We start from the raw sequence: 72089 nt of genomic DNA, 5'->3' as shown, positions 1-72089 counted from the left end.
ACTGGACAATTCAACATGCTGTAGGGAGTAGAACAAGAACGCAGTAGTAAAACTGAACAAAAATATTGCCAAAATTATTAAAGTTAATACAGCTACTGCCTACGGGTAGTGTCACTATCAGATACTACCATGCTACTGCAGTGTCACTGCCACTGCATACCTGAACAGTGACAGAGACAGCTCTGACTCTGATGTACATGGTATTTGAAGAAGAGTTTTGGTCAAATGACACTCATGACAGTGAAACTCACTTGTACACAAGATCAGGCCAGAGTGCAACACATGGAAGAAAACATAGAAATGTTTGAATTCTGGCATATGAGAACAATCAAATATTAAAGAAAAAAGATGGGGTCACCATGCTTGATTTTCTAAATTTTCACACTCTTATCATAAAATGATACAGAAGTAAAACTGTGAATAGTAAAGACTAAAAGAAAAAATATGTGACCAAATGGAATTATTTATTTTTTAACCAAATTTGCAATTATCACACCCAAAATTTCAGAGATTAAAGCATTTATTTGATGGAATATTTTAATCTTCCGGTATTGTCAATTTTGAGTAGCATCTAATTCATATAGGTCTTTTAGTTTTGAAACAATTTTTTGGTAGGTAACTGTGCAATACGGCAATTAGCCAGAATTCACAATTTTCGTACTCTCTCATGATTGCATTTTGTGTGCTCTTCAACAGGAGCAATTGACCTGGCCAGAGTTGGATTAACTCAAGTTGGCTTTTAGACCAATAAATCTAAAAAATTCACTGATGCATTTAAAGAACTTGCCTTTGGAATATGACTATACAAAGTGCTAATACAGGTAGTGTTGAACACCTGTGAGCAGAACGGCGCAATACATGTTTATTTTTTCTGCGCTCACATCCTTTACAAATATGCGGGCCTGTGGTAGTTGGGGGGGACTTCAAAAATTTTGACCATATAGAGGGGGGGCATTTGAAAATTTTTTAGGGTACTTAGGGGGGATCTGAAAAAAAATAAGATTTCAATCGAAATTCCTCCAGCCCCCCCCCCCCTAATCGTTATTTGTGAACGCAGCCTAAATAGCCAAAACACCGAGATATACAGTGCATTTCATTCAATATTCACAACTGTTCGATGATAACGACCGACGATGTGAATTTTTTTAACACTCGATTGCACCGTCAACTGCTGTAAAAATATACATGATTAGTTTGCACATGTCGCTAAAGACTGCTGAAGTATTACTTATAAATGTTATATAATGGTTTCTGAATGCATTGTCATGCTATTATATGTTTGCCTGCCCATCTCTATTCTCTGCGCAGAGACTAGACTAGACCCTGCTAGTCAAACGTCAGCGGCGCCCACTTGCATAATGCTAAATTGCTAAGTATGATAGCAGATTCATCTCCCATGATACATATGGCCATTTCAAATGCACCCGGCCTCACTTTTTCCCTCTTTGGGTTTGGATTTTATTCGGGCATGGCAATTTTATTGATTTATACTGTGGACTATTTGCCGTTGAGACGTTGAGGAGATTTAGCTGGGGATTTCACAGAGAAAGTAGCACGCCTGATCGATTGCTCTGCTAAATTGGTCATTCATTTCTCGCGCAAGGAATAAGTGATGATGTATTAAAATTTAGCAGTAAGAAGAGCTTTATCTCTGCATTGTCGGCTGCCAACTGGATCCCTTTTCCTCTACGTCATTCTCAGGTGATGTACAAAAATCGGTTTGCGCTTGCGCACTGTGAATTGTCTCGCGTTAATGGTGAAACCACAGTCCCTCTATCCTCTGAGGTGCAACACATTGAATTTATGTGTCAGAAAAGTCTGAAAAGTTTTGGAATCGATCTCGGAGCGCTTCGGAAAATTTTACCTTTCAAATTGACTCGTGGCCCAGTAAACAGGAAAGCATCTTTTGATGCAGAATATATGATAACCCTTGGGACCACAGAACATTCTAAAACGCTTTTTGTCTCCGAAAGAGAAAAAATGATATGCAGTCAGGTGTTAAATTTTTACAAAGTAATAGCCCCGTACGGTATCTATTATTAAACATTCCGTCAATATCAAATTTTAAAGGCAGTGCTTGGAGCGTGAATATTGATAGACATGTATCTCTTTTCCCAAAGCATAAATTTTATGGATTGGTTCTGACACACAGTTCTGAGTGTTTAGATACATAGCGGCCGCCGCGTAATATGCTAAGAATATTCTACGCGACGGCCGCTATGTATCACTACACTCGTAACTGTGCTGTGACATACATCGCCATGTGTGGAGAGTGCGTTTGTGCAGTTTCTTTCACACCTTTTGTTCATGTGTGTATGTCAGTATGACCAAAACATGAAGCTTAAGACACATTGATATGATCTGTTCGATGCAGGCACCGAGATGTTCTCTGCTGAAGATGATTTCGACTACATGTTTTGTATTGTGGTCGAGTTGTTACAGAAATAACAGGAATACGTAAGTCATCTTTCCCATGGGACATTGCATACAGATATGACGATTACTTCTGTTTTTTAAATGAGGACACACATGACCTGTCAGTAACCTCTGGCGGTATCTTTTCAAAAAAGGCAATTCTGTCAGTCTTATATCCTTTCTCATATTTCATTTCGAGTTCCCATATCCAACACCCGAAAATGCATACGAACGCAGCCTTGGGTCTGATTAACAGCTTTCACTGTCGGGGTGTTTCCCAGGGGTATTCACGTGACTTCTGACGTTAGGAGACAGGACGCAGAGATCACATCCCGGCATACCTTATAATGGTGACCGCTGAGGTAAGTGGTTCTTCTCCTTAAGCCGATGGAGATATGCAGCGGAGGATAGGGTATACAATTGGCCCCGGCCGTGGTTGGAACGCGTCACTCCCTGGTTGTTATACACGGAAGTCATGTGAGAGTTATGGATATACGGGAGGTATTCGGTATTCACACATTGCATATGTAACACATCTTAGTATCTCAACAGAGTTGTTTGACCTTAGATTTCTGTTGTCTGTTACTATTTCAGTTGAAAACAAACCTGATCTTTGACCCCCTTGTACGTAATTTACCCAAAGATTAACGCCCAGCTCTTTAATTTTGCATGAAATGATGCGTCATGGGAACACAGATCGTAACTGAGGTATAACATTTACAAGAATATCATACACAGACGACGTTAGCTGCATTCAAATGTGAATAGTGTTATCACTTCGTGCTATTAGCTGAAAATAGATTTCTGTGACGTCAGGAGAGGTTACACAAGAACTGATCGCCCGCTGACGAATAATGCTATATTCCTAATGTTTGTCGATGTTATATTCAAGTCATTTAACTCATAGCTACACGGTCAAATCCACTTATTTGCTATATCAGCACAGCTAGATGGGCGATTCACTACAAGATATCCTTAAGAAAGTAACTTTTTGTATTTAACAGTTTATTGGGTTACTTGAGGTTTACAGAAATGTTGTTTACCAATTTGTTACAAGAGTGTATTTTACATGTCACATGGTTATCTTGTAGTAATAAAGGTTGTAATATATGTAGAAAGTAACTTTCACCGTCAAACTTACGCAAAAACGACGTCATATGTAGGTCAAACTCTCCTTTTCAAATCCGTCGACCTTTGCTTTCTGCCCTTTAACTGCAAAAGCCAGCTCTGAGATGTATTACCTTATCGCAGCGTATACGATGTTTCAAAACTAAACCACGAGAAATCAACATTATGAGTTTGTATTGGAAACGCTTAACCATTTTAACCGATCGATTGTCCCTTTATACGAGGACGTAAAATATGTCGTTAAGAGAACTAGCGATATCATGACCATCGCACCAGTGCCGCGGGGCATGATCATAAGCAGCGGCAATTATTTCTGAACTCATGAAATAAACATTGCTATTTCCGTCGATTTTAGTACCTGTGAGTCCCTTGTTATTTTCTAAAATTAAGTTTTCACTCCAATGACTCGCCTGGATCTCGAGATAAACGTCTGTCGGGGATACAGTACAAATGACAGTTGATCATATCTTGGACAGCTACAACGCTCTGGTACACCAATTGCAGATCATTAAAGAGTTCGCCTGAAATATCCCCAGATATCACAAACAGCTATGCCGTGATTATAACCATTCTTAAATACATTGAATTGTTACTTTGTGATTTCAATCCGTAGGCTTTGCAATGTGGCTGTCAGAGCACAGAGCTTATGTGACAAGACTAACAAAACCATACCTACAAAAGAAGGCGCTTATTATACAATTTTATTTCTATGATGTACACCTCAGTTATATAGTGAGCCAGGGATCTTAAATCAGGCGTACAGGCCCAAGCTTTACCTGTACATATCGCAAACATCGCTACCTAACCTTCGAGACCTGATTCTTGTTACCTTCAAGCTCTAGAATGCTTGTGAAATATTGTTAGATGACAGACGGACGTACAAATTTATGTGAATTGTGCCTGATCAAAGATTGAATGGCAAAATATATAAGGCAAGACAGTATCTTTCACAAAAGTATACATGGATTATTATTAAAGCATTACTAATACATATGTTTGTACAGCGAACAAGATTATTTCATAGGGATTATTACTGTAATGAATAACAGTATTCATTTAATCACGGACATACCTCAGACTGACAGATAAAGCGAGTTACTAAATCTCTTTTGAAGAAGATTTGGGTACACTACCCTTCGTCAAAAATGCTTGTGGAAAATCACAAAATTAAGTTTTCTTCTTAAAAAGACGGATGAGAAAATCTTCAGAGCTAAATAGGTGTGTGCGATCATAGAATCAATTTCAGCTAGAAAGTAGAGTAAGAGCTTTTTTCGAGCAAATAGCAAATCCTTGGGCCCCTGATGGTTTACAACACTGTGTAACATGACACAGTCGTTTGTATTCCTTGTCTGAAAAGTGACATGCACGTGAACAGCATACATTGCCAACTGTGAATACGTCCGTGAGAGAACCTATCGTTTTGCATCCGATATGGTCGCGATTATTCTCAGCATTTCACTTACTTAGCCAGTCTGAACCGGACGCCGAGTCGAGCTGATTGAGTTTGAATCACACGAATCTTGCAAGCACTGCCAGTTGTGACACTAACAAATAACCATCGTCTCACCAGTGTAGCTGAGACTGAATACATTTCATCGTATCTAAATATACAAACATTCATTTCGTGCAGCTCTCTCTTTATCCTGATATATCGGCTTTTTCGACTGTCAATCAGTCGATTTATCTGTCAACATCCATCTACGTATCGATGTTACCTATTACAGACCGTGCTGTTGGCTGTACGCATTCACCTTGTCCACGATCTGGTCTCGGCAGTAGAGATAATGAGAAGAGATTTCGTCCGTGGATGGAAATATTTACGCCCAAAATGGGACCTAATCACACATGTCATGTAAACTGTCTCTTACTCTCCCAGTTACATTCAAAATTGATGATGCTCACGCACACTTTAAGAGGTGTACTTTGTTATCTATCATGTGTTAATTATAAATCATAGTCCCTCTACCGACTCTGTATAAATCAAGTGAAAAACAATAATCTTGCGAGCATCATATCTTAAAGGATCCGTCGATTTAAAATTATCATTGTGCCAATTCCGGCACTGTTAACGATAACTTCTACGGAAGTCTTATGTATAATGTTTGTGGCCAGTGTGGTATGTATGTTGACTCACATAGGCATTTTCAAAGGCAAGGACCAATTATCCAAGCATTTCTGTAAATATTCTCCTTGGGTATTGCTCAACTCCGTTACTGGTAATATCGAATGTTCTGTAAAATTAAATCTCAACACATAGTTCTCACATAGCTTGTGCTGCTACACGTCTTAGTCCTTATTGAAATCCAGAAAGTATTATCTTTCTAGCTCTTGTCGAACAAACTATCTTCAACACCTACCTGAATCCTTTGCAATTTACCATTTGTGAAGTCATTCACATTTTTCCTCAGAGTAAGCACTCTATCCAGGATTATTTCTGTCTTTAGATGAAAATACTCGGAAGAAAAATTGTAAATAAAACTAATATAACAGCAAGCTGGCTGTATAGTTTGCATTAGAGACTTGCATAATAACTAACAGCAACAACATTTGTGTCCATGGCGCCTTTCATGCCGCAAACAATAATTAGTTTTGATTGATCATTGGAGCAAAGTTTTTGTAAAGATGCGTGCGTATGGGGGAAGCAGAAGACAGAGAGAAGTCAGCCGTATAATAACCTAATGGATACATTTCTCTGAAGGTATGAGTGAGTCGTCCAGCTGAGTTGTTAATTACGCAGCCATGCTTAGTAATGTGTCCAGGCTTTCTGTCATGAAAGTGTTCTGCTCTGCGCATATGCATCACACATGACTCACAGCATGACTTGGAAAAAACCGTCAGCATAGTGTGATGTATCGAATCAAAAATCACGATATTGAAGTAATCTTTGATTTCCAGCCCAATGGCTGTTACTCATCTATCATGCAAATAACTCATTGTTAAGATGTTCCACTTCGTAAATGACTTGAGGATCTTAGGTGACAGTGTCCCCGTGACCCAAGTAAGTCATATTGCCTATGTTACCAGAAATATCCATTGAAAACCAAGTTCCTTTGTTCTTTACTAGGAAGATTTTATGTAAGGGTTTGTAAAAGTTCTAAATGTGGCTAAAACACAATTTTCGTTGTTACTGAAAATGACTAAGTTAGCAGAAACATGTCTGTATTAAAGCAGTCCACTTCTAACTTATCGGTAATTGTTATTAGTATTTTCATGAATTTACAAAAATATGTCTCAAGTTTACTTCTCTTTAGCAATTTTATATTCGAGGTAGTTGTACTTGACCTGCGGTAGATAGATAGCAAATGATGGTTTTTCTATTTACATTTTATGAATAGAAAGATGAAGACGTCATTATATGCGCACGCAGATCTAACACAAATTATTTCAACAGTTTTGGGAAATATCATTGTGATCGCTCATATGGACAAATGCAATGATAATCTTGTTGTCGAACGGTAAAACCTGGACTCTAGTCAATCACAAGAGGGACAGCGCGTTCGAAGTTGTGGTGTCTACAGTAATTTCGCAAAAACCACCGGGAAGAGTTTTGACGTGTAAAGGTAGCGCGAAAAAAACTACATCAATTAAGTCAATGTAGTCGTAATCCATCACCTAGTTTTCTTGTTAGCAGTGTTAAGTCTTTTAGCCTTTCTATGTTAGAATATTCGGCCGACTAAATATTCCAAACACCGACAAAACCCAAATTTATGGACTTCAGGATTATGTATTCAACAAAATCCTCGTTCAAATGTTGAAATTCTATCTTCAAAAATGATTTATGATTAGAAATATTCTGCAGACGAATGTCCGATCTCCATCACACAACTTACTCAGGAATGGGCAAAGTGTCCCTCTATCAAACTATAGTAACATTCCAATAAACATCACTCCTAAAAGTGCCAAATGCTTTGAACCTACAATCACGTGACTCATAGCAATATCGCCATTGCTTTCTGGTAACGGTTTTCTTAATGCATGATTCTCCTTGACGCGCTTGCCTCTGTTTTGTTATTAATGAGAGTTCCCAGTTGACCCCACCGCCATATACTTCAAAGAACACCTACCTGGGCAAGCTAATTTACAGAGTCGATGAATATTTAACACGGTCAGTACATACATGATACAAGCTACGGAGATTATCGCCGGTTATTTGTTATAACGGGGTTAACAGGGCTTGGTTTGGGTTTTTTTCTGATTGCATTGCGTCAGAGGCAGTTGAATTCCATCGCAGATCCTTTCATAATGCTTACTCATTCATCACGACCATATTGCCATCAAAATTTTGTGTGATTAGTCCTGTGTTCCATGCATCTAGACACCATATATCTTACTTGGCAGATTTACTTGGCCTCATTTAACTGTGAATTTTCAAACACCTCTGTATAGTCGTGCTCCAGACATCTTGGATTATATAAAGCTTCTGTATGTAACATGCAATATTTATAAGAACATAACAAAATACTACTTTATAGACCTTTGCGTTTCATTGCTTTCGAAGAAGTCTCATTCAAGGTAAAGAAGGTAAAAAAGTATGTATTTCCGTAGTGTATTCATTTTATCGCTCAGTTGATTAAATGCTATAAAGGAGCAAACATATCATTTACCGAGTTTACTTTTGATACAAATATAGTAAATATAATATTGGGGGCGCTTGTTTCGAGAAGGTCACCACAAATTATGTTGAGATCTGTTTGCTTCTCGACGAGAGATATTTCTTCTTGAGTAAGTAGGCCTACAATTTTTGGTGGTTATCAGTTTGAAAAAAGACTGTCTTGCAACGCATGGCTACATTCGCTCTTTCATTTTTTATGAAACTTGTCGCCCCTCTGGGACTTTAAATAATTACTGTGATAAACTGTCTGTTGTAGAGTTAAATGACATTTATCATGCGAGACAATCTTTCCGACGGTCTTGAAGACATCTTTTTGATCGATCGTACGGGATCAGGCGTTGGAATTATTAAACGACATTTGCCTTTCAACATCAAACATGTATGTGTGTGTGCATGTGCTGAGAGACGTCAATAAACCTGTCAGTTTAACTGGAGTTCTTCTTTCATTTATTCTAGATTAGAATTTATCATCAATATGTAAAGAGCATGTTAAATTGGGTAGAGTGTCACATTTTGATTGTGAGATCATTAGTTACTGTCAACTATGTATAACGATGTGTGTATGCACAGACATCACTCAGATTCATATTAATCTCAGCGCATTCGTCTAGGCATAATAGTTCGGGTAAGTAAAGAATGCACGGGGTCGTATACGGGTAAATATTGGTAATTTGTTATATTAGGAAGGCGTATATCTTGCATTTCATCAACCACAGATGATGCTTCCTATGAGCTCACGGTAATAAATTCTAGACCCTCGCAAATAAGGTTTTGCCCGAATTCGGAGGACGGCTTCGAGGGAAAATGTATGCATGTTTCCTGTCCGCCAGAACCAGGCTTTTAACAAACAGTGTTTCGGAGAAAAGATCTCACTGACGTATTCATTTTAAATGCCAATTTCAATTATTCATTTTTGTACATAGGTTCACTTCTAATGACCTGCTGTGCAATGCTCCATGCAGATAATGTTTTCTACTGTATGATTGAAACTCATTGGTGATTATACAGTGAGAAAGGTTTTGGATAAGGTAGGAAGTCAAGTCATGGAGATCACATAGAGTAGGGACAATTAACTGTCAGCAACCACACAGTCACCTTGGCAAAAATGTTTAATATCATGTGAATATGAAGAACATAATGTACAGCGATAACGAAACCATTACTTTTCAGTGACGGGCATAGGCGAAGCCATCGTTGAAGGTATAAATTAAAGTTTAATGAAGACACACATCTACGGGTCACCTCAGATCTGCAGTAATTGTTGACCTGCTACAGAAAAAAATCAGGTTTTCTGCCTGTGCGTTGTGCTAGGTTTCATCTGTGATCTAGCTAGGCTATCTGCAGAGAGCTGTAATGAACTTTCGTACCCGCGAGGCAAACAGTGATTACACCATTGTGTACAACAAATTGCCCGGTGAAAAATAGGCTGCAATGACGTGTCCGTACTGAATTCACTGCCTCTCGAGTTATTTCACCATGGTTAGAACTTCTGTCAAATGTTTGATATTAGCGTAAATTAGGCTCAAAATTAGCGTTGAGTCATCAAAATCGCATTGGCTATCAGTACAGCGTTTTGGGTCTCAGTTGGACACACATCGTTATCTGGTATCATTAGATCTAGCAGAGCGCGCCAAACACCCACTGCAATTGTTGTAACTGTGCCGACAAAATAAAACAGCACATTTTATGGAAGGATTTCTTGTACAAATGTTCGTCCTTTTCATTTGAATCATAGCAGTATCTGAAGTCTGCGATGAACTTTTTGAATAGAACTAAAAAGTCGCATCACTTGAGATATATAGAAAAAACGCGGGAACTGTGTATTTGTAGTGTTCGTGAAACGCAAGCAAATGAAATACTTCTGTCTGTTTTTCTGTCTGTTTTTCTGTGTGTTTGTCTGTGACTCAGAGTTAGTTGTTATTGAGATTACATCTGAAAAAAAAATACTCGGTCGTTTAGGATCCGTACATCGGCAACTCCACAAAGATACTGATATCTCCAAGACGTGTTCGTTAGTGTGCCATTTTCGATTTTCAAGACATTCCTCTCGAACACAGTTTTTGAGAAAAGGAGTCAATTCTCTTGAAGGCATACTCTGAACAATCTCACAGTCACATTTATACCTCACGCACGTCTTCTTTTGCGTCAGGGTTTAGTATCTTAGATGTACTGGCAAACAGCATACCTATTTATGAGCTAATAAAACGTCTAGGTGAGGTGATGACTCTTCTCCAACGTGGAAGCGAGGAATAAACTTTGATTAGGTAACAGAATCGAATCAGTGAAACCAGTTATGTCTAATGTACATCAGGACAATCGTCTCGACTAGGTCCTCGAAGGGTGAAATTTCAAGGGTTCCTTTTTTCAGCTTCGGACGATTCACGACTGTTCATTTTCTACCTCCATTATTTTTCTGAATGTCTCCGAACCGGGCGACTTAACGAACTAATCTTCCGAGATATTTCCCTGGCTTATAAAAGAGATAGTTAACCTTTGAGTCTTAGAGAAACCGAATCTCACATGACTGTTTCCAGAGGAGTACAATCACTGATTCGTCCGGATTTGCGTACATCGTTGGAGATAGTCAAATCTGAAATACCTAGTGGATCTAACCTTTCAGCTCATAAATAAATTGAACTGTTCGACTCAATTCCCTAATAATTTCCTGCTACATTCATTTGGTGATAAAATCTGATGCTGTGGCTTCACCTCGGTTAAGTCCGAGGGAATATACTTGAAGAGATATAAGGCGTACAATGCTTGATGAGTCACATCCGCTTTGCTAGGTTGCTCTTCTCAGTCGCTCGGGTTTGTGGAAACCTCATTGTTATCACAAAGTAAGCTAATAATTAGGCCTGTAAAATTTTTGTTGGGTTGCATCAAGCATTGAGCTGGTAAGTGAAACAATATTCTAAGCTACGTGTAATAGGGTCGCAATAGCGAATGAATAGCGACGTGTCATAAATTGCAACCATTTTTGACAAATTAGCTTCGATTTGGGCCATGTGGTTTTTAACTCAACTTGACGACACTTTCACTTGGAATTTTAAGTTTGAAATGCGCTATAAGAGTTTATCGCTTCCAAAATGCCCATTTTCCAATCAGTTTTAATTAAAGGCGATGTGCTATAGTGAAAATTCATGTTAACCATTTTGCATTTTTCCTTTTTCAGAATCGTCCAATTCGCCAAAGCTTTTGTGGATCGTTACGGCGCGATACGCACTGGAAATGTTTGATTTTGACCTTACTGATTTACGCCAGTCTGGGCATCATTGCCTGGTGTAGACTAACAACGGTGACACTCTTGGCCTACAACTACCGCGGTACGCCCGTGCCGATGGTAGGAAGCCCTTGCGACGACGGGTACATTTACATCCCGATCGCTTTTCTGATTCTGATCTACATGGTCTATTTGATAGAATGCTGGCACTGCCATACCAGAGTCGAACTCCAGTATAAGGAAGACGTTAGTGTGGTTTACGACATGCTGCAAAGGATGAAAGAAGCCTACCCCGTTGTCTGGTGGAGGGTCATATGTTACCATTATGTTCGACGGACTAGACAAGTAACGCGATACAGGAACGGCGACGCCTACACGTCAACGCAGGAGTATTATGAACGTGTGAATTCTCACTCGGCTCTGGGAGCGTTCGATTTCTCGGATTGCGGCGTCAAAGACATCTCCAAGGACCTAGTCGGGCTTGAAGATTACCCAGCGACAAAGATTAAATTTACCAAAAGTTTCATATTTGCAAACGAGGAAGCAGAAAACGACTACCTAGCTCAGCGTTCGAGATTCTTCGGCGAAAACGAGGGCCGGGATGATTACATGGAGACCCGAGAAGGAATGAATCTAAGTGATTTGGATTTCAAAGAGCATATGATTGCCTTTGCTGAATCGAACTCGCTTCCATGGTATGTGTCGTTAATTCTCTTTTGGAGTCTTTCCATCTGTCTATTATCATGGCCACTTCGTGTCTTAATTGAGTACAAAACGGCTTACGTTCACTATCAACTTGAAAAGCTCTTCGGTACAAATTACTCAACTTACTCTTCCATGGAAAATTGGAATGGCAGCATCCAACTGCCGCGGGATGCCACAGTGACAAGCAGCCGCAGCTTGGAGATGAGGATCAGGAATAACCATCACATAGTGCCTAGCTATTCCGAGGCGCTGTTGATGGATGCGGCTAATGGAAACATTGTGCGTCACAGCTCTTCCTCGCGAGGGAACATCGCCAACGGCCATGCCGTCACAATTGCCCCTCCGGATGACGACAACGACGTGGATGACGACGATTTTGACGAGACCTCTCCAATAATCGAGGGCCAGCGGGACGGGACAAGGTTGCAAGAACGCGGGGTTGAACTGAACATCCCCGATGATTCACCACCGGGGTACGATGTTGCCCTGAACATGATGATGCCCGCAAGACAGACCACGGGCGAAGTATACTGCACAGTACCGATCGAGACATCGCTCTAACCCAGGGCTTTGATTTAAAATTTCACTTTCAGACACGATGGCTCAAAACGGGCTTGCAAATATTTGCCACAACATATTGTCAAAAGATCCTCGTGCTATTGTGACTTTTGCGTAAATGAACAAAATATTCTGTTGGGAAGAAACGACAGATACTATCGTTGTGATTTATCAGTATTAAATTGTCGATGAATGGCGTACTTGCTATCCAGAATCGAACTAATATAATTTGCATATCTCTTGACTTGAAATTCTCTTACTTGCATCACAGTCTGTAATATATTGTTCAGCTGTGCTGTTTAGTATGCACTTGAGCAGTTTTTCGTAATAAATGTGTTTTCATAGAATAGTTGTCCATTAACCTGTCCTTGAAAGAATGTCATCCTGTGGCCCGCATTGATTTTAACCCCGAGCGTTTCCGTGGAGTGTCTGTAAAACGTCTCTAAGACTCTGTCAAATCACCTTGTCACTGCTAGGTCGTCCAATTAATCCTCACGAAAGAAACCGTCAGAATTACTAAAGACGCGGGCTAATGGTATTTCTGTGTGTTTTGATTGAAGGGTGGGAGTTGAGGCCGAAGCGCAGACCGTATTGAAGGATTTCACATTTGAGTAATCTCTGTAGCAGTGATACGCCAGTACCTGTCATTTAACAAGAGATTGGTGTTCCTGCCTCGTATCAGCGAGTATGGAAACAAATTTCACGATTGAAACTCCTGAAAGCACGACTTAAGATACCTCAATAGACACATCATTATCCAGCGCTGTATTGCCATTTCTTCTTATACGCTCTAGTGTTGGCAGGACGACTCGATGGCATTGACGAAGTACGTGGATTACCATAATCTCCTAGATGCTGTTGAGCAAATATTGTATTATACCAGTACAAAGAGCTTGAATTAACAGTAAAGGTTATTGTATTAGCGCGTCTCACATTCTAAAGAAGTTCTCAAATTTATCTTATTCGAAAAAGTAAATGAACCGACGAAATTTGATATTGGTGAAATACGTATCTCTTCTGAGATATTTTAGAATTACCATGTATGCAAATTCAACTAAATCTTCAACCCTAAGGTTAGCTTGTTGTCTTGCACAAATAAAACACTAACACACGCTGTGTTTTGAAGAGAAAACCTTAGAGAGTCGTCCTCGATTTCTAAAGTGCAAATCAACTGCTTTGACGCTGAAATCAGTTGCTGTGAGTCAAGCCTCACCGGGAGTAGAATACGGACGACTGAATCAAGTTTTTACAGGCATTCCCGGACAAGTCCATGATCAATGACTGACAGGAAATTGATAAGTGGCACCAGATAGCACAACGCGCTGTAATTGCATATCTTCTGCATAATAAATAAGACCAAATGGAATCTAAGCCTTATATAAGACGTCAAAAACAAAACACTTCAAATGATCTTTTGGCCAGATGAACAATGAATTCCGCCCCCTACCTATCTGCTTGAACTTAAAGCTTGATTTGGTCGACAAAATTAAGACCTCGCATTTACCTTGCCTCATCTGTTCCCCTGTACAGTCTTCTTATTTCAAGCCACGGCGCCAGTACAATAAAGAATTCGTCAGTTCCTATGGAAACCGATCAATTTCAGTTGCCTTGGGTGCCCGGAGGTGAGAAAAGAAAATCGTAGAATATGTATCTCACGTAATTTGAAAACCCTTGACGCCAGTAAACAATCCTCCTTCGGTTCTTGTGATGCTTATCCTCCAAAATGTCTTGCATAGTCTTGCAAATTAGTCATTATGCGTTCTTCAAAAGGACAGTTAACGGAATTTATTGTTGAAAGCTACTGATGTCTGTCTTTTGTGATTTTATGCTTGCTACTGTAAGCGTTTCAGCAGAAATCCGAAGATCGCAAAGCACGTTCACGAAGGCTGGGCGGAAGCAGCGACTCCTTGTGATCGAGGGTAAAAGACTCTACTCTCTGCGTAATTCAGCGTAATTATACGACCCGATGAACTCTTAAGCTTGCATTTAAGAAGAATGGTTGTTAACAGTGAGGTAAATTAGACTTGTAAGTTGATTTAATAAGATAATGGATCGACTTCAATCGTTTATATTGGACCTATCATTAAAATGCTACCATCCGCCATTCAGTTATTCGATCGACTTCCGGCATTGTGACTGTTGCGTAGGATTTAAGCATACACCAGTGATTCCGCTATTCTTACAATTCTTTTGCTTCGGTAGTTCACAAAGAACAAATTTCATTGAAAATAAACCAAAAACTACACGCAGTAATTGATGGGATAGATTTACGAAAACCCAAATTTATTAAGCAATTTTCTGAACGACTTCTGAAAGGCCTAGATTTGATACGGCCATAGCAAGTGACTGGCGTCGTTCTCAGACGTTAATACATTGACCTTTTGAGAAACCGCGTTTAATTGGAAGGAACCGTGAAAAAAGCTGTTTACATTTATACGCGGGGTTTCTTCTGAACACATTTTTTTATTTCACGCTAATAAACACTGACACCAACTGTTTATATTCCTCAATTCGAATTCAGTTCAATACGATGTCTATTACTTGTACGGTTCGTTCGAGCCAGTTTTCTGTTTGTCTCATCTTTTGCTTTTACAGTCTAAAAATATAGTACATTTTCTTTTAATATCTCCGGGAGTTCTGATGTATAGAGTTAGCTTTTAGCGTTTACTGCCCCCTTTCATCACATTTGTTTTCCGTAAAATTACATCGCTTTGTCGACGTCACATAGTCTGTACCCCGCCAGCGTCGTCCACGCTCACCTTTACTCAGTGTTATGCTGAAAGCAGTAATGCCATGAATGCGCCGAACACGGCTTGATCAGAGGGACTTAGGTGTCACTTCAGTGGGCATAGGTCACCCAGCCGAGCATGTGCACAATGACGTGATGGCAAGGATTCCAGTGGCACTGATATTTTAAGGTTTCAGAGTAAATATGAGCGAAGAAGGGTAATAAAAAGAACAAACCCAAATATAGTAAGTCTATAGGTGTACTGACTTAGCTATACTGTTTTCTGTAGTGATGCATATCTATTCCCAGCGAAAGACGACACAGTCAATTATAATTCAGCGTTCCTAATCGATGCAAAGTACTCCAAGGAAAGCCGAGATCCTGCAATACGATAGCAATACACGATGCATGACGGACAGATTGTAAATAGATACTGCATTTGTCTGTCCGTATGTCTTTTTAATGGCAAATCGTATTTCAAAGAAAAGGGGTATAATCAATCGTGTCTCGTTGTCTTGTACGAGTGGACTTGAAAAGTCATTATCTGTACTTATCAATCCCTTTCCAGCTGACAGCTCCCCAATTGTGAAAGGGTAGTTTTGTTTAATTTTCGACGAAATGCTTCCGCAGTGGGAACTTAGGCACATCGCTCTAAGTCTTGAAGAACACTACACACAGCGGTGCCGTTATGAGCAGTAACTCTCCCACAGTGCGGCAAATGAATGGTTGTCTCGTATATAAATGGTATAATCATAAAATTCAATAGAGCCGTGAGGATAGACAAGCTCAGTAAGGCCACTGTTCAATTTTACAATAATGATAAGAACATGGAATTGTACTTTTTTATTCACTTTGAACTTGCGACACAGTTTTGCCAACGGTAATGACACCTGCGTCACACAACGATGGCAGAGATGATGTCCGAATCGTCCAATTCGATGGTTAGGCTATGTTGTGAAAAGAGCGCAGTCGGAGTTCTATGAAAACATTAACCTCCCAATCAAGTTAGACAAAACAACTGTCTCGTCCCTAGCCGTCAAAAATTACCCCCATACACAAATACAAACACCCAACTTGAGACAGTGACGTCGCTCCCTCGCTATGAAGCAGTCGCTGAAAGATTTGATGAATTGAATAGCTGTCATTTTGAAACAAGACATCGATTTACGCGTTTGATTATTCTACATTTGTTTGCTCCAGGCAAGAAGACGCACGTATTAATGTACTAAACTTGCGGGAATGGAAGTTTAATATAAATCATCGGTTTTCCACTTTACTATCACTACGGGGATGATGAAGACACGGGACTGATTTTTATTATTGAATGTAGGCCTCAATCGAATAACCTTAGCACTTTGGAATTTACAGTTTTAGAAATCAGTGGGCAGGAATAACCTATGTCCTTTTAGAGTATAATGAACGTGCAAATGTGGATCCCTCCATAAGAAAATCTTTCTTTTGTTTGAAATAGGCTGAAGTAGCTTTTGGAAATAGTATTTTCAATGTGAGCTAGTTTACCCCTTTTGCGAATTATGCAACGGAAAAGACAAAGAGTTCCGTGAAAATCTACTGCTGCCCATAGGGGAACGACATAGGTATCCGCATTGGCAACATCATGCGATATATCGGTATACAATTGCTCGTATCGCAAACTTTTGTGACTTTAGTGACTGAATATGGCCAGGACACATGTTAATGTTTGATTTCTGAATTGCTTCTTTTAGTATTCACATATTAACGAATTTACTCATGAATTATAATAAGAAACGTGGAAACTGAAAGTTTTCCACTCTAAGGTCAGCCCATACGATATCATTTCATATCCTTCAACAAAACATCCCTACATCTCTGTAAGAGCAAACACCGGGGTCATCTAAAGCGTGTTAACAAAAAGAAAAATCTTAAAGTATGATTAGAAATTCACAATAGAAACAGCCATCAAATCTTCGCGTGTTCGACATTCGTCTACCATTCCAAAAAAATGGTGTTATATTGTAACAGCTGTGGAAACTAACAAGTGTACCAAACTTTTTTGAAAAATGTGTTAGAAGTATGTTATTAGTAACAGCCCATGAGCTACACTACATCGTAATTTGTTGAATATCTTCTAATTTCATCAAAAACTCTTTGAATTCTGCCTATTAAACGAACTAGCCATTTTACTGCATTACAACAACATGAACAACTTACAACAACAACAACATTCATGTGGTACTGATGGATGTGTAAATTTGATAGGTGCAGTAAATTCTATGCTGTTTTCGATAACTGTTCATCATACAGAGAAAACAGAGAAGACGTAATCCGGGTGAAGATTATTCGGTGCCGTATATCCAATGAATAATAACTTTTTTCTGAGAGGATTCCAATGCGTGTACGCATGTGCACCATTTTCTACCATTTATATTGAATGAGGAACCCGTTCATCGTTTATCACGGTAAAACTTCGCATGCGGTTTCAGTCTTCGCTCAATAATACCTATACAAGCATTCTGCAGTAAGAACAATTTGCAAAAAATGCAGTTATTTGCCTTTAATGATACTTGCATGCGAAAATAATTGTGAAGTTAGCGGTTGTCAAAATGCACTCATGGGACTAACGAAGAAATATTCCATAATAAGACGAAATGTCCCTACTTGAGTTCTGCGAAAAAGGCAGCCGTGATCAGCAATTCCTTCATGTACTCCCTTTCCATTGTCAGTGAATGAAAGAGAGATCCAATCTATCAATATATGGATGAAATAGGGGGGGATTGAATTTGATTTATTTCCTTTGAAAAATACATTTTATCGTCACAGTGTCAGACGACAAATCTGTTGACTGAAAAACGTTGGCCGACTCCCCTAAATTCTGACCTTTCTTGTATTTAGGACGAAAAGGTAGACGATATTTCAATGGGAGCCGACATGAGCCTATGGGTGCCGCTGTCTACTGATTTCTACTAATTTAGCAAGCATACTTACCAACTTACTGAGCCCGAAGTTAATACAGCTGTGCTGGCAGATAACACTTTCTTGGCAATATAATGTAAGGACACAGTAGACACAAAATAATATACATACATACATACATATATATATATATATATATATATATATATATATATATATATATATATATATATATATATATATATATATATATATATATATATATATATATATATATATATATATATATATATATATATATATGTACAGTTCATGCCCGAAGAATAGTGTTTCATTCTGTGCGGACAAGTACAACTTTTGAAGCGTCTTCGAGTCGTCACACACTTGAAGTAATAACTATGTATTTCCATCTCGTAATATCACGGCACTGAATTTAAAAATAAGATGAAGCTTTAATACATTTTAAAGGGACCATAGCTGTAACGGTTGATAACATGTGAGTTTTTTTCATTCCGTAAAACAAACTTTATGTTTAAATTAACTCCCTAAAGTATCCATGCCAACACAAAACTTTGTGTTCAATATAGAATGTTATCGTTGACAAATGAACTCTATTCCAGACTAAAATTCAGATGTCAATGTCACGGGACATTACATACATTCAGGCTACCTTGCCAAGTAGAACATTAGGCATTTCGACGATATTTTATGATAATGACGAGAAAAAAAAGGAAAAAAAACTTCGAAAGGCCGCAGAAAAGTGTAATATACAACTGATGGAGTTAGAAGTCACCAGGAATGCATTATATCCATGCCAGAGTGGGTAGTTGAACTAGCCACACTTGAAAGTTTTAAAGGTAAATTGTTTCATTCTGTGCGGACAAGTACACCAATCGATAACAAAATGAGCTATGAAGTGAATTATCAGAAACATATTTTTGCTTAGGTGAATAATAATTCCATTTATTGACTGAGCCTTAATTTTCGGCTGCCTCAATCGTGCACAGGGCAATAAAATGATTCTTAGAGGGGTTATAGCTGTCTAATTTACTTATCTATTAATCCACGCATGCAAATCCAGATAGCATAAATTTTACATTTGCAAATATGTCTGGTTTGTTTTGTAGAAAAGTAAGTAAATTTACAACTTAGAGCTGACAAGGTGATCCCTCCCGTGCATTGAGCTTTCTGGAGAGTTTTCAACAACAAGCTCTCTTACCCAAGTACGCTAGTCAAGGATTTCATAAAGTTTTGCATATAATCATTTCCCCCTATTAATATGTAGCTATATGTCCATCTGTCTCCAAAGTTCTCCCAAGCTATTAATCAAACATCCCTTGATATATTTATTTAAAAGTACGACGAAATAGTTTCTACACGTCTTTTTATTATCTCATTCATATTTATGTCTATCACTCTTATTTCAATTTTATTATGCCCGAGGCTTATGTTTTCCTTTAGTATACGTGTTAATATTGTTCTTTATAGAGCCATGTGTATTGTTAATTCAGAATTGACAAATCCTCGCACTATCCAACCGTATATTGCATCGTATTCCGTCCGCTAAAGTTCTCATTGCCTTTGGCAATTCTGCCTTGTTTTATTTTAACTTCCAAGGGGTTTGGGTCGGATCGTCCCATCGAATTTGAAATTCTGAAAGTGAAATACGATTAACAGCCTTGCATAACATCTTTAATCGACCCATTGCCAGACGGGGACAAAAGGTGGCGCGTCATCATTTGTATCCATGGCAACGTCTTCCGCTCTCATGGGATGTTTGTTATTTCTGCGACGCAAAGTTCAGAAAATGCCAGTTCCGCGTCTTAAACTTTTATTGTGATATATATCTGAGGTGACTGAAACATCGGTCATTCTTTTTAACAACATTTCAAGACATAGCTTCGCAATTTCCGCCTTAGAGAGCTTGGAGCTGTGTTCTTTTATTGGTGTTTTTGAATGATGTCCACGTCATCAGCCCTTCACGACAATATCCTTCAATTTCTTTCTCAGGAACGGATAAAGCCCGAGGCCTTTTTGGCTGGAAAATCTAAGATCTTAAATTATTCGGCAGGGTACTTCCTCTCCATCTCATTGCTCCGTAATCCGCGGTCAAAACCTCTCACGGTGGATGTAAATTAAGATCGCTTCGGAAAAGTTATCAGTCGATACCTGCACCGGGGATTTAGCAATTAATCGAAACCAGTCTTGAATTTCAATCATTTCCAGCGCCCTCCTCAAAAACAGCTATATTCGCATCTTGTGAACTCGTCGCCAAGACCCATATACGTCGGCTCAGCTGGTTGCAGATTACTGCATCCCTTGCAAGTTTTAATAGTGCGAGTACTCGCTTTTTTACCTCGTTTCAATTTACCTTCAATAAGTTTTCTTATTCAAAATGCCTCGAAGAATTTTCCCTTCATTCGCGTACTAGTTAAAATGAAAATTTCTCAGTGACCCCAAAACTAACTGGCACAATTTCCTTCTCGGATCGCTCGTTTGTCGACGGTATGCAGAAAGTTCTTTTGCCGCCCTGATGCACAACGTCAGTTATACAACATTTAAATTGGAATTTTCCCGTCTCGGAAGGACAAGTTGCACGCACAATTGATGATGTAATTGAAATGTTTCACTTGAAGGGAAGATAGAGGAGACGCGATCCAAACAACAGCAACAGAAGCAGGATTGCTATTCACGAAACGCTTCTTATAACGCGTGCACAATGTATCAATACGTAACGAGGTCAGACGACAGGCAGTAAATTGTGATCATGAAATTAAAATTTCGTCTTTTCTTCTCGTCCTCAGGGCCATCTTAATGAGTTACTGCGAGAAGGAAATTGCGTTGCTGAAAGTATAACACTATTTTACATCTGAATAGCACAACGAAGATGCGACAACACGGCATGCATTAAACATTCCTCACTGACATGTACATAAATGTGCTCCTTTGTCACTATTGCTGTGTGTCCAAATATGTTTGTGAACAGTTGATGATATATTTTTTTAAATTCAGAATTGATTGCATAACATTGGTAATGAAATGACACGCGGTCACAAAGGGAAGACGGTTCGAAGCCTAATCTTGTTGTGCTCGCACAAAGTTCACAGTGAAAGAAATAATTATTCAATATTTATATATGCCACGATATGGAATGCATAGGGTACGTTTTTGTTGTTGAACTCGGCAGTGCGTGCCTTGTGAAGAACCCACAGTCAGATGACATTTGCAACATGACGTATGACAAAGAGAAATATGCCGCCGCTGGTAATTTCAACTATTGATCCAATTTGTTGATTTTCAACAAACGCTGTGTCATTGAAGGTTTTCCTCTTTCAAGTCTCTCTCTTTCAAACCCCGCAGTGTAATGTCAAAATCTAGACGAAATACGAAGTTACAATTCTGCACTTCTTAATGGCCATTATCAGTGCCATTGTGATTAGCAATTTCATTTCCTGGACATTACGTTTGTAATAATGATATGGTTATATGCCTGTTTATTGCACATCTTTCTCGTTAGACATACTTTAAATATCAATAGAGATTACTGAATTAAACAATGATTAAAAGCTGTCATTTTCTCACAGGGACGCCATCGAGGTGTATTCTTTCAGCTGTGCGCTGCAGAATTTTAAGAGGTATTAGAATACGCCAGATATTAATTTCTGAAAATGGAGCTGAAAAGTTCTCAAGTTTCTAAATTTCCAGATCTTTTAAAAGTGAATCCTGGGCCAATTGGATAGATGGTGAAACACATCTTTTCAATTCGGGCAAATGTTGTAAACATGCTCATTTTTTTTCATAGGTCAACCCTGAACCTGGCCTGTCCACCAGAATCTAATATCTACGTGTCGAGGCAGTCGTCGGAACTGCGCTCAAAGGTCGCTAGGGACCCGATGCAAACACTGTACCCAAGGTACGTTGGCGATTGATGAAAGTTGAAACATGTTTGTCATCATGTACATCGTAAACTTTCAATGTTGCAGCTATGTTGACATGATGCATCTATATATAGTGCATGAAATACATTGCTTGTAAACAAGAAAGTCGCACATGCGCATTTCCGACGACCGCTTCCCTTTAAGACTATTGCTCGCATGTTTCATCGTCAATGTGTCGGGGTGTCAGTATTGCCTTCATAATCCTTAGCCAGAAGAGGACGTGTAGAGTTTCCTTAGAGATAACTGGAGCAGACAAGTGGCACTAATAGTTTGTGAAATGCTTGTCACTCCGTTTCAAAATATCGCTCTAATGATTTCTGCTCCCTCTTAATCCCGTGAAAATATGAACATGTATACTTGGTATCTTGTATTCAAGATGTACCTATAGTCTATTCAATATACTGCATGTCCCACTGGACCCTCGGAATTGATAAACATCGTCGTCACGCTGTTAGATGTGAAAGTCGACATTTGTGAGTCTTTAAATCCCCAAACGGTTTTATCTGTAAGAAGATGTCATTGCAAATTGTGTGATGATTCTGAGCCGACTTGTCAGAAGCTTTCGATCGGTTATTGGATAAATCCTATTCGAAAAAAAAACCCCTGGCGATAAAGCAACTGTTGCGGCATTAACTCGTATAGTCGATCCTGATCAATTCGTCTTTCATATTCCCTTTGATTGGCTCTGGAAAGCAGACTAGAGAGAAGACGCGGCGGTCTCATCTCAGTCGCACTTTAATAAGGCGGTTCTCTTTTCATTTCGGACCCAGGTGTTCAGGAATCGCTTCGAAGCGGCCGACGGAACGGTGGCGAGGCTTGGCGAATCGTGATCGTGAGAAGATGTCAAGTCAAGCGTTTGTTTGCTCGTCGACGCTGATCTTCACTTGGCATTTAGGAAAGTGTACTCTTTGGGCAACATAACCTTCAAATCGTGAAGGTGTTCTTCATGAAAATTTGATGAACCAGATGTTTTGCCTACATCCGTCTTCCACCGATATTTTTAGACTGGGCATTTAGTGGACTTCTTGAACAAGACAAGAAATAGTTGACATTTGATGATGACGACGACGACGACGACGGTGATGATTATGATGATGATTATGATGATGATGATGATGATCATCATCATCATCACCATCATCATCATCATCGTCATAGATGATAATATCGCAAGATAAAAACTGAAAACCAGAGAATGGCAATATAATAAAAAAAAATACCGCAATTATACGGTGTCGCTCAAATTTGATCAGAATTGGTACATACCAAAGATCAACAATAAGTGTTATTTCTATCTGTTCAGTGCAGGAAAATTATACGTTGATGTTATGACAATTTGTGCACAGTACAACCAGAAAAACAACAAGAAATATTTAAACCAGAAAATTAAGAATGACAAAAGTAAATAAGGTCTGAAACTTTAGGTACCGAAGGTCAACTTTAGCAACATGCATAGCAGAGAATCTTTCAACCATTGATGTACAAAAATAGACATCCATGGTTTCAGCAGATCTGTTAATATGTCACAGTTCATAAACAATGACAGGAAATGACCAATTAGCTGTTTCAGTTACTGCTACCACTCCCAAACATAATAGGTACCCTGCATACAAATAGGTTAAAGGTCAAAATCCTCTTATTCAGATGTGTGGGCTGATTCGGTTCACTGCCACCACTCCTGCACACTTGCAGTATTTCCCTTTTTCTTACCTCATTTGCACATTTTTGACACTGATGTGTTCATTTGAACAAATTCACATCTCAACCCCTACATCTACCTGTACACCAAATACTGAGACGGTAGCTTTGGCAGTATGGGAGCCTTTGTGTGTGACGGACATACATCCGCACATACATACCCACAAATATACAGACATACAGACGCCACTCAGACTCATCATATAAGCTCTTTTTGGTATTTATATATAAAACCAAATATGAGCTAAAAACAAAATGATGAAAATGTCTCGAAATTGTAAACAAGTTTCACAAGGCAATGTCACAGTAAAACAGTGGAAATAACAAAAAAACCCCGCTGAAATATTTATGTAATAATGACGTAATAACCTAGCATTGGTAATGAAATAAATAGTAAGAATGATATGAATGGTTGAATATTTAATATTCGCGGTGATCTCGCCCAACGTCTACCAAACCTTTCACCTTCAGATTCCCTCCTCAATTTTTATTGAATGGTGGTGTATAATTTTAATCCTCCGACCTACATGATATCCGTTGCATGCCGGTTTGTGCGACACGAGGATTGCGATAGCATTGTGAGATGATATAATTGGAACAAAACATCCAATCGGAACAGCTGTCACTCACAAAACATCACACGATCCCATCTCATCATGCGTGATCATATTTTGTTTCGAAATGATTTGTTTTCCATTTAACTCGCATTTATTAACGCAAAAACCACCGGGTCAATTTCTTTCAAACCATGTTGGTTTCAGTGAACATTGACGCATGGCAATAACGAGATTAAGGCAGTTTAATGCATTTGTAATGAGATTCTGGTGCACGCCATTCACTGGCCATTCGTTCACCGAAGGCGTGTTTCTAATGAGCCAAAACCCTTTTCATCTTAACAGTCTTTGTAATAAATGTTGACGGGTTTTCCAGCATTGTGACGTTTAATTATTTTAATTCTCAGGTCTGTTTTATAGAATTAAAACGACAAACATATAAGGCAATAAGGAGCGTTGTTGATATAAGTAGAACTTTTTCAGAGAAAAAGAGGACACAAAGTGTTTTTTCTGTGTGATGCGACTCGTTTTGTTGGTGATCGTTTAACGGTAGCATGGCTCCAGTTTTTTGCAACCTTGGTAATATGCAAAGTACGATCCATGATTGTAAGTGAAAGTGACGTGTATCCCTGTCCTTATTCACTTTTTTAATTCAATTTTAGTGTAAAATGTCAACGAAAGAATACCTGTACACCGTGGTTTAAATCGCAATTCCTTCTGCTGTTTATTGCGTGTTGCAATGTGACGTCCATTACATATTATCAAGAAAATGTTGCATCGATAGCACGCTATGTACGGATAACAGATTACCCTGACGATGAAACAACAAAAATTACAAAACATTTAACGGAGCTAGACTACTTCCTATACTATCGCCGAATTGTACACATTTAAAAATCAATACTAAATCAATAATCGAGTGATAATACTGACAATCAAGGCGATATTCATCATCATCATCATCATCATCATCATCATCATCATCATCATCATCATCATCATCATTTAATTATTTATTTATTTATTTATTTATTTATTTGACGGGTCAACAGGCCAAAAGGCCCAATAACAGACTCCGAGAAAATAAATACAAACAAGCAAACAGTACAATATCAACAAACATAATAAAAAACAAATACAATATGCACAGAATGAAAACAGAGAAAGGACCCTAAGAATAAAAATATCTGGACACAAACGTCTTAAAAGCAGTTTAATCATCATCATCATCATCATCATCATCATCATCATCATCATCATCATCATCATCATGGTTTGTTGTTATCATTAAGTTACAAGACACGATGGCTTTACTCTTATTCACAATAGCGACATTTCCCACCGTTCAACGACTTTATTTATTGCCAGGGCGCAAATTCTCTCCTTCAGCTGCAACCTCTCACGAGAAATAAAAAGCATCTTTCTTCTATGCGACGTGATGTTTCAAAGCGTCTAAACAGGAATGGAATATTTTGCGCCTTGTCACGTTCTATGGCAATCAAAAGACAGACATTGCATGTAAAGCACAATCAAATTAGCGTTATGTGATTGGGAAATGTGTTCTGCGAGAGAGTCAATATTTTCCGTGCTGACGGCTGTGCATACAAAAAGCTACCTCATCTGCCTCCCTGGCTATACCTTTGTCAACACTCTGCATATAAAGAAGCAGTTGTTCAGCAGGAATTGATGTCTTCGGGCTTGAACGATCGATATACTTAAGACAAAACGAGTCCGCGCAGTGCGAGAGTACGGTCAAATGACGTTGTGCGCTAAAAACGGAATTCTCCCCTCTACAGATATAGGTGAGCGTGGTTTTCTCAGCAAGACGATCGTTAGAAGAGAAACTCTGTGATTTTTTCCTGGCCTTACATACATCACGTTTTTTGTAATTTTTGTCCGGTCTAATCTTCCGGAGTAGCGGAGCGATAAAAATCTGCTGCAACCCAATTTAACCAGGAAAATAAATACTGAAAGACCCTATAATATTGTGATAATAGGTTTTGTACACATGCAATGCTCTCAACCTCGATATAACCTAGTTACAATATGAACTAGACTCCCCTGTCCTACAATGTCTGTAACTTAAGTTGATTCATCGCAGAGAAAGAAACTACGCGATAATTTGCGTTTTGAGGGTCCATCGATGGGGATAAGATTTTTATGCACAATGATCGTGGTGTGAATGTCAAAATACAAATATTTCGGTAATTGTTCAACGCCATTTACACACAGTCGTTTCGTCAGGTAGAATGAATTTCGACAAGATGTCACCCTTGAATAGGTATATCGTAAGCTTGGTCTCATTTCAAAATTCCCGTCACAGTTTGCTCGAGCTGAAGTCGATCGCTAACAAGCAGATGATCGATAAGGACAGGGGTATCAGGGTATTAAAAATGTAACGCGGCGACCGGGAGCCCACAGCGAAAATTGGCACAAGCAGAGGACGGCCTGGTATTTTAAGGTCGCTCCTGTGGATTATGTCAGATAAGCCAATAATTTCCGAACGTTAACCATCTGCCACCGCGTTGTCGATAATCCCAACCAATCGATTGGAAGGTTAAGTATCTATGCCACACCTGTCAAAGACGACAAAATATATTGATGTTTCAGAGCACGTAATATTCCATCAGGGGAATGACATACGCTAAAAGCAAGCATACCACAAGGGTCGCCGGAGCGCAGCCAAGCCATCCGTTCAACCATAAAAACCAATTTACAATCATTTTCATGGTGACCTCCTGGGCCAGCACTTAATTTGGAGGATTTGTTAAAAATTTTATCCGTAAAATGGATGACTTTATTTTCCCCCAACATCTTTGATGTATTCGAGTGTGTTCACGAACATCTCTTGAAAAGGGGAGGGGCTGGAGAATTGGGGGCACTTGAACACATTTAGGGTACGTGCGGAGGACTTGGGATTACTCTGGGCTGAAAAGAGGTTACAAAAAATGCTGCTGATTGTAAATTTCATGGTGGACCAATATTGACCGTGTCACACCCAGAAAGGTTGGCAAAATCACGTGAAACTGCACATTTCACTTCGCTGTGTCAAGAGAAACGTTGCTTGTTTGAGAGCAGTTCAAACACAAATGATATAGATTACAATGACCCTCTCGTTCGTTTGGGAATTCATGCTCACAGTCCAAACCCAATAATTTGCAGTATTCTCCAGTAGGGTCATGAAACCAAAGGTGTGCGTTGAGCGCTGCCAGACTAATTGGCGACTGACATTCTAACGGACCATGTAGACTCCCTCTCCGATACACCCACACTCGACGACAGACTAGCTTCAAGTGGAACAGTATGCAAACATTGACTGGCTTCTTCTTGGGGAGTGTCACTCAAAAACAATTCTTTAGTCTCAAGAGATAAATGGCTCCTGTTAGACTCACACTGACAGACTAAAGGTGAACAAGACTGATGTTTCCAAATACAACCAGTCAATATGTTTTTAACCTCAAATGTTTATTTCAGTCGTCACTTACTCAACCATAGATGGCTCTGTTTTTGTACAAAATGCATTGATACCACTTTGATATTTCGTTACATGAGTTTACCAAACCGTTGGCAATAGTTCAAAAACCATTGTGTATAGTCGTATTTTAACATAAATATTACGTCCCATGTGAGGCTGTACAATTGAAATAATCACAACTCATATTCATGGATCAGAATTACATTGCAATAAAAAGTGCTGAACCATGCGATCCACGGCAGCTGTGAAGAACGTGAGAGTGAAAGTAGTTCTGATTCGAACACAGACGAACGTGAGTTTATTGAGAGTGAGAGAATGACACTGAGACTGTATTCATGTATACAATACCAATATGGAAAGAAAACTCACGGAAAACAATGAAAAGCAGATTTTAAATCAAAAGATATTCAAGTAGGCCTATATCATGCTAGATTTAGTTTTGTACACCCATTCGTCATGTACAGTTTTTATTTCGTTATGTTAGGGGAATTCATGTATTTTCCATTTTCCCAGTGATCACTGTTTTGCGTTTTAACAGCCACCGCCTACGTTGTGGACGGAAGACATTTGGGGATACTTCAAAATTATTTTGAGGTGGGATGGGCACTTCAAATTATCTTTAGGTCATGAGGGGATACTTATGACAATTAGCGAAAAATTGCTAGATTTCCCCGGCCCCTCCATAGGTGTCTGCCTTTGCATCCTCGCAGAACCTTCTAATTGACTTCCTTGTATATACATACTGATTTATAGAACAACATTGATCACATTTTACATCGATAATACATGAGTTGTGGATAAAACAAACAAAAAATCTTGTCATTTCTCTCTGTGATATCATCACGTATCGTTGAATTTTTATGACTACAGTAACCATCGCTGAATATCCTGACATATTCATATATACGTAGTGATTGGTGCATGGGTCTCTGTCTGTCTGCCTGCCTGCCTGCCTGCCTGTATGTATGTATGTATGTATGTATGTATGTATGTATGTATGTATGTATGTATGTATGTATGTATGTATGTATGTATGTATGTATGTATGTATGTATGTATGTATGTATGTATGTATATATGTATGTATGTATGTATGTATGTATGTATGTGTGCAGCGTACATGGGTACGCAATAATAATTTGTGTATATACACGCACATCAATACAAAGACAGACGGACTGGAGCAGATTCCCAACAATGTTTCATTGCCATTGGGTGTTTTACAAACAATGAATTGTTCTGAATGTAATTGACAAAATCATCGATTGAGATGTAATTCAAAGTCAATGTCACTTCGTTCAAACTGGCAATAAGTTTCACTATCAACGTGAATGAATGGATGCTAGGTTTTATGCAGAGTTCTAGCAGCTCTTAAAATCCAAATGGAAAGAACCATGAGTAGGCTTTTAAATGGAAAACGTCACTCCACGTCTTTCACAAACAAGTCAATATCAAGATCACCGCTGGACTGTCTGCTTTGATAATCTTGATATATGGAGTGATATCGGAATTAAGTATTCATGGCACGACTTTATCTCTCCAATCGCCGTCAGCTGATATGATCATGCATACCCATCGCGCATATATGCCTCTCAATAATCTAGCAGTGTTGCATACACGGAACTACACTCAAAGCACTCGGTCACAATTACCCAGTCACCGTCTGGGGATTTTTAGTAAGGCGGCACATAGTCCCTCGATGGTTGAATACAACCAGTGATGCATACATGGAAAAATCAAGTCGTAAATGTTAAATATTCAACAGGGAACAGCCGACAGCAAATACTTTTTGAAAATTTTTGTCACGAATACTGTCGATCTCCGAATGCCTCGACCGAACCGCGTGGGACTTTCGAAGTGGAAAGAAAATGAAATCGATGGAACACAGGTTGCTAATATGTCTTAATGTGTCTGTAATTTTTTAATTAACGTTTACAGTGATTTATCAACATTGCAATTTGTGTCAGGGTATATACACGACACAACATCGAATTTCTTTCAAGAAAGATGATACGATTTTAATAGTACGTTGATTGGAAACTTGAAAACGCATTAAGAAATCACTGTTGTTTTGTGTGCTGTGGGTCAGTCCTTTTAAAATGCGATGCAATATTCTACTGCAAAAAGAACCTTGTTTATGCATGGGCAGCATTCCGTTGGTTATCACAGTCCATGAATGAATGCATACAAATCTCCACAGCTTATCGCGAAATTTCCGTTTCCGTTTTTTTAATTGTAAATCTGCAATAAGTATGCGAAAGAACAAGACTTCTGTCATGAACAGCTAATGTGCTGTCCAGTGGGAAAATCGCCTCAAAGGTCATTGTAGACTTAACCAAAATTTATGAAGGATATTTTTTTTTGAATTAGGTTTCAGGCCCATGTGATCATGCTGTACCAAAACGAGGTGAGCTATGATAACAATGTTCATGATCGGGTAAAAAAAGGAAAGCATAGTCAATAAACGATAATGTTAGGATACAAACCGAAATGGTGTTCAAAGAATGGATGGTTTTGGGAAACGGGCCACCGCATAATCAGAGTCTAGTCACAAAGGTCAGTTCGCAGTAACGATCTAGCGTACAATGTTCATTTCATACTTCGATACTGCCTCTGCGCTTGTATATGTTTCCATTATCTCAAGCTCACCGCATAGTAACATTCAACATCGAGTCGTGAAAATACAACTGTACACCCTTTCCCACACTCTGCATGGACCAGAGTGTGATTTAGATATTCCTAATTGTCCATCGGCCATCTGCTGGAGTGTAAGCATGAACAGGGCAGTACCCTCTGCCGTACCCTCCGCGAGAAGAGATGATCAGAGTGAGATTCTTCGTGAAACATCATTACAGACTTATAGGAATACATGTCATGAAACAAGATTATTTACGTTCAACTTGGAAATTGTACCTGGCAACAACAGAGCGAACACAATGTAAAAGATGCGAACAGTATATTTTGTATGGTAAGAATGCCTCAATTACAGCAGCGAGGGAACATAGGTCGACCTTGAACCTCAATGTCCATGGGCGAAGGGACCAGATATGGATCTTTTCTAGATCACTATTATTTAAAATCAATCAATTTTAAGCTCTTTTACTGCCATCAAGTGCAATGGGGTAACGTTAGTAAAGTCTATATTTGTATGCAAGACAGTAGGAGTACGTGCACTTAAATCTGATATTAAAAAGCTGTGCAATGGAGAATGCAGATAAATATTTACATCTCCACTCGAGGTATATATTGGCATTAGAATTGTTCTGTGGAGGAAATCTCTTCCTCGCGTATATCTTTGCGGACATGCGCACTGAACTGTGCTAAAAATTGACGAGTTTCTCTCGAGAGAACTGTTGTTTCCACCATGCGCACTGGAAGGAAATAAAATCTGAACGGCGACAGGAAAGTTGAAAAATGGCGGAGGCAAGGACGATATAAGGTGACTTTCAAGGTCGTAACCATGGTATTTGATTTGGACAGCGGGAAAAAATGCCTTCGGGCGTAAAAATCGTCACGGCAAATCCCCACTCAAGACGAATGTGAAATTGAACGATAAGTGAAGTTTGCCCCGATTTACAATATACATGCAAATCGTCTCTGGCAGGCAGTCGTTCTGCGCAGGCGTCGGTATGCTTGTAACAGTTGTTTTCCATGATATTGTCATGGTGGGAAGTTGCCAAAACAGCAAATCAGCAGCATACAGTGGTGAACATTGTTCTGTATAAATATGTAGATCAGTATGTTTAATTTTACAGGAATATCATTTTTGATGGTATAGCTTACACTATTTTCTTCAGTGGTCTTAATTAGAAATATACCTTTCTCGTACTCGAACGCGAAAGCCTTAAAAGGAGTGAAACATTAATTTAAAGCAGCCCCATTAGCAATAATTTATGATATTTTTCACTACTTTTGTTCCATCCATAAATTATTGTCTTTTTCGCGATATCATGTTGAAATTCTTTGTGTTTAAACTGTCGATACAGCCTGTGTCTGTTTAATGTCCGATGGTACTGTCGGTAAGTGAATGTTTAGTCCTGAAAGGAACCATTTATGAAGAACAACGTTGCATATTGTACTCGATATACTCTGTTTGCATGATTAATAAGTAATAATGAAATTATATGTAACATAGTGAAAAGTGTGAACAAAAATAAAGAAAATATAATCGAAGGTCACGGTTATGGTTACTTTCAACAAGCAACGCGAGAGAGAGAGAGAGAGAGAGAGAGAGAGAGAGAGAGAGAGAGAGAGAGAGGAGAGAGAGAGAGAGAGAGGGGGAGAGAGGAGAGATAGAGATCCGTTAATTCACTCTTTATAGCAACCGAAATGCCTTATCATTGCATAAAGCATCACATACTTTACAGTGCTTATGTTGTCAATATAAACAGTATGCTTATTTATTTCTGTATTCGAGGACTAGATCGGTAGATCGATTGAATTTGGAGTAGGATGCACCCAGTACCTCGGAGACAGATTTTTGAACTCTCCTAATCATACAGTGCTTTGCTGATCATTAACTTGTGTGGACTCTTTTTAAAACTTGCTGAGAGTGTTACACTTTCTATCTTCTTTTTTGTGGAAATAAGATTACAGACAATTGCCGCCATTTTGAATTATAAATAAGCATTAATTTCTTTCTCCAATAAAGTTTTCACTGTTACATGATTTTAATTCTCGCGATACAAGTTTCAATTTTCTTTTAAAGTACGATTTATTCTTTTTATCTTTCTAATTCGAAATTTGCATAATGTTTTAACATGAAGAGGGAGCTCATGGCACCATATTGTTTGCAATCAAACCGAGACGATGATCGAGCTCTAGTCTGTCCATCAAACGTCTGGAAGAGTTACAAATGGGGTTGTCAAAAATACTGTATCGAATGTATAGCGTGAATGGTCAAAGCTAGCTATCGTTCAGCATGCTTTCTAAATACACCACAGAAGTAATATGAATAATTAGACGAGGTATGACAACATACCACGCGACATATGCACTGGTCAGTGTTGTGGAGTAGAAATGTATACGTGAGGAGAAAGGGAAGGAGTTGAAGACTCGTGTTTTGGAAAATGAAGCTGGGATTAATCAAAGGTCGGGCCTTTAGGGATTAGAATCTTGAGGACTGGATGTTATCTGATCCAGTAATCACAGCTTTTGTCGAGAGTTGACCTAATCCATCTTTCAGTGTTCAAATCCTAGGTGTGATTAGTAAAACTCGTGAGAGAGAAAGTAAAATGAATTGCCCCTCGGTGCCATGCCAGGGATAGGGATTCAGTGTTACTCTAATGAACACTGTAGTTTCAAAGACACATCTGTCCACGCTTTGACCTATAAACAACTTACTATTGATTTTTGGACATCATTTCGAGAGAGCTTATGTGTGCTTAACGTTGATACATATCTGTGGACATTTATAATGACTTCCCAACAAGCTAGAGATTTCCGACCGGTCGCTCTTTATTAAGCCGATAAATTAAACTTTCCAATGTTGTAGGGCACATCGGCTTACCGAGACTTGCATTACACTCGGGGGAAACTAAACTAAAGCCATAAAAAGACTGCTCCAATCATTGTATTTTGCTTTTCAAATGGAATATTTGGCATATAAATCGTTTCTCATAAGGTTTCAGCAGAATTATAAGGAGACCTCAGGAGAAAATAATTCATTGTTTACCTCCGCCACACAAGCGCAATTTTGAGGTAAACTGTCCACTAGGGCATCCTAATATATTTGATGTTCAAAATAAGTTCAAAGGCCTAGGGAAATACAGTGTAGCTGAGATATGATATACGCATTTGACATTGAATTGCTGAATCTTTATCGTTCAGAAATACATGTATAAATGAAGTATTAACTTCATAAACATGACACCGATACGGATTGTTAGTAATAAAGACCTGGCCGTCAGTTTGGGCCCCATATTGTTGACATGGCTACCACTGCATGTGTAGGCTGTTGATTTTATATCGCAAATGCGTCGTATATAGAAGAAACAGATAATTATTGATACAACGATGAAAGTATAAGACAAATTTGCTCATAGATGAAATAATACATTTGGTTGTATGTAAACGAATTTACTAATGAAATAGCTCGCCTTCCTTCATTAATGATAAAAAATATGTGTATTTAAAGTGTATATATAATTCAAGCGTGATAAATATTTTACGTTGCATGTAAAACAAAACTGCCCTCTATACATACAAAGTATTATTTTAATGTGTGTAATGGCTTCAGTGTTGTTATAGCTCATTGGCCGCACAAATCTGTTGTCGTTATTCAGCCGCACAAAAAGTTAATCGTGCGACATGAAAAGAGTCGAATACACACTAAAATAGGAATAATGGACTTCGTCAACGGTCGAACATTTCCTAAACTAGAGTTCTGACGATGTGAATTCCCAAACGATACTGTGTAAAAGCACCTTCATTTAGATTTATGAAACATAGCCGTATATGAAAAGGCCTTTCCAATCTTCTTTTAATGAAAATCTGCGAATCGGCGACCAACTGTTTATATCGATACAGGGGCAATTTACCCCTGTATTGGCTACTCATACCGACTACATTTTGTGTTTATCGTGGGGATACAAGACAACGAACATCACTCAGTGTACGAATACAAGCCAATATAGAGCCAATCTTTGACGACGAGATGTTGTCCGCATAATCATATTCGTGGAATCATTGCCAACTGGCTACAGCATAATGTTCAGTTCCGTACCTAACACTGATGTACAAGTCAAGAGGTTTGGACTATGTGTAGGTACCATTATAAATAAAAGTAGATTTTTGATGGGAAGGATAATTCAGCTTTTCTTCCAAAATTACCATATTTACTGTCGACATAAAACCTTATATTGCCATGCTCTTCTTTTTACACCGACGATTTGACTGTAACTTGACACATATATTAGCACGACAACAGCTAATATTATAATCACAAAATATAATGTCAGGTCCTTTTAAGTGGATAATTTGTCGGTGAATTAGCGACATGCATTCCTTCAAAGCAACGGTCGAGTAATTGACATCACTCTTTTTCCAATGTAGTTAATTTTTTTTTTCTGCGGGACCAAGTGAAAAGATTGCGGCATTGCATTGGCAAAGCAATGCAATTACCAACTCAATACCGATAAAGCCCTGCTCGCTTCTAAAGAGGACACACTGCATATATAATGCGGGGGCCACATCCCCGGGACATTGCACAAAAATGCGGATATGCACTGCGGGGAAAGGAGAGAATGGCCGCCCCTCCTTTATGTGGATCTGCAGGCTGCATATTATATCGTTGACTGGATGAACCTGAACACGTGAACACTCTTTTAAAACTTCAAGCCGTTTTGACGGTCAATGTTCTTAGTTTGCTCTGGGAAGACTTAGCCATACAGTTAGGAACTGCGGTAGATAGGTTGTATGTAGAATACTAATAAATGTGAATAATCAGAAATCATAAGTCCTCACTTGGAAGCCTGAATAAATCTAACAAACATTCTACATCATTGAAACTGAAGTTAATGCTAACCGCCTTAAGCAAGAGACTATTTATGGCTTATTAAAATTCATTTTAGCTCGAGCATCTTCTGCTGTCTGTAATTCGTCAGATTCTGTTAACAAAAAAAATTAAATCCACGTTCAGTTCGGGGTCATCAATCTAAGGCCCCCAATCAACACACCTTCATGTTTCTTCGAGGCCCCATTATACCCCCCGGGTGCTGTACCATAAATTCTTCTCGGTCTCAGGGGCCTATTTCCGTGTCAGGAGTGCCGGAACAAAGTAGACACCGACGTGTCATTAGAGTATATATATTGAATGTAATATTTCTTTTCGCTGGACATAACTTTTTTGTATCCGTGATTCTTTCAGTGAAATCCCCTGTAGCTATTTCTGCATCGACATAATAGCACAGTGCTTTTCGTCATCATACCCATGATCCTCTATGACACTGTTACTGTCTCACCCATCGGCCATGTAAAGTACTACTTGAGAACAGGCGTTTTCAATATTAACTTTAAAATTAAACCACATCATTGGACACTTCTGTTTTTTCATTGCATTTTGTTTCTTTTGCATACATTTTTAAAACCCAGAACAACAAGGTTTTTACCGTCGACGTAATGCATTTTTAACATTCCCTTGAACTGTACATCCACATTCGAATATCTTTAGATTAATATAAATTCTGAAAACTTGAAATTTCCCCAGGTGTAAGGGCTGTTACCTTTACTAGTGGCAGCGTTTTTAAGGAGTTTCCTGGCAATTTCTCGAGTGCAGTGATTTAAAATATAATCTTAATTCCAGCCAGATCATTAATGTGAGGAAATCCAAGGGAAACCAAGCGGAATTTTCGGAATTTCAAACGTTAACATCTGACAATCGATTCGAAAATGATACTCACAATGTACGGCTACGTACAATTTCTCGGCTGTGAATTATACAAGTAAAAATTGTATTTCGGTTATGTTTTTAGGTGTACGAGTCTTTGTGTATTCTATGCCAAAAGACGAATATTGTTTCGTACCACCGACACCGTCACTATGTGGCCCTGACAAGCTTACTGAGCACGGATTTGTTTATTTTTCACAATTTACTACAGGCGAAGTAAAACGCGACATTTCCAAGCACCTGTACAAATAATCGTAAGCTTCATAAATATGCTAGATTGGAAATTTGAATGAATTAATTTTCGAGAAAAAAATGTGGAATTTTAACGTGAACATGATTCACTTTTGCCTAAAATTTTATTACGGCTTCAGGTGGGGTTTTAGCGTATATCGGTATCAAAAACAGCATTGCTGTATTATTTACAAACTATCATTGCAGCTCACTCTCGCGTGTTCAGACGAAGCACCTTTGGCCCCTCTCGACTGTCATCCCAAGCACCTTCATGTTTATTCGACTAGCACTTCAACTTTGCAGCGTTGAGATTGTCCCAGGGTAAGCAACTCAAACTCTCCACGCACTATACATACATTGAACAAATTTACAACATCAAATGGCATCAGAGAGGTTGAAGTCGCCAATTTAAACCGAAAAAAAGCAGTAGACCGAAATGATTTTACCTGCTCTGTGAAAAGAATAACTGATGTGGATTGTGAAAATAGAAAGAAATGCAGTTTCGAAGTGCGTGTCTGAGTTGGGCCCCATTGAGTTGAATGACAGCTGACATGTTCTGTTGATCTTGTTATTATCTCAGTAATAATGTTCTTTGTGAAGTAAATACTGCCACACCTGAGACACACTCCCGCAGATCCGGTCAACAAATGTTGTTTCGGTCATTTTGTACGGGCAATGATCTCAAATTGCTGACAAAATGCTGACAGGAAATTAAGGAGAAACATCTCGATGCCGGCCGACAGTTGAAGGTAATCACCGAACAAACCTATGGCAATGACGTGTCCATTACCTAGTACAAGCTACAGCAAAGGCTGCATCCTCAGAACACGCTCCGAGCAAAGAAAACGTGTCTTTGAAATTTCTGTAATGATGTTTTCTGTCAGAGCACTGAAAGTCTGTGAAAGGAAATGACTGCTTTGTGTACCAAGGGCACTTGAGACTTTGCAATCTGACTGACCATCTCAATCTATGCATCCAACTTATTAATATACAGTTTCCTCTCCCTGCTGCGTGCTTGGCACCTCAACTTTATTCTAGCAAGAAGGAAGTTCACCAGGGAACAATAAATCACAGCTATAAGTCTGGGATGTGTTGCTGCATAGCATTCTGGGAAACAAGTCAACCTCTGCAACTCCGATCCAAGGCACGACTTCATTTATAATTCTGTGCACATACTTTATTGGAATGCACAATCTGAAAATCTTAATACATAATACACAGAAGTAGCGTAAATGAAGCTTTCCAAACAATACCTATACAGCCAGAAAAATCAATGAATACTTGAATTCCAAAAAAGAGAGTAAGGTAATTGAGTAACAAATTGGTTTTACTTGTATATCACAAATCGTCTGTACCTTCACATATTTGCACAGTGATTTTCTCCACACTGGGCTTTGTGTGCTTATACACTCTTTGAAAACTCCTTCATGTGCCTGGGATGTGGACGGAATATATGAGATAATTTTGTCGGATTGCTTTTCATATCTAATTACCAGAATAAAAAGGCATATTTGTTTTTGACAGTCCTCTGTTGACAGTGTTTAAGAATATTATGTGCTGAACTAGTAGCCTGACGGAAAAATGTTTCTTAAATATTCTTCTCTTCCTTTTCTTTCTTTTCTTTTTCAAGTCGATTTTCCCTCTCTTTTTCCTGATTCTTCTTCAGTATTTGGTTGATGCAGTATTCGCTTTCTTGTCCTGCCTCTGTCAGTCTCAGATCCATCTCAATTACTGTGCTGTTCTCTTCCATTCCCTCTTGTAATTGCTTACCGCCGTCCTGTAAAATAACAGTGGTGTCTCAAGTGAACACAGATGGCGTTGAGGTAGTTTGAAGACAAAAGGGTGCATACATGGTGCTTGTGAGGGCGCTCTTGGAAAGGTTCCATTATCTCAGAATGGGAAACAAAGTTTGACTATTGTCATCATATGCATGTGTATTTGAATGCTCACTGCCAATTGGTTAACAAAGGAATCATGACAATCATGATTGTAAATCTATTTAGAGGGTAATCGAAAAATTTCAAATTACAAAGATATGAAATGGTGAAAATCATAAAAATATCAACAGCAAATGGTTGTACGAGACTTGAATTGAAATTAGCTTATGATGATATTCAATTATGTCTTGATGTGTACATTTTTGGAAGTTAAAGTATGCATGGTATAACTTACAGGTCCAAGTCTGTTACATGCCAGGTTTATCCTCTTTAGTGTTTGATTCTGAACAACAACTTGAGACAGAACTGCTGCAGTTGGTTCTGTCATGTCATTGCTACCCATGTCAATCTCCTCTAAAGTGGAATTCTTCAGCAGGGCCCTTGAGACTGCCTGGCCACCTGATGTCAATTAGAAGGAATCAAAATATCATGCAAAGTGTCACAGGATGGCAACAGCTGAGATAATTGCAAATTGCTGCAATTATCTGTCAAGTTAAATAATATTAATTTGGCTTTGTGATTCTCAGAATAACCAATTAACTGCCAATATGACGACCTTCATTATAGTCTTTTGTTGGCAGAAAATTTGTGAACAGGAAAACCTGGAGGTCTTTGGAGAGGATAATCATACAATTTTGAATGTTGATTGGTCTTAATCAGTCCTCTGCTGCTGTGAGACTTGCCATACATGTATAAATAAAATTACACTACAAATCTATGTACCTGTCTTTATACCTCTAAGCCTATAAATGTCAGAGTGTATATGTACGCTATTGGGGCCTATTGGTAAACAGCACTTTAACGTATTATGTTAGTATGAATTGTAAAATATGGACATATTTTCTTTGTTTCATGATAAAGGTACATTGTTTGCACATACATTTATGTAAACATTTAATAGTTTTTCTTTTGTTTATGGATAGGTTTAAATTAGCATGGAATGTTCTGTAAGACATATAAGAATAATAATATAAGAATGTGGCTGCATTAGACATTCCTGCAAATATTTGCAATCAAAATGTTCAATTAGCATGTAATATACAACCAGCACTGCCCTACTTACAACCAGCACTGCCTTATCTGCATTGTTGATATGGCTATACTAATATAGTACATGTGGCAATTAAACAGTAATTCTGTTTGTTTAGATTACATACCTTCATCTCCAAGCCTATTGAGTCTCAAGTTGAGATACTGTAATGTTGAGTTTTTGGTTAGTGCATAGCCTATTGCACCAGCTCCATTGGCCCTGATCTTGTTGTTGGACAGATTTAGCCTTTTCAGTTTACTGTGGTTGTTGAGTAATTTGCCGATGGCCCTGGCTCCGTAATCACCGATCATGTTATGTTCCAGGTCAAGCTCTTCCAGTGTAGGGTGATCCAGGATGTGACTGATCAAAACCCTGACTTTGTCGTCATCCACTTTGCTACGATGCAGTTTGAAGACTTTGAGCGTGTTGCATTTCTTGACGCATTTGGAAAGTAGGAGACAGTCACGGTTTGTGAACTGAAACAGGTTCCACTCAAAGTTCATACCGCAGTCTCTGACACCATAAGTAACGTGAAATTCCTCAATGTAAGGAAGTTTTTCAAGGATCTGACTGAATTCAAAATGATCAATGCTTGGGAGGTTATCTCCTGATTCACTCCCAGCATCTGACATGTCCTCCAGTGGTCTCATCTGTTCTTCCTTCACTGGTGGCAACAGTTGTTTAATATTGAGTTTCTTAATGTAAGGTGCAGCCAGCGGTAACACGTCTTCTACAACAGCAATATCTGTGGACTCCGGAACGAAATGCTCCACAATATTCTCCTGGTGACGCTCAAAGAACATACGTTTCCAGCTGCCTCCATACTTGGAGACATCGCATATTTCCCAGCGTGCTTTGCATCTTCTTTTCCAGTAGCCTTCATCTGAGACTAGATGGGCAACCACTTTTAAGGGGATATCTGTGGAGATCTTTTCCAATACTTTGGTTTTGTACTTTGGTAGAAGCTCATCAAGTTTTGGGTGATCTGTAAGAAAATGTATACTTTTGTGAATATGTGCATGTGAGGCATTGCCAAATGGTAAAAAACATTCATTAAAGCATTGCATCACCATTTTTTAAAGTAAGTTTGATGACCATATTCAGATTTTTCCAAAGTTACCTAAGATAACACAATTACAGATATTTCAATAAAAATTCAAAAAATTCAACTTTGTTAGAACTCAGCAGCATTTTGGTGTGATGGTACATGTTAATTGCCATGTTTTGCCAAATTTCTCTCCTCAACTCTACTAAAATTTGACAGCCTTGCTATGTTTACCATTTCAGAAAATAAAAAAGATTTAAACTTTCTGCACGATACAATCTTTGCAACTTTGTCTAAATTTTCTTTTTCTTGCATCCCACAGGTTTATTAATAAAAATGAAAGATCAAAGATATATCCAATACCAACTATCTGTCAAATTGTACGATATGTGTTCTACAAACAGAAGTGAACATGTTCACGGTAATACATAAACACGGGCAGTTTATCCGATCTTTAGTTTTAACAAAGAAACAGGTATGTGATGGAGAAACCTTATTTCACATACCAACCATATCAATTAAGGTGGTATGCACCTCAAAAATGAAAGACTTAAACTTTTTCTCAAACTTTCCACATGAAACTTTCAGCTGTTCTCTTTCCAAATCAAGAATAAAAATCAGGTATCACCACGCAGAGTTTGGTATTGTTACTAGAGAAACAAATTACCTAACATTTATTGATATATGAAACTTAAAATAGCCACCATGACTGTGTTAGCTCAATGAGTAAAACTTAAATGTTCGATTTTTGAAAAACTGTTAAAACTGATGAAAACTTTTACTTCTCCGAGAAATTTAAAATGAGCTCCCACCAGTGGTAGAGATGAAAAGTACTGTAAAAATTTGAGTCCATTTATGTCTCTGAGGCGTATTCAAATGTTAACAGAAATTTCATTACAGCTTAGTGCTAACACTCGATTTGTTCAAAATTCATCACTCAGAATTACAAAGGTGGCGCTGATATTTGCTTCTTGGTTATACAGACAAGGTGACAGGTTAACCCACATAAGAAATTTATTATCAACATGTGCAATGGTAGCACCAGCCAAAAATTGAAGAACTTAGCTGAGATATGGACTTACTTTGAAACTCCTCAACAATATGAGAAACACACAGCTCTGTTAGTAGTGGTACTGTGGCCAGTGACCAATCTGGATCTTCAGCGATGATTCTTCTCATATTTCTGGCATCGGCAGCTGCGTCATCCTTCGCGCTGGCCACAGGTGATGGTATTTTCTTTCCCTTTTGGCTACCAGCACTTTTAACACTGGCTTTGTCGTCTTCATTCTTGGCATCTCCGCCTTGTTCAGCATTTTGCTGATCTGTCAGAGGAGGTTCAGTCATTGTTCTACAAAACAATCATAACAGGGAACAGTAAGTCACACGGTCATATTTTGCCACGGATACACCAGTATTATACACCCTAGCTCCAGAAATATAGCCTGAGGTTTTGCCTCGGTATTTAAGTTGGACGGCGAAACCAAGGCAAAAACCTCGAGCTAGCTACAGTAATGCAGCTATATACTGCACATCCATCATGATTTATTTCATTGTTACTTGACATCGTCATTACTTAAACTATGCAGGGCCTGTGTTCAAAGTCAGACAAGCTATATTTTTTGGAAAATAGTCGACACACAGTCATTATCTCAATCACTAATTTATCTTTTTTTTTAAATTTTGTTGCAAACCTTAAATTATTTGATTTCCTCTTTACTTGTCCGTTATTTGATAGCGCGACATTTCTTGCCAGGCCTGGGAGTGGAAGCTTACCTCACGTCGCGAGTTGCAAGTTAGTGACAACTGCACGATTTTCAAGCATTACAACAAATTACACCAAACTCTTAACCAAACCAGACCGACACTAAGTTTCCCATATCTCTATGAAGACACAAGAAATGAAAAGATTTCCCATTACCTACCATAAAAATTGGTTTTCAGTTGATATCCACAGCAGACACAGGTAAACTTCTCACTTGTGTTGTTGTTGCTAAGCAATCTTTCACGCTTCTGCGCAAAGATTTGCGCAAGCTAAAGCGCCCTCAAACAGAAAAACATACAACATGTCTGCGCCCATGCAAAAGTGTGGACATAGGTTCACATTTCTGCGTATCGTGGTTTGCCAGGAAGATTAATACCGTTGTGGTTACTTTGACATTTTATTTACAAACCAAGATGTTGCCGCGCCGTCCAAAACCAGGAGAGACCGAGGAAGACCTGCTTCTATACCAAGAAGAATTTCTGGCCAAACAGGGAGAGACTTCAGCAAAAATTGTGAAGAAGGGTGACAAGAGAAAGGCAGTTGGAGATGCGGGAGATGTCGCAAAGCCGACTTTGAAACGAGACGTTGTCACTCTTGGCGGAGGTACATTTTAATTAAAATTTGAAATTTTGTTTTCTCCAAAAATACAAATAGTTGGTTTATTTGCACCGTAGCTAAATACTGTAGGTATTTATAGTTACATGCAGCAGTTATGTAGCTGCACTGCAGTGCCGTAGGTCGAGGTTTTGCCTGGGTATGTGGATCAGACTGCAAAACCAGACAAAACCTCGGGCTATAGTACTGCAGCTAGCAGTGATGTCGACTGTAGTTTTAATATTAGAAGTAGTGTAGTTTAGGACCGCCGTATAACTCTGTATTACATACTCAATCAGGACATTTCTTTCCATATACAATCAGTGTTTACAAGTGAAACAAAATGTTGTTACACGGAACAGTATGCAGGGCAATGATGTTTTATTATGGAGCTTTCTCCATATATTACAAGTAGTTTAAATAATGATAGTACCGGTAAGCATAAGTGTTATACTAGTATCTCATCATATGCAGATATTCGTATGTTAGTTAATTAGGTGACAAAGTTTTGAATGCATGATTCATGGACTTTAAACACAATGTTTCCATCAGTCTTTCAAGTTTTTTCTTTTATTCAGGTTTACCGACAGAAAAACCTGATGATGACATTCCAAAGAAAAAGTCCAAGTTTAAAAGTCAAGGGAAAGCCGGAAAGGTAACATGTAATAGTATGTCAGTATTCCGGTTGTTATTTTTGTGGAACTCTGCATACTTTCTTTAAATTATCATTGGATCCAGAAAAAGAACTTCACTTCATAGGCAACTTGTGAAAGACGAAGTATGTGAAGAGCACTCTATAATTCAATGGCAAACTTTGTTGCTGTCATAAATATACAAAGCTACCTGCATGATGTTGTTTTATGTATTTGACAGAGTATACAGATAAGATACATATACTTGGTAGTGTTTGTTTTTTTACATAAGTGAATTCTATGGCTCACTGCAAAAGGGACATTAGTCATTTTTGCTCAAAAGTGAGGATTGTCTTTGTATTTTTAGTCCCCATCTTACAATTTAAATTTTCTTGAATAATGCATTATTCAAGAAATTTAATTTAACAATGTCTAAGATGCATCTTGAAAATCAGTATGACAACTTCTTCAAATTAAGGTGTATATTAAATGGGTTTTAAATCTTTTTTGACTATTGTCCTAAATATGTTGAGAACTTTTATAAAGTCCCTCTTGTACTGAACCGTCAATTTATCACTTGTGTTTATCCTTCATAGAAATCTGGTGTGTCTAGTTTGAGAGGAGAGAGAGTTCACATTGATTTAGACAATGATGAAGACATGCAAGAGGCAATGGACCGTAAGTACATGACTTTCAGAGAGTATGAATAGTCATCTATTATAGTCAAGAGCATTTATCCAATGTTTGAAATCTCAGCTTTTTATTCTTAAGCCCAGTGTCCGTCTTTACATAGAATTTCACTCTTCTGAAGGATCATTACAAAACTTGGTTTCTCACAAAAATAATTTGATGATGAAATTATATGTACATGCAAATTTTTTGAGATGATCAAAGTTTGCTTTTTTTCCCTCCTAGGGCATGATACTCACGTAACCTCAGTTCTATCAGACATCATGGTAAGCCTTTAGTGTTTGTATTGTACACAACATTTTTGGTGTCATAATAAATTGATGACTTTGATAAATCTGCTGAAATACTTCATTGGTAGTACCACATGTGAAGTCACTTGAAATTGATAAGAGCATTGGAAGCAAAAGTAGAGTCTGTAAGTGAAGTGTTGTCAACAATCTTAATCATACTGACCACAGAGTAATAATAATAGTAATAACAATAATATTTAATTGCTTGCTTGTAAATATAGGATTTACATCACATTTATGGCAATAAAAGTGTAATACAAAAATAAGTTCAAATTTTTCTTTTGAATAATGAGACCAGTAGTTGTTGTTAGTGATTCTTGAAAAATGTTTTAGTTTTGTGAATTAAATATTTGCCTATATATTGTTTCACTTTATAGGAAAGAGACACAAGGAATGTACGTGTGTACCTTCCAAGGTCCATGCAACAGGCATTTCCTACAGCCTTTCACAGAGGCAGTGTTGGAGACAGTAAGGTATATTTCAGTTTTACAGAATTGTAACTGAACATAATCGGCAAAGCACATCACAATGACAACAGTTATATACAAACAATCAGAGACAACTACATTGCAGACTGGCAATACCTATTATTTGAGGTGTGAATTGGAGTGTGTACATTGTATTGTTAGTGATTTAGGGCTTAGGGATGCATAATAACATTGTTGACAAGGAAGCACTATCCTAAAGTTGTTCTGCTCTTCTATGTTATTTTCTTTGGATCAAACGTTGGTCACGCTTTGATCACTTTGATTGTGGTTTTAACACCCTTAACATTGAAGTTGCAGTGAGAGGGGAATTATGAGAAGTAAGTTTACTTAACCAAACAACGTACTTGTATGCATAGCCTCACAGTTTGCTCCCAAAATCCACTAAATTTCAGTAATTCTGATCTGTGTTTACAGAATTATACATGCAACTTATGTGAATGTTTGTAGGTTACAGCTTTATTAAAAATCACATACTCTATAAGTATTTCTAAATGGCCAATTTTTCACTCAAATTCATGCATACAACTTTTTTTGTCATGTCACTACCAACAAAGAGACACAACTGTTAGATGATGTCTGTTGTTATCCAGTAATTGAAGTGTTAAGCATCTATCTATTTTTAGCCCAAGGAGCTGTACCTCTTCCTCTATAATAACAATCTGTTCACCCCAATTCCCTGTAAATAGGTCCACAATCACCATTGATAACAATGGGTTTGGGCCAAACCATGGTGGAAAGAGGTACACCACCTTTGACTTGTTTCTATACAGGTGCATTGCCCTATGAAAATAATATTGATGTACCACAGTCCAGACATGCAAAGGTTAATCCATACTTCAATGGTCTTGGCCCAAATCCAGTGTTATCAATGATGATTATGGACTTGTTTACAGGGAGTTGAGATTGAACAGGTTAGATCACTCTCTCAGAATAACAAGAGTGTATTGAATTAAAAACAACATTTGCCAACTTATTGAAAAGCAAAATTGTGCTGTGAGGGCAACATTATTTCCAATCCAAGGTGCTGTATTAGGTTAATGTTATCTTGACGGTGTCTTCTTGTATTTTCTATCTGAAGAGAGGAGCAGAACAAAGCAAAAAAGGGAAAACAAAAACTACTAGTTTGTTTGCTCAGCATTTTGCCAAATCTGCTTCATCGTTTGGTGTGACTGGTCAAATGAAACCAGTCATGGAGATCGATCAAACCATTCCTAAAGATACTCTACAGAAAGATGTAGTTTCTATGGAAATGGATACGTCAGAAGATATGGAGGTAGAGGTTACAGAATCTAGCAAACCGCCAACATTACCAGGTCAGTGTCTTTCTTGATTTCAAAATTGTATTTTCACCCACATCTTTCTGCATGTGAATTCAGCCACATTTTCAAAAATTAAAGGGTTATACAAACTCATGGTAGAAAAAGGGCCAATGAACACCTAATTATGTCCATCAGGTCTCTACTTTCATGAAATTTTTGAAGTTTTGAAAATTTTGTTTACACACTTCAGTTTTGATTACCAAATGAGGTTCTCTTAAATATGTGTTTATGAAGTTGTCCTAAAATTTGTATTTAGGTGTTATGAGCGAATTTGTGCTTATGGAGTTATCCTGAATTTGTAGATAGGTTTTACAAGAGAATTTCCAAAAGTGAATCACATTTTGATCTAATATCATCGTATTGAGACATTTGTGCTTTTTAACAGTTATTTATTTATTTGTTTGTGTGATTGTGATTTAGACTGTAAATTATAATAATTTCACTTACTGGTATGTGGTATTTTTATCTTGGATCATCACTCACTATTGCAGCAGTGAGTCCGAAAGACATTGGTAATGAAGAAGCCATGAAAATACACCAAGAAAATTTGGCCAAAATGGCTGCCATGTCTGAGCAGGAGATTTGGCAGAGCAGGCAAAGTTGCAGTCGATGTTAGGTAGGTTGTAGTTGTCTTCAATGATAAAATCTAAACTCATGTTTGTGAACATATGAAAAAAGAAGGAGAACTAATGAAGTGAACAAGATTTATACCTATTATAACTTCTAAAATTAGCAGCGCAAGTTCTTGTGGAAGAAGCAAGTACTTCATAAAATGTCAAAGGACATTATGTTCAACTTTTAATTAACGATATGTTCACTTTTGAGAATGACGTAATTGTAAATATGTTTTTGAGAAGTAACACGTAAATTTCTTAGATCAGTGTTTTGTTATTCTGAAAAGTCCAAACTTCTAGTTCCTATTACTAGTAGGCATAGGGTATGGCAACTTTGATGAAAAGGTCTGAGTGTTCAGTGTTCCCACAGAACAAACTAGGAATTCAGGTGGACAGAGATACAATCGAAACCTAACGCGTAAACCAGTGTAGAAATACAAGCATTCCAGTGCAGATGTATGCTTTTGTTTTTACATGTACCACAATCATAGAATTTCTTTTTTTACCTCATGTGGATAGAACTCTGAAATACATATCCATGTTGTCATTTAGTTCTTGGTTAAGCCTATTGATATCGTGATAAATAATGTTGAAGAAATTAAAGAAGGAGAATAGTTGACGAGTGTCCAAGCTGAGAAATTGTCATTTGCTATTGGCTATTCATGCATCAGTCAGGTATTTGTGAACAGAGACAGTGCCATCTGATATCACACTGACAGAACTCTGTTCTCACTCTGTCTTCAGATCCAAAACTTGTGGAATTTCTGACATCAAGAAGCAAAAAAGCTGCCACAACTGACGTACATACAGAGGTCAAAACAGAAAATCCAAAACAAGAAATAGAAAGTGGTGACACTGCAATGGTGACTGAGAGTCCAGTGGAAGAAGCAAAGCAAGCCCAACAAGGTGGAAAATACATAATTTAACCTGCTGTTGTCAATTATGATCTACTTTTTCACTGTGCCATCAAGCTTTCCACAAAGAGTTTAGTAATTGACCAACTTAAATTCTATCAATAGACTATTTCATGCCAAAGAAAGGTTACTGGGTGGCATGATTTTATTTGACTGCATCCTATGTCAGAGTGACTTAAATGCCATTGTGAAGTGATGGTTAATGTACATGAACTATGACGTGCTGAATGTAAAACAAATTATGACTTAGACGTAGCTTCAGCTGAATAGCTTGATGTTGTATCAAAATGGCAAACGAAATTAAAGTACAATGTACAACTCGCATCCAAAATGTACACAATAATATTTCATTTATATTGTTATATGCCCGTAAAAGTATTGTTATATGAGGAAAGCTTTATGGCCTGATGTGTTTTGGCAACCTCGATCATATGGCAAAAATACCTTCCAAGGTCAAGTGCTTCTACCGTATAGTATGCACCAAAATACATATTATGGCTGTTGACTAAAGATCAAACCAAGAAGACGCCTTACTCCATCCATACCTGATACCAATTAAAGTGTTGACAGTTTAACTCCTCAAAGATCACCATCTATTTCTTTCACACTACCTTAGAAGTTAAAATGCCCCTAGAACCAAAGAAGGAGTGGGTCAACATGGACACAGTGGAAAAAGAGAAAATGGAATGGATGCAGGAAGTTCCCAAACCTAAACCTGGAGAGAAGAAGATTGGAATCCAGGCTAGATTTGATCTGCAGGGTCATGTGATCAGCCGGGATGCAGATGTACCAATGAGAGAGGGATTACATCACCATGGTGAAGAACCTGAAGTGAGTTCCCGTATCTTTTTTGTTCCTTCATTTTCTGTACAAACAGGGACATGTACAGGTACATAGATACACACAGTACTTACTATGGTTGGAAACATACATGTAGGGATGTTACATTAGGAAACAGAGCAAGTGACAATGTAGGAGTATCATCAGAGCTCATCCAGAATTGATGAAAACTCAAACATATTGAAAAATCAGTAAGTTGAATTTTTATCTAGGAAGCCAAACAGGTACTTTCTATATAAATCAAAACGTTCTTACCAAGTTTTGTTTACTTCTAAAATGATGATCATCATGTCTCTCGATATTCTGACAGTGATTTAACATTATTGAAACTTCACCTGATTTTCAATTGCAAAGTTTCAAGCATGTGATTGAAAACTCTCATGTGAAATGGAGACTTAAATAATTTGTTTCACTTTTTCAGGCACCAGGATACACCCTGGAAGAATTATTTCATTTGAGTCGAAGTGCTGCAATGAATCAAAGAGTTATCAGTTTGCAAACTCTGGCTAAAGTTATTTACAATGTAAGTTCCCAAAATTCACAGCTTGATCCTAGACTGCCATGTTTTTACTTTGCCATATCATCACATACAATATCCCCTCCAATTAAAAAATAATGGTACTAGGATTACCAGTTAATTTATGCACTTTCTGTGAAAATTGCTGCTCTGACTTCAGCTTGCTCAATAGTTCTACTCCAGAATAAAAAGGATGCTATGTGTTATACAGACTCAGTATACCCAAGGATGATGGTGGTGATAGTGATAGCAGTTCAAACAAACCCACATGTAAAAACACATATGGAAATACACTTATTTCTAAGCATGTTTGTGCGCATAGTGTTGTTTATACTGTGGTCCATTCGAATTCCGAGTTTAACCTATTGTTCTGTGTTCTCACATCCTAACAAAGCAAGTCATGAACTCTAACAATCTAATTTTTTTGTTTTTCCTCCTGGCCTTCAACGAATAAAATTAAGCCATTGTAAATTTGTAAATTTTCCATCTTGATTTCAGTACAGGATAGATAACCTAGGAGGGAGACTTGGTGCTCCACTGATACCCAGACTGATAGATGCTGGTTTAGTTTTCATACTCAGATGGTCCCTTGATGATAGCAGTGAGGCTGGTATTGCAGCTGCTGTGGATGGTTTCAAGTCATTGCTGGTACAACCAGCTGATGAGGTACATGTACCTGACATCTGTGAATGATATTTATGCCAAGTACATCTATATGCAGGCACCTGTTTCTATATCAAGTACACGGTTATGGATTTACATCAGTCTCAAAGTCAACATTTTGAACAAATGTATTATGCCCTGATAAACATAAAATCCTCAAACATATAGTGTTTTATTTCGAGAAAATATTTAACTGCATGTTGGGACAGACGTGTGGTTGAATATGTGAATGACATTTTGTGATACAGTTTTACCAGTTCCGATGCTGTGTATCAATGTGTCAAAAAATCATACTTCTCCAATTCTGTGGGAAAAGTCTGTTGACAGGTTTTATTTATTACTGATGATCGTGCTTTTACAGAAAACATCACCTTGCACGTCATGAGAATGCTGTTTCATCTTTCAGGAGTGTATTGATAAAGTGTTTCCATGGTACCGAGGACATGAGATGCATCCTTTGGTTCCAACTGAAAATGATGATGAAGATGATGAGGATGATCCAGAGGACAAAGATGACAAAAATAAACATGAAACAGAATTGCTGGAGCAAGATGTTATCAAGGTGTCTTTCTGTCTAGTGTCATTTTAGAGTCTGATGTCGTCAGTCTTTTATTTTTCAAAGATATCTAAGATTGTTACCAAATACTGAGAATTGAAAATGGATAAAACAATTGGTATATTAAGAGTTTAATGGTGTTTTACATTATGGATGGAGACTCAATGGGCTTCCACAGATATTCTTAATGGCGCTAAGTGATAAAAACATGGACATGTGTGTTCTTGCATGTAAAGTTTTCTGTTTATCAAAGATTTGATCTAGATCATTTATGTGCTATTGCATATAATGTTTGATATCTTAAGGTAACAGCTCAGCAGAATGTGTAAGCAGTATGTGCAAGTGTTTTCCTATTTCCTTTTTTGTTTTCAGGGTTTACTCAAGATGAAGTTCCTAGAGAGAATTCGATACATACTAGAGGTTTGTAGGCCAGCTCCAACAGTGGTGGTTAACATCATACAAGTACTGACAAGAATTGCCCGGCACTCACCAGAATCTTGTCATGAAATCATGAAATGTCCAAGACTGATGAACACACTGTTCTCTGCCTTCCTGCCGACAACATGGAAACTAACAGGTGAGTGGAATTTGAGTACCTTACATAAGTATCAAACTCCATGATACAAATGTCATGTGGGTTTTGGTCCGGTAATGACATTGTAGAAATGTAATTCATATAGTGGTTTACATCAAACCCTTGTAAATACAGGAACTTGACATACTGTCTTAATTGAGCAGTTGCTAACACTGTCAGGTGTAATTATCATCTAGGCAGTGATATCAGTCAATATTACATTCGATGTCAGAAATCAACTCAGCGAAGGTTGGAACATTGTCTGCAAGGTCACGCGTAATCAAAACAACGCCACACATCCACACACATTCTGGTGTTAAACTATCCAGAATGCATCATTTGCTAGTGTTGTTGTTGTGTATCTGGTGGTGGTGTTCTGAGTATGTCTGACATTCTTCCAGACAATGTTTCAACTTTCGCAAAGTTGATTTCTTGTGATTGACTAATATTACCGCTAGACGATAGTTACACCTGACAGTGTTGACAACTCAATTTAGACTGTATGTCTAATGCTCATATTGTCAACGATCGAATGCAAACCACTGTAATTTGTATATTGTGTAACATGAACCTGAACATTTTCAAGATAGGAATTACTACATGTTGATAAAAATTGAGGTGATTTACTGATAAACTTGCATAATGGTTTTGAAAAATGTTGATGTCTGTTAAACTTTTAAACTCAGTGATCTCTGGTATGGCATTGTCAGAGACTAATCAACAGTTGCTACCTTTAAGATATATCATTCAAAGAGATGTATGTCAATGTGACATTTCCACCAAAGTTCTTATTATTAAGTTCAATTTGTAATATTTTACACAATACAGATGGTTCTGTGATGGAGAACATTTATGGTTACCCAGTCCGCCCAGTGTTAAAGTTAATAAGAGTAATCTGTTCAGCTGGTAGAAATATGGCAGCTATCCTTGTGAGTATGGTACAGGTTGTCATGGTTACCTGGTGTTTAAAGTCTTTTGTTTGAGTTGTATCTAATTTGACAATTAAATTCATTTTAGATGAGAATATGTGTAAAATTTTATTCAATCAAATAAACTGTGCATATCATAATTTTGATTTACAATTATGATATCTTCATGGAGATGGGATATTTTACTTTTTTGTCTTATATCAAATCAGTTTTCTCATCTTGACATCAGAACCATGACTTTTACAAACCTATGTTTATTATTTCAGTTGACAAAGTACAACCTGATGTCAGTCATTGTCAGGTACACAACACAGGATCCCACGGACATGCAACTACAGATTGGTGAGGCATACATGCTCAGTGTGGAGGCCTTCTACACATGGAAGGTCTGTATATCCTATGGCCTTGCAAGCAATTCCATATCAGAGCTCTACCCAGTGTTAATGCAGCATTTACAGTTGTTCCAGAGACTATCGGTGCTTCCAAGACCAGCCAGTGAGGGGAAGTCTACACAGGCCCTGTATGAGCTACAGTTGATGAGAAGTGCGGCTGTGGTAGGGTTGTTGGAGATGGCAGTCCATGTCGGTGCAACAGTGGCAGACTTGCAGTCTCAGCAATCAATGAGGTACAGCTGTGTGATAGAGGTGGAATAGACTAGAACATTGTACTTTGTCTCTGTGTGGTTTCTGTTGAACTCATCTGTTTTTACTTAGTGGTTTGCAGCTGTGCATGACATCCAATTTCCATATCCGGACACCAGAGGGCAGTTTCCTGATGAACATGCATAAAAAGGGCTGTGCCCAGGCTGCGTGTCTGTTTCCACTCAACAGTTTGTTAGTTTGTGTTGAGTTGATTTCCTTCCTTCACACATGCCACAACTATTGGTTCCACACTGCGGCAGGAAACACATATTCAGTTTACTTCCTTTGTTCATTCAAATACCACGCCATTATATGCATATGTGCCTCACATTCTATCAGTTTATTTATTTGACTTTCCATGCATATGGTGGTCACTGGAATAAGCATGACAGTCTTTGTTCCCAAGTGCATATCATATGATGCTCATTACCAAAAATAAAAATCACAAGATGTTTCATTTGGATGTAGAGATTGCATATTGTTTGTGAGTACAAAGAACAGATACCAGTACTTCTGTGGAAACACTGAGGAGAGTATTATTTTAGAGTGAAATTGAGTGTAATTCATGTGAATCTCTAACTAGTTACGGATTGCTTTGCCAGGAGACTTGTAAGTGTCTGCTGAATTTACATAAATACATCAACAAGATGAAAAGAGTATCCAATCCATAACCATAACATAAATGTTTTCATATTCTTTACATGCTAAGGCCCCAGGAAGATGAAAAGAAAACAGAATCCCAACCAATCCCGTCCATTGATTGGAGTCATGTGACTGGTCTGATAACACCAGTTGAATTGTGTTGTCAGAGATGGATGACAGAAATTACTCGCACTGATGAGCCATTGACAGACTGCGCCCTCACACTAGCCACCAGCTGTCTCAATTTCATAGTGGCTTTTTACACCAAAATTACACAGCAGGTTTGTGATTGAGTTTTATTTGTGCAACACAAACCAGAGTTTCAAGATGGAAAGGAGAGTGTAACAAAGAGTTAAACAATAGAAGACGTGTGAAAATAATTCTATGTTGAAAAATGTAGTATTGATTTGTGATTTTTCAATTTCAATTTTAAAATGGAAACATTAATTCTCAGTATCATCAATGAATTTGTCATTATAGAATAGACAAGAAATGGCTATTGTCTTCGTGATATGCCATTATTTACTGAAAGTATTTCTTTTCCACTTTAAAATCAGCCCTTGTACAATGCAGTAGACGTTCTTCAACACATTGAGAAGTTAGTTGAAAACTTGCTTGTGCCATTCATGAAGTCTGGAAATTTTTACACTTATGTCATAAATCTAAGGTGGGTTCATGCATTTTTACACTTGTTTGTATTTCATTTCTCATAACAATTATGTATTTCAGGTTTGCTTTGATTACTTTCACAAGTATTTTATGTTATAAAGATTAGATATTCATGAACACATTTACAACTGTTGTGCCATTTATTAGTCCCCACGGACACCGTCAGGGGGGACTTATAGTTTGGTCATGTCCGTGCGTCCGGTGCGTCCGTGCGTGCGTGCGTGCTGTGCGTGCGTCCATTCACGCAGATATCTCAGAGACGCCTGGAGCGATTTCGTACAAACTTGGTATAAGGATAGTACCCTACCTCATACAGATGCACATCGATTTGTTTCACAATGCATTCAAATTTAGCCGTGTTAGAGGACTTTTTAGTTTTCACCTCCATAGACTCCCATGTATAAGGCAGTCCATAGACTCCCATGTATAAGGCAGTTCATAGACTCCCATGTATAAGGCCAAGAAAAATAAAAATTTAGTTTCTCATCGTATTCATATTGCAAAAAGGATGCAGTGACACAGTTTTTAGTCCCCACAGATAAAGTCCAGGGTGCTTATAGATTTGGTCATCTCCGTCCGTGAGTCCATCTGTGAGTCCATCGTTCACGCAGATATCTCAGACACTTTGACCATGGAGGTAGTAGAGAAGGAGTCACAACTGAGATAATTACGTTTATTACTATTGTGCACCATTGGTTTAATCCCTTTATGTCCATTGTTTAACACCCCTTTCCCGCCATGTGCGTTGCCGACGGTACCTTCGCAACCGAACCGAGTGAAATTAAGCTGGGTTTGCCAATGCGACTCAGTTTCTCCACAGTGTCATAACGCCTGCGCAAAGACTGTATTTGCGTAGCTTGGGTCAAGTGCGTCATGATAGTGTAAGAACCGACACGTTCCGTCCAAGAAAAATGAAGTTACAAGGAATTTAAGCTTTTCATTCCCAAAATCTTGGTAATTTTAACGTCGTTTTTTATATACTTTACATTCGATCGCAGGAACCTTTCCTTGTTAGAATGAAAGTTCTGATCACGAACTTTTCAATCATGTACTGAGTATGGTGCAGCGGACTGCAGCACTGCCGTGAGCGTGGGTAAACTTGTAGCGTTTCCCGGGTGTTTATGACGCGACCCGACGCCAGCGACGCCATAGGCGACGCTGCGACGCTTTGTTTCAATGCATCGTACGTGTTGTTTTTTATATGGCGACCATTCATTAAAGTCATGGACGTAGCAGTTAAAAGCTATGCTTTCTTATTTAACCTTATCATTAATGCCAGTACAACATGATAAAACACGGCGGCAAGAACCAAGAACTGGATTTGGAAAAAGTTGGCGTGTTAACAATGCTGCTCTACGATGTATGGCATTTTTTTGTAATCGCAAGCTATCATCAACTCAGTCTTCGCGCCTTTGCAGATACAAAAGCTCCCTTCCTCAATTATCTGTTCCTCGACCTCTTTAACATCGTGTACATCAAAATCAGTGGAACGACTCGAACTTCCCGACGCGACGCTTGGACACGTGACGCCATGTTTGAAGATCTGTCAACTGCCGAGGGACGGCCGAAACACCCGAACGACCCCGAACGAACTTAATCTTGTTTCCTAAATCCGAGAAAACGCGTTCGCAAGTCCCGTTGGTGCTAATGGAGTAGTTAGTAAGGCAAACAGCGGCAAAACACATGGTCCCTTTGATCTCCGCCTAGTTGTGACTCCTTCTCTACTACCTCCATGCTTTGACAAATGTCACGTGACCATGGTGACCTTTGACCTCGAATATACATATTTGTCCATAACTCAGTAACCACAAGTGCTAAACCTTTCATATATGGTATGATGGGACACCCTATGACGCCACATATTGTACCTCATTAATTATGCACATATCTAATTTTGAGCGAGCCAATAGAGCTAGAGGTCTGATTTTTGGTATATAGGGATAACTTATCAAGACAATTTTTTTTGACAAAATGTCACGTGACCTCGGTGACCTTTGACCTCAAATATACATATTTGTCCATAACTCAGGAACCACAAGTGCTACACCCTTCATATTTGGTATGATGGGACACCTTATGACGCCACATATTGTACCTCATTAATAATGTGCATATCTAATTTTGAGCGAGCCAATAGAGCTAGATGTATGATTTTTGGTATATATGGATAGACTATAGGATAGAAATTTTTGACAAAATGTCATGTGACCTCGATAACCTTTTACCTAAAATACACGATTATGTCAATAAATAAGTAACCACAAGTGCTATGTCCTTTATATTTAGTAGGATGGGAGACCTTATGACAACACATGCTTTACCTTGTTAATTATGCCCATATATAATTGTGGGCAAGCCAATAGAGCTAGAGGTCTGAATTTGGCATATACAGATTAATTAGCAATACATTGTTTTTTTTTCAAAATGTCACGTGACCTTGATGACCTTTGACCTTGATTATGCATATATATGCATAACTCAGTAACCACAAGTTCTTTACGCTTCAATTTTGATAGGATAATAGACCTGAAGATGTCACATCTTGTACCTCATTTATTATGCACATATGTATTTCTTGGCTGGCCAATACAGCTAGAGGTCTGATCTTTTTTCCCGATTTAGAACCATAACTTAGACATGCCTCTTGTTTCAAATTGGGAACAATGACATAGACCTATGTGTCCATAGATCTGAACGTATACACTCCAGTGATACTTCTTAATGACCACATTTCCCTGCCCCATCAAGACTAATACTCCTATTACAAGTGGGGACTATGTCATTGTCAATGTTGTGCCACTTATTCATAAAAAAATTGTGTAAGTGATCTAAATTAAGTTTCAACTTTCATTTCTTGTTTCATTCATATAAAAGTAATTTTATACAGATATAATCAGACTACAAGTTGTTTCGGAAGTTTCAAATCTGCAAAAGGCAACACATTTCGTTACAATGGTGTATATGTATATTGTGTACTTATTAGGGATTTTTGGTACACGCTTGAAGCCTGTATTTTAGTCAGTGGTTTGGGTAAAATCTGAGTGTCATATATCATAAGTTAGCCATCATTAATGGCATTTAATGAACATTGGCAGTGAACAAGTGCTAAATTGTAATTGCAAGGAGAGTTGTACCTATGAATCTACAAAATCTTATCTTTCTTTTTTATCTTGATTCAACAAATTACAGTAGTAGCCTAGTGACATGTAAAGTTACAGTGTATGGGTCTGATGTTTGCCAAAACAACATAAATTGAATATTAATAAATTCTGAAACTGTGTAGCAAAGCAATTTTGATAGTTTAGTGTATTTATACATGTAGGGACATTTTCATTTCTGTAATCTGAAAACGGCTAAATGATTACCTCAGTCTGAAGAACAAAAATTTGTCGTTCACAAAACTTTTTTCAATTAAATATTGCAATGTATCTCATACATATAACTATACATGTAAAAAGTATTTGCTTTAAATAAATGGAGTGGTTCTGTTTGTATTCACCTAGGACATACTCTTCATACAAAGAAGATGAGTCTGTGATGTCAATGAAGACAGGATGCAAGTCACTGCCAGATTTACGATGTCATCCTTTGGATGAGAGACAACATCCATGTATCCAGGAACATTCACCGTTTGGATTCATGGCTGCATACATCAGACTAGTGTACATATGGTCCAAGATGCATAAAGGAATCGCTGCAAAGGTACTAGGCATTTGGATTTAATTATCTATTCATTTAACAAAAAGCCAGTCAGACAATAGCGTATATGATGCTAATGCTTTATTCATGTAGCATACAAATCAATTCAGAAACAGTGATAGGAAATACTGTGTGTACATGTCAGTCTCAAAAAAGTGACAAAGCAGTGATAAAAAGAAATCTAAACTAATAACAAAAACGGAAGTTTTTCTTTTGTGTCAAAGGTTTTCACACTTTCATTTCACAGTTCATATCTACAAATATAAACAAAACTAGGGATCATGATCATAAAATTCTGATCGCGAGTGACACAGTTAACTTCTTCAGTCAGTAAGGGTCTCTATAATGTTGAAAATCAGTTTGCTGTAATACTTTCTGTAATTTACCAGCATTCCCGCAATTACTGGGGCAATGTCTGTGTTCAGTTCTCATACCCAGACTGTAATCATTAAAGATTTACTGATGTTGTAAAACACACTTGTAGAATGTAAAATGTAAAATTAACACAGTACATGTAAGTACAATGTGGGTAATTTGTTTTATTACCAGTGTAAGCAGTGGCTATTAAATATGTCAGTCCAGTCAGTAAAACTACTATAGTACAATCATAATGTTAACTGTCAGTCTAGTTGGAATCCCATCCGCAAAGTTCCTTCACCTTAGCTTTGCAAAGCTGACCAAACTCTCCCCATTCAGTTTTCAGCCCTGATTGAGAGTTGCTATGTGACATCATATCTTGAGAAGACATGTCAAAGTATGAGATCAGCCGGCGAGACACTGAATAGACACTTTTCACGCTTTGAACACATTGTCCTCTACTATATTGTCAAATTTACCAGCAAGTGGTGAGTTCATCTCTTATTGTTTTTGCATTGAGTGAATTTACCAATAACTCTTATTAAAGCACTCAGTGACCCAGGTGTAATTGTGTTTTTTTCCAAGATCAGTTACTTTCTTATTTCATATTACTTTTAATATTGCATAATGAATACATATATCATTGTTGTGTTAGTCCAGAGACAACATCTGCAAATTGTTGTGTGTTTCTTATTTGAGGATGGTTATTTTTATCTAGAGCATCGTATCTGAGAAAAAAGTGTCAATTTTCTTAATGATACAGAGGTTACCAATCCATTTTTACAACTTTACCACATATTTTAAACATTGAGTTTTTCATACAAATTGTTAATCAGGGAAGCTTTTTTCTCATTGAAATATATAGAATATATGATAGTAAATTCCCTACCAGGGTTGTACATCCTCTGTGTGAATTAATTTACCAATAGTAATCTAAGTTCTGAATCTGCAGGCCCAGCAGACAGAAAGTTGTCACCAGTACTCTAAACTGTACCACAGTATTGCGTTGATTCTGTTCACAAGTTTACATCCAGGAGATGAACACATTGCACATGATTTGATGTCCACAGTCATATTCACCACAGACTACCTGGTGTAAGTACACTTGACTATAGTAGTGTCTTTTATTGTTGTATGTGTGGGAAGAAATTAAAGTCTGATCCTACTTTCTTAGTACATGACCAATTGAATTTATCTAATGGGGCCTTTTTATTATCCTGCCACTGTTTTTCAAGCATTACTTTATGGGACGACAAAGTTAGTCCTGGATGGTCCCATTTCCAGAATTTCTATTCTTGTTCTCTCTCATACTTGAACTTTCCTCCATAAAAATACCCAGTACACTGGGAATATTTCCAACAAAAGAATCTGGATGAAATTGATAATGTGTCTTTGCTATATGTATTTCTATGTATCCAGTCACCATTTCTGACACTGAATACAGATAATAAAATATTGTGCAAGTGTCACTTGTATGGCAAAGACCTTGTATTTAAAATGAAAGTAAAATGTAGGAACAATTTTTCTGCATTTGCCGTTCATCCAGGGAAGGCAGGATAGGTGATCCAGAAGCTGTTGAGTTGGCTGAGCTGCTGAAAGTTTCAGAAACAAGTACTGAGACTACAGCATCAGGATTTGAAACTTCAAACATACGCAGTAAAGAGCCAAACAGAGGTGTGTTACTCCGGGATGCCTACAATAATCTACCCAGCATCAGGGCATGTTATATGACACACTTTGGAGACATGGTCAATACCGTAGCTAAGTCAAGGTCAGTATGAAGATCACAGTGAACTACTGTTTACAGAATTTTTAAAAAATCTCTTGTGTTTTTCTGAACTTGAATACAAGTATGGTGATTTTAGTTTTATTTTTAACTTGAATTGTTTATGGATAGGTAAAAGTGTACAGGTCAATGACATTGCCACAGGGAAAGTGTACCAGGGATAATGCACAGTGTATGCATATATTCTTTATTTAGCCTTTCATTTCATGTCCATATTACAAATAAAAACAGATCTGAATGGAGGGAGAGAGTCTGAATTAATCAAATCAACCAGGGACATCTTAGATAAACAACATGTTTACTTATTCCTAGAGTCTCTATCTAAGCTGATGAAAGGCAGCTCAATGTTTTTATAATTTAAAGTAGTCATAAAGAAGTTCTTTAATTTTTTTTATATTTCTTGATTTCAAATAAAGTGTCTGAATGTCTGTATTGTTTTGCAGGAGTAAGTTCATGGTCATCCCACATGAAATAGAGTCTCACCTCCTACCAGACTTCACTGGTGCTTTAGTTCCAATGGACTGGATGTTCCTCCCACTCTTACAGCTTTACAACCAAGCAAATCAGGCGTACGTCATCATTTGTGTTTTCAATGGCCATTTTTATCAGCCGATTTGTTTTGAAAACATTGCCAATGTCTCCCCAAGAGGAACAGTTTTGATGTATTTTTAGCGTGCCAGTTAAGTCTGGAACAATAACTTTGTATGTGCCTGGAGAGCTATTTAATTCCTTGAAGGTCACAGGAAGGTCGTACCTTGAGAGACATAAAGAGTGATACAATATCAACACTGAGTATGAATAGGTTGCTAACCCTGGACATGACATTATCAAATAAAGCTTTACAACTCAATTTATAAATTTAGTCCATAACCAGAATGATTTATTTCATGTTGACAGAGAATTAATGGGTAAATCTATGGAGAATCTGCCGGGACATTACGTAACCGGGGTCACTAACTGTCTAAGGATGATCTACATGTTGGAAACATGGAGACCAGATAGTGTTTGTCAAGTTACAATGGCAGCCAAGATAACAAGGTTAATGTGTGTGTTTTTGACAGGTATGGACATGTTTGGTATTAATAGCATTATATGTAGTAATGGGCATGGATCTGGTATTGATATATGACTAATGTGTAAAATTCTAGATTGAAAAATATTCTTCAAAAAAACAGTTCTATAGGCCATAGTCAAGGCTACCGCTAAACCCCTGCCAGTAAAATGCAATGACTTTGAAATCTCAGCGGCTTAAGGTGGTTGGAAAGGCTATTTTTGCACCAATTCTTTTCTCAGAGTTAATGTCAAGTTTCAAGTGTTAGAATCAAGATATTTAGTTCAAATTTTCAGGATAACTCCCTTAGTTAATATTTTCTCCAAAGAATATAAAAATTGTATATTTGCAGCCATGATTTTGAAATATGACACCAGTAAATATTAAAATTTAATTTTTCATATTTTTTTTACATATTTGAATTTAATAATAATTGGATAGTATTAATATTACCAAATTAGTTATAAATATGTTGACACTATTTATTGTAAGATTTGTACGGCAGGATTTGTAAATAAAATTTGTTTTTATGATTTTACATGGGTTTATATATCAAAAAATTATTAAAAATTCTTTCAAATTTCAAAATGTGATTTTTCAAAAAGTACTTCAAATACAGGAAATTGTGCCGTACAAATCTTATCTGTAACCTTGTTAATAGGCTGTAAAAATTCCATGTCCATATCTCTCATTTCAAAGTTGGAGTAAATTGGTATACAATTATGTAGGAAAACTGTTATTCTGTCAAAAATTTTGAAAACAAGCCATATTTGCACCCCTCTTTTGAAGTCATAGAGCAGTTTTTTTTGGTTAATCTCACTTTTGACACCTCTTTGACACTCAAAGAATCTAAAAATGCATTTACAATAGCAGTCACTCACTCTGAATGCCAGCACCACCTTGTCAAACTTTCCTGAAAAACAGCAAATAATGACTTTCCCTTTTCAAACATTTTATTAACAGCTAGGGGACCTCTACCATAGTTAATACACTAAGGACTCCCCAACTTCTTCTTATTTGGTCAGTTTTTTCAGAAGTTTTAACAGGCTATAACTCTGCAATGCCTTTGTGCCCAAATGTCTAGTTTTTTTTATTCCACAGAGAATGTTGACTACTTTTATATTTTAATAGTTTTGTTGAAATTTATAACTGACGCTCTAGCCTTTCCAACCACCTTAAGAGGATATTGTCTTCATATGTTGACTTTCTTATATCTACCACTCTGTCTCAAGGCTTATATTGAACAGCACACACTTACTGATACCACACTATGGCCATTTGCATTGCAACTGTAGATATGGCAGGGTTTGTTGACGACACAGAGAACTGTGGAAGTTGCCCATATTTGAATCATTGTCCAATGCTGTGAATTATTCATGCAGCTTCCCACATCACTTGGTAGATTTTGCCATAAGGGACATTACAAAATTGTGACTTGTTTCATAGACCCTGAAAAAAGTCTACAGTATGCTTGTTTGTACTACGTACCTATTCATAACAACGTAAGACAAGTTGAACAACAGTAACTCATTGAACTACGGCGGGTGATGACGCAGAGAGGGGATTGCCATATTGACATGAATATACTTGTGTAACTTTAACACTGTAGGTGTCTATCTCATGCTGTCAAAAGAGCAACTTTGTCATCATTTCAAAAAAAGAGATAGATTGTAATTTTTTGTATTGCAAAACATTGTTTCATCAAGTTAAATAATAATTTTTTTTCCCTCAATGTATGTATGGTCTTGAAATGATGTTTCCAATTGACCAATGAAGTGTCATAGTCAGTTTGTACATACCATTATCTCATACGTTTTTTTAGCTCCCAAAGTTGACTAATTATGTTTGCTTTCAGCCAGTACATCAAACCCTGTCACTGGTTACTATGAATTACCAAATAGAACTTTATCAAGTACCCTGTGTACAGACTAGAAAACAATTCAGGGAAAAGAAGATGAGCATTTCTTTGTGAAGTCCTGCAGTAATGAGGAAAAAAGAGTTGTGAACTGATTTGATCTTTATCTTGAAGCAGATTGTATTCAAAATTTGATAAATGTAAATACACATATCTCAATATCTAGTACTAAAATTAATACAATAATTCATTTTAATTTTGTAAAAATAAATTTTCCTCTTCTTGTAAGAGTGTATGTAATTGAAATGTTCATATCCAAAAGTGTTTTTTTCCAAATTAAACAGTGTTCCTTGATTCTTAAGTAGCTATGTCATGAAATTGGATGTATAGAAAGTGTCAGTGTAAATGATAGTCAAACCGTCCAGAGTGGTTTATCCATCTCAGTACTTCAGTGACTATGTCCCTCATTTTTTCCAGGAAATGATTTGTTTCTGGAAGACACAGTGCACTACTATCTGCTAGCATTGCTGAAGCTGTACACCCAGCCAGCATACATGGACAAGCTAGACTTCAATGTGCCCATACCAGGAGTTGCTTCATTCTATGATTTGTGAGTAGAAAATAAGGTGTTTTGAAAGTTAATCATACGAAGAGATTTGCTTCTTTGTTTATATTTAATTTTCACGGGAGGAGTGATGCCCAAATCACTTACAAATGCCTCAGCAATTGATCTTAATCATCAGCGTCAAGTCAACCTTACAGGATACTCACTTCACAGAAAAATACAAGTTTCTTACTTTTCCTGTATATCATGTACTAGCTAATACATTATAGTGTTTCTTCAACATTAATTTCAGTCTGCCATTATTTACATTGAACACCACTGTCTAATTTTGTGTCAGTAGTTCATCATGCAGTTAGCACTGTGAACATTTAAATCAGTGTCTTGACATTATGGTTAGTTTAAGTAAATGTAAATTTAAATTAGATCTCTAGTGATTTGAAACAGAAGAAAAAGCTGACACAGTCTGCTTAAAACATGAAAGATAGGTAAAAGTTAAATTCAGAGATGCCAGAACAAGATATGTCAGAGACAGCTTGATGGGAAACTATGAGGTCATCACTGACTGTCACATTACATTGTGATCCTCAATGTCTGCATAAAATGATATGCTGATCAACAGTATTATATTCCGTATTACATCAAATTTAAAAAATAATTGGCACCTCAGAGTTTAGTTTCATCACAATTTGACAATCTATTTCACCCCGTCACTGATATCATACCTGGAAACCTGTTATTAGAGACATGGTGAATATCTTGTTTTGTATGGGGTCAGCATGTCGGATGGAAAATGTCATCGTTTCTTTGAGTGAAATTGCTGATGGAGGAGACTTTAAATTTTTAAGTTGAAAGATATGCACACATAAACATAACTGTGAATTCATGCAACTCAGTTCTGTATTTTAAACTTTACAGATATCATGACCAGTTTATTTTGAAATTAGCTGTAACTCTTGGCAATATTTTCATTATTTTTGTTCCAGAAAACAAGTTTGTGCTTTTATTATTCTCAGCTGCGCCAACACTATGGATTGTGTGCAGCATACAATATTATTGTTGACAAATGAAGTCAAGTCTTGACAAGAATTCAGTGATCAATAACAATAACATTTGGTATAAGGTAATTGACAAGTTTAACACTTGGCATTTTGACAAGGCTTTTGCAGTAGAGCAAGAAATAACATTTTACTAACAGAACAAAATACTGGAAGGTACATCAAAAGTCACAGGTAATGGGATACTAAACTAAACTTGGCAAAAAAAATGTTGTCGACCGACAGGTACATCGTGGTGTTAACGCAGTATGGTGCAGTGTCCTTTGGCGACCCACTGTTTGCTTCGTTTGTACTGCTACCCTTACAACAAGCGTACAACACACAGCTGAAGAAAGCAGTCTGGGGGGAACACCAAGAAGTCATCAGGTCACTCCGCATCCAAATAACACAGGTGAGACCTCCAAAGTTGTTTACCGTACCTCACAAAAGCCAAATGAAAACAAACAAGGTTGCTGAAAAGTTTCCAAGCAAGGCAGACTGTCAATAAAGTGAAAGAAAAACAAGTTTGCCAGCGTGTCTGTGAACAAACTCCTAATCAATTATGTCCCCTTCGTGAGCACCATGTTGCTTTGTGTTGGAGCCATCAGGTGGAAACTCAGGGGTAACCCGATATCAGTGAATGGATGGAAAGTTTACACAGGGCCGCATTGTGAATACTGACTGCACCAAGGAAAACTTCACTGCTTTACCTGTTTCTTTACAAGGATAATTTCAGGTCAAAAGGTCAATAAAACTTGTGAAATCAATTTGTTGATTGGTTTGTTAGTCCCAACAACACAGACCTGTATTGTTTGAACTTTTTCAAAGAATAAATATTTACTTAAATTACTAGTTTAACTGAATAGCCATGTGTGTCTTCTTATTCAAAATAGAATGTTTAAAGGGACATCCATAGAACTTTGGGTTGCCAACAATTTATATTGTCAACAGTACAACTTATATAATAATGTCTGGCAACAACTATGGACTTTTGATGAGTAATGATGTAGTTAATGATGTAGGTAATGATGCAGAATAGTTTCAGTAATTTTTTTCAAATTTATGAATTTTTGTGATAAAATTTTTTTTCTGCTGATGGAAAACATGCCGGTATTTTTTATTGTTCTACTAAAAGAACTTTACAATTTTGAATGTAGAAAATTGATGAGGCATGGCATTCTCAGTAGCTGTATGAATGCTGCATTTCTAAGTTATTGTTTATCAGAAGATTGTATTTCTTAAAAGCGCCCTTCTCAATCCCAGGTTCTCGCATAAGTGAATGTGTCAACAGCCCATTAACAGTTTGTCATTCTTTTGTTTTTCATTGAATATTTCATCAAGTAAATAATATTTATATTAGATAAATCTGATAATTGAGCAGGGGCTTTAAAAGTACATGTAAAAGCTTCGTGTATAACACAGAAATGAATTGTATACATTATTCTACAGTGTTTCAGTTTTTTAGCTACTATAGACTATAGTCTATAGAAGCTATTGGGATGGGTATCCGTCCGGCGTCCGGCGTCAGTCTGTATGTATGTATGTATGTACGTACGTTTGTGAGGCGTCCGTCCACTCAAATATCTTGAGAACCGCAGTACTTACTGATTTGATATTTGTTGTGTAGATTAAAAATATGATTTTGAGAAACTGTTTTTATGATATTGTTGAAATAGGCAAATTAATGCCAAAAAAGGTGTTTTTGGTAAAAAATCTTCTTCTTCATAACCGCTGGTCAGACAGCTTTGTTATTTGGTATACAGGTCCCTAGGGTAACCCAACTTAGATTTATTCAATTGTGATGAAATATGCAAATGTGTATTTTAAGGAATTTTTTTGTCATTTTTGGTCAAAATTTGACTTACATTGTATGTTATTCTTGTACTGTATAAACCCTATCAATTCACCCAGAAAAAAATAATTAATATGATTTTAAATAATTGAATTAATTAGGAAATCATCAAAGCCAAAATAATTTTAGTGTAGAATTATCAGAAAGTTCAACTTTTTTGACAGTTCATAGTGAAATGCTTACCATCTTGGAGGATTAACCCTTTCACCAACCATGGTTTGTCCAAATCCATTGTTTTCTATGGTAAGTTGGACCTGTATACAGGGAACTGGGGGTGAAAGGGTTAAAACATGTAAGGCAACTTTCCTGAATCCCAACTTTGACATATTCTGAACCGTCATTTATTGTGCCCTGAATGTTATCTAAAAGAAATTGCTCAAAATAGTCAATAGAGATAGAGATAGAGATAGAGAAAGTTCTAATTTCCATTTATGGTTGACTTGGTAAGGATAAAATAAAATTACTATTTGAGGAAAAAAATAGAGTGGTCAATTAAAAGAGTGGTCAAAGTGATAGGGTTTTTATGGTAAAGCTGGACTGTAAGATTCCTCATGTGCTATTTATAGCAATTATGCAATCTGTGTAAACAGTGCAATGAAAGTTACATGATTCCTTATAATGCTTTTGATGACCTTGAACTTCTTAAGTTTCAAACATTTGTCTCTTCAGTGTGCTTTCTCTGAGTATGTACAGTCTCAACTTATTCAACAGAACTCACTTACAATGTTAATCAAAGATATCCACCTTCTTCATCAATACATGTGTCACAAAAGGTTATTCTCTACATAACACAGCAGAGCTCTGTCAACTGTTGAGTTGCTTGTTCTTTCAAAACCGCTGGTCAGACAGCTTTAATATTTGGTTTACAAGTCCCTAGGATGACCTAAGTGAGATAATTTCATACAGTCAGGAAATACTTAATTTTGTATCCATGTCTATAGTAGCTTCAGGGACTTTGGCCCTATGTGTGGAGGTTGTCACTATAGAGCAAGTACTTGTTTCACAGCCTTTTACATTGCAATCTCCTGCAAGACTTCACATTATTTTATTCAATTGGCCTACTACTTTATCTTGTTATTATTATTATCCCATACTCTCATGGCTCTACCAGGGGTACATTATTGCAATCCCTTTCAGTATTTCCTATGTAGCGATCAGTTAACTTCCAGGGCTTCATCCTTTACTATGTACAGGGCTTGGCATTTTTTACAAGTTTACGTATGGTTTCTCCATGTGAGAGATTTTCCTCTATCAGAACCCTTGTTTAAAATAACAGCTCTGAACACATTTGATTGAATTTTCCTATAGCTAAGAATTTAGAAAATGGTCTACACCTTGACTATTACTGACAATAAGTTTGTCTTTGTTGATTACATCATGCTTTGAGATATGAACATAATACTCCTTAAATATGATAAATGATTAGATTGTGCCCTTATAGATTACCACGGAAATTAATTGCATTATATACAATGACCGGTACTGTTGTAATACCTTTAACCAAAATGATTGGATTCCTTAATTTGATATGATGCCCAGATCCACAGGAAATTTACTTTTCAAGGGTTTTGATATCCACAATTTATCTCCCCAAAAATTATTGTAGGTTAATTTGAGAAACAGAACTTACTGTAAAAGGAAAAAAAATTATAAAACTTTTGGTGTTTTGTGATTTTTGGACACCGTGGTGCGAAGCACCAAAGGTGTCCTATGTCGCCACAATGTCTGTGTGTGTGTCCGTCTGTCCGTCCGTCTGTCCGTCCGTCCGTCCGTCCGTCCGTCCGTAGACAGATTTTGTTCCACTCATAACTTAAGAACCCTTAGGTCCAATGTCATGCAATTTGGTATTTGGTATTATCATGATGAGACTTAGATCTGATTAGATTTTGGTGGGTGTGGCTTATTAATTAATTGCTCATTTGCATATTTTATGACTTTTTTCGTTCACGCAGATATCTCAGAGACGCCTGGAGCGATGTCGTTCAAACTTGGTAAAAGGATAGTACTCTACCTCATACAGATGCATGTTGATTTGTTTCACAATGCGATCAAATTTGGCCGTGTTAGAGGACTTTTTAGTTTTCACCTCCATAGACTCCCATGTATAAGGCCGTCCACGTCCATAGACTCCCATGTTTAAGGCAGTCCATAGACTCCCATGTATAAGGCAGTCCATAGACTCCCATGTATAAGGAAGTCCATAGACTCCCATGTATAAGGCAGTCCATAGACTCCCATGTATAAGGCAGTCCATAGACTCCCATGTATAAGGCAGTCCATAGAATCCCATGTATAAGGCAGTCCATAGACTCCCATGTATAAGGCAGTCCATAGACTCCCATGTATAAGGCCAAGAAAAATAAAAATTTAGTTTCTCATCGTATTCATATTGCAAAAAGGATGCAGTGACACAGTTTTTAGTCCCCACAGATAAAGTCCAGGGGGCTCATAGATTGGGTCATGTCAGTCTGTTAGTCCATCCATGTGAGTCCATCCGTTCACGCAGATATCTCAGACGCTTTGACAAAATGTCACGTGACCTTTGACCTCAAATATACATATTTGTCCATAACTCGGTAACCACAAGTGCTAAACCTTTCATATATGGTATGATGGGACACCCTATGACGCCACATATTGTTCCTCATTAATTATGCACATATCTAATTTTGAGCGAGCCAATAGAGCTAGAGGTCTGATTTTTGGTATGTAGGGATAACTTAGCAATACAATTATTTTGACAAAATGTCACGTGACCTCAATGACCTTTGACCTCAAATATACATATTTGTCCATAACTCAGGAACCACAAGTGCTACACCCTTCATATTTGGTATGATGGGACACCTTATGACGCCACATATTGTACCTCATTAATTATGCACACATCTAATTTTGAGCGAGCCAATAGAGCTAGAGGTCTGATTTTTGGTATGTAGGGATAACTTAGCAATACAATTTTTTTGAAAAAATGTCACGTGACCTCAATGACCTTTGACCTCAAATATACATATTTGTCCATAACTCAGGAACCACAAGTGCTACACCCTTCATATTTGGTATGATGGGACACCTTATGACGCCACATATTGTTCCTCATTAATTATGCACATATCTAATTTTGAGCGAGCCAATAGAGGTAAATGTATGATTTTTAGTATATAGGGATAGACTATAGGATAGAAATTTTTTGACAAAATGTCATGTGACCTCGATAACCTTTTACCTAAAATACACGATTATGTCAATAAATAAGTAACCACAAGTGCTATGTCCTTTATATTTAGTAGGATGGGAGACCTTATGACAACACATGCTTTACCTCGTTAATTATGCCCATATATAATTGTGGGCAAGCCAATAGAGCTAGAGGTCTGAATTTTGGCATATATGGATTAATTAGCAATACAATGGGTTTTTTTTCAAAATGTCACGTGACCTTGATGACCTTTGACCTTGAATATGCATATATATGCATAACTCAGTAACCACAAGTTCTTTACGCTTCAATTTTGATAGGATAGTAGACCTTAAGATGTCACATCTTGTACCTCATTTATTATGCACATATGTATTTCTTGGCAGGCCAATACAGCTAGAGGTCTGATCTTTTTTCCCGATTTAGAACCATAACTTAGACATGCCTCTTGTTTCAAAATGGGAACAATGACATAGACCTATGTGTCCATAGATCTGAACATATACACTCCAGTGATACTTCTTAATGACCTCATTCCCTGCCCCATCAAGACTAATACTCCTATTACAAGTGGGGACTATGTCATTGTCATGACTTTTTACTTCTAGAATATACAGAATATTATCTCACATAGTGAGTGTCTGAATATTATTCTGAATTGTATTCCAAAGCACATTCTGAAAGGACTCTTCTGGAATATACAGAATATTATCTCACATAGTGAGTGTCTGAATGTTATTCTGAATTGTATTCCTAAGCACATTCTGAAAGTAACTCTTCTGAAAATTTCACATTCTTTGCCACTGCACCATCTCCCTAATACATACTGATGACCCACGGTGTCCACTCAAGTCTCACTTTGATTTTCAGAGTATTGTTCCTTTGGAAAGATATCTTACTCCACAAGAAACTCATACTGAACTGCTACAGATGTATTTATCTGCCCTTGGGTCAGGCTTTGTTAGGCAGATGTGGTCTCCAGTGCTGTATCTGGTAGCTGTACACCATGTCAGTGGGTTCCTGTTCAGTACCGTGAACAAGACAGATCAGGTGTTGGTGAAGACTCAGTTCAGGATGCTGAAACATGTACTGGCCATGAAAAACAAGGTAAAAATGTGGGACGTGATGCAGGAACTATGTTGGCAGTTGTAATCATATTAGAAGTGTACTCAATGTTGACTTTCATCTGTCGATGAATTTATGATAATGAGATCACTTTGTCGGTCATTCCAGTACAGGTGACAAAATTATACAAAAATCTTGCTGTTTTGGATGGACCGTTACAGTAAGATGGTCAGATTGTCAGAATTGAGAGAAACTGTGAGCATATGAGACTTATTTCGAAATTTTAAAAAAATGTTGAATCCACAGGCTTACAAACTGCCTCCATGCAGGTTTGTTGAAAAATTTGTGCTTAAAAGCAACAAAGGCAGCAGTGATAGTAATGAACAGCAATGTCGTTTTAGTAAAAATATAATAAAATGTACAATTCTTAAGTGGTTCTGAGTTTAATTGAATAGAAATTGTTGGGGAAAAGACTACATGCCCTCCCTATAAGGTCCAAGCCTTGACAGTGAGCTAATTTTTTCTCATTTATGGTGTAATCTTGGGTTTAGTAGAATATATGGGCCATGTAAAGGCCTAGTGATAACTGTCATGTCCAAACAGATAGTTATGAAACCTGTCTGATTAATGTCTGACATTTGGTAAGGAGATTAAAAAAATCTCAGTGTACTAAATTGATTTATAGCCAGCCTGCTATCTTCCTCTCTGCTTGCTAAACTAGCTCACAGTCACGCACATACACAACTCAAGTATTCATAAATTGACCTGTCTTGCAACGTATGAAGTATTCGGACCACTACATGTGTCACCATGTAAAAGGAATGGTGAACGCCGATGCTTCAAAAGCGTTGTTGTGAGTGGTATTCAATTGTGGTGCCGTGCTGTGGTTTCAAAATCAACCAATCATTGTCACCGAGCAAATATTGGCCTTTGCAATAAAAAGAGGATGTAAGTTGTGCCATTGTCTGTCAGAGTAGCTTAACAAGTAGTAATAGTGAACAAGTGATACTTTTGTAGGTAAAGTGGAACATCTTATCGTTTAGAATGTACACCCCTATTCATTGGGGTTTATTTTTCTATGAAAAATGTACTGAAAGAGGAAAAACTGTCGTATCCAAATACCAAGAAGGTTTTTTGCATAAGTGTAAGTCAAATTCCTGCCTTTCTTTTCCAGGAAGTTCAACATCACCTCTTGCATTACTGGGGTTTCAACAGAGAATCACCGACTGGATTTGATTTGTATGAAGAGATTCCAGCCAATCGACGGGGTGTGCTGCAGTCACTTCAGTCAATATGAAATCAATATTGACTCATTGTCCCATTAACTGCCCTGGTTTGATGTACATATAGAGCCCTGGTGTATGTTTGTTGATTTGCTTGATGGAGGTATGCCAAAAAGCATGTCAGACAAGATGTCAGTGTTTACTTCAACATGTCCCTAGAATTACTGAAAGTGTACAGAATGTGAAGTATTTAATTCTGGTCAGTGTCTTTTTCTGAAGATAAGGATGTCTAGTAACCACCTATATGTCTGCTAGTTCAAGTGTGACTACTTTGGTATTCTATATAGAGAGCCCCAATAAAAAGAATGAGGAACACTTACGTTTACCAGACTAATGCTCTGTACGAAGACATTGCTTGTACAAGGTTTGCATGGTAAGAAGTGCAATCAGCTAGCATTCATCACAGTATTTTCATTTTGATGAAGTACCACAGTTTATGGCTTAAAACCTTCAGGTA

The 72089-nt window shown here is 37.6% G+C and overlaps 4 protein-coding genes across 5 annotated transcripts in view; 3 read left to right on the top strand and 1 right to left on the bottom strand.

Moving 5' to 3' along the window:
* The window catches only part of LOC139152818 (transmembrane protein 151B-like), a 24100-nt gene extending 11115 nt beyond the window's left edge, over window positions 1–12985 (top strand). The window contains exon 3 of the mRNA XM_070726164.1: window positions 11328–12985. Coding sequence (XP_070582265.1) covers window positions 11328–12641 — 1314 coding nt within the window. The 3' untranslated portion in view covers window positions 12642–12985. The remainder of the gene's footprint in view (window positions 1–11327) is intronic.
* Window positions 12986–37695: 24710 nt separating this feature from the next.
* On the bottom strand, window positions 37696–42560 carry LOC139152817 (dynein regulatory complex subunit 5-like). 2 transcript variants are annotated; one of them, XM_070726162.1, is made up of 5 exons: window positions 42475–42560; window positions 41635–41900; window positions 39635–40492; window positions 38713–38876; window positions 37696–38317 (listed from the first exon to the last, which is right to left on the bottom strand). In XM_070726162.1, the coding sequence occupies exons 2-5, from the start codon at window positions 41894–41896 to the stop codon at window positions 38129–38131; spliced, it is 1473 nt and encodes a 490-aa protein (XP_070582263.1). In that variant the 5' UTR covers window positions 41897–41900; window positions 42475–42560; the 3' UTR covers window positions 37696–38128. The 2 variants fall into 2 exon arrangements, with proteins under 2 accessions (XP_070582263.1, XP_070582264.1); XM_070726163.1 differs by having other exon boundaries at window positions 42471–42550.
* A 4258-nt stretch (window positions 42561–46818) lies between these two features.
* Window positions 46819–59676, top strand: LOC139152828 (RNA polymerase II-associated protein 1-like). The gene is made up of 15 exons (XM_070726180.1): window positions 46819–46943; window positions 47686–47847; window positions 48472–48686; window positions 49117–49218; window positions 49711–49878; window positions 50282–50437; window positions 50804–51008; window positions 51834–51934; window positions 52201–52559; window positions 53285–53498; window positions 53775–53884; window positions 57390–57588; window positions 58282–58430; window positions 58895–59037; window positions 59489–59676. The coding sequence occupies exons 1-14, from the start codon at window positions 46937–46939 to the stop codon at window positions 58950–58952; spliced, it is 2205 nt and encodes a 734-aa protein (XP_070582281.1). The 5' UTR covers window positions 46819–46936; the 3' UTR covers window positions 58953–59037; window positions 59489–59676.
* LOC139114966 (RNA polymerase II-associated protein 1-like) lies at window positions 59003–71646 on the top strand. Its single transcript, XM_070676879.1, has 8 exons — window positions 59003–59037; window positions 59489–59713; window positions 60172–60297; window positions 60626–60789; window positions 63112–63244; window positions 64480–64645; window positions 70155–70391; window positions 71524–71646. The coding sequence occupies exons 1-8, from the start codon at window positions 59003–59005 to the stop codon at window positions 71644–71646; spliced, it is 1209 nt and encodes a 402-aa protein (XP_070532980.1).
* The last annotated feature ends 443 nt before the right edge of the window (window positions 71647–72089 follow it).

Source organism: Ptychodera flava, chromosome 16 (genome assembly GCF_041260155.1).
Source record: "Ptychodera flava strain L36383 chromosome 16, AS_Pfla_20210202, whole genome shotgun sequence".
NCBI lineage: Eukaryota > Metazoa > Hemichordata > Enteropneusta > Ptychoderidae > Ptychodera > Ptychodera flava.
Note: the sequence above shows the minus strand (reverse complement) of the source record. Positions and strands in the feature narration are given on the sequence as shown.

What these genes read in the sequence shown, in the direction of transcription:
- LOC139152817 (XM_070726162.1), bottom strand. Translation starts at nt 41,896, where the DNA reads ATGACTGAACCTCCTCTGACAGATCAGCAAAATGCTGAACAAGGCGGA. An exon ending in TATTGTTGAGGAGTTTCAAA is followed by an intron (nt 40,493 to 41,634) that starts GTAAGTCCATAT and finishes ATTTTCTTACAG; the next exon opens with ATCACCCAAAACTTGATGAG. An exon ending in CATGTAACAGACTTGGACCT is followed by an intron (nt 38,318 to 38,712) that starts GTAAGTTATACC and finishes GTTATTTTACAG; the next exon opens with GACGGCGGTAAGCAATTACA.
- LOC139152828 (XM_070726180.1), top strand. An exon ending in CAGTCTCAGCAATCAATGAG is followed by an intron (nt 52,560 to 53,284) that starts GTACAGCTGTGT and finishes TTACATGCTAAG; the next exon opens with GCCCCAGGAAGATGAAAAGA. An exon ending in ATAAAGGAATCGCTGCAAAG is followed by an intron (nt 57,589 to 58,281) that starts GTACTAGGCATT and finishes CTCCCCATTCAG; the next exon opens with TTTTCAGCCCTGATTGAGAG.
- LOC139114966 (XM_070676879.1), top strand. Translation starts at nt 59,003, where the DNA reads ATGTCCACAGTCATATTCACCACAGACTACCTGGT. An exon ending in TTCACCACAGACTACCTGGT is followed by an intron (nt 59,038 to 59,488) that starts GTAAGTACACTT and finishes CCGTTCATCCAG; the next exon opens with GGAAGGCAGGATAGGTGATC. An exon ending in AATACCGTAGCTAAGTCAAG is followed by an intron (nt 59,714 to 60,171) that starts GTCAGTATGAAG and finishes ATTGTTTTGCAG; the next exon opens with GAGTAAGTTCATGGTCATCC.